General features: G+C 42.5%; 2 protein-coding genes across 3 annotated transcripts in view; both read right to left on the bottom strand.

Moving 5' to 3' along the window:
- Positions 1–16740: 16740 nt before the first annotated feature.
- On the bottom strand, positions 16741–53793 carry LOC110525318 (retinoic acid receptor RXR-alpha-B). Of its 2 annotated transcripts, XM_021605337.3 has the most exons (12): positions 53508–53793; positions 47818–47949; positions 39249–39487; positions 29935–30097; positions 29589–29768; positions 27750–27919; positions 27325–27454; positions 26912–27044; positions 26323–26414; positions 23399–23504; positions 23062–23265; positions 19655–22866 (listed from the first exon to the last, which is right to left on the bottom strand). In XM_021605337.3, exons 1-11 carry the CDS (start codon positions 53533–53535, stop codon positions 23103–23105), a joined length of 1536 nt encoding a protein of 511 aa, XP_021461012.3. In that variant the 5' UTR covers positions 53536–53793; the 3' UTR covers positions 19655–22866; positions 23062–23102. The 2 variants fall into 2 exon arrangements, with proteins under 2 accessions (XP_021461011.3, XP_021461012.3); XM_021605336.3 differs by having other exon boundaries at positions 16741–23265.
- A 16162-nt stretch (positions 53794–69955) lies between these two features.
- Positions 69956–72089, bottom strand: part of LOC149982776 (uncharacterized) — a 2701-nt gene continuing 567 nt past the window's right edge. Inside the window, exons 2-3 of the mRNA XM_090237062.1 lie at positions 71632–71772; positions 69956–70607 (exon numbers count right to left, since the gene is read on the bottom strand). Coding sequence (XP_090093188.1) covers positions 70417–70607; positions 71632–71772 — 332 coding nt within the window. The 3' untranslated portion in view covers positions 69956–70416. The remainder of the gene's footprint in view (positions 70608–71631; positions 71773–72089) is intronic.

The following is a 72089-nucleotide window of genomic DNA, read 5'->3' on the forward strand; positions in this document are numbered from 1 at the left end:
CCTCATGGATAAAGAGTAATGATGAATACAAAGTAATATCCAATATCTTTGTAGATACTAGATAGGAAAGAACATGGTTCAGAACAAACAACTAAAAACAATGTATATATTTGATATTATAGGCCTACATATAACATTTACATTTGATCAAACTTTGAGTCATTCAAGCAGTTTTCTGCTTGACAATCAACAATTTATGCAGCTTGGCATTCTATTGTGTTTAATTAAGGTCTAGGCCTAATGTGTTACAGTGCACGTGGAACACTATCAAAACTGTCTTTACACCTTTGTCATTACCAAATAATACCCACAATCAAGAAATATACTGAAAAGGTGATTCACAGACTTCCGTGTAATCACATTTTTCATTTCGATAGAAAGGTCAGCAAACATAAAACACAATACAGGGATATTTCACTTTACCCATAAATACTAGGCAGAGAGAGAAAGTAAATGCATGCTGTTGCTTGCAGGATTGTCTAATAATACACTTTCTCAGCCATTTGACTCCCACTTGAAGCAAAGTTCAAATTGGAATAGGCAACACAAAGCATTACGTGGGCTACTTTCTCCCCAGCAATGCGTTAGAAAATTACAGACAGAGCTGCAAAGTGCTTATGTCTACTCCACCAAATGGAGAGACTGGGAGGCTCGATTTGAATGCTCCGCTCAGACCCTCAAATCGCTGCCAGGACATACCACCGACTTCTTAAGCTGCTTTTACTCCCACCAGCCCACTGTTGAAGAGTGGAGAGGGGGAACGAGTTGGGTTGTTTTTGTCATTGTGGCTATATGAGATAGAACTCCTTTGTTTCAGACCCCCCACCCCCTGGTTTTCCACTATCTCAGATTATTTTTTAAGGTCTTATATTAGGTTAATTCACATATTAGAGTAAAGTTGTGACTGCCATAGTAGATTGCACATTTTTTTTAAATCCATTTTTCACCTCAGATGGTATCCACATGGAGATTTTGGACTGAATATATGACAAATAATTTCCCATTTAGTAATGCAATTTGACTTTTTGGTTTGTACGTATAAAGAAATGGTGGTAATGGAATTACTATGGCTCTGTGTGAAGAATAAAAAAATATTTAAAAAATGACAGAAAAGTATTTAGGACACTATTGTGTCAGTCAAAGTATATTTCTTATGTGAATTGTGCTACTCCGTACTCTGATTGTGAAGAATGTGTGTGTGCATGTAGTGTGTGTTCCACAATCCACTTCCCTAGTCTGTGAAGTGGTGGATAATTATCTGCCTTATCAGCCTGGGACATAGGCAGACCCCTCTCCAGTGACAGGTCATGGAGCCCGGACCAACAGGGGGATAGGAGGCGGGGATGAGAAGACAATGTAGGGAGATAGAGATGGTGAACCAAAGGAAGAGAGAGAGAGAGATACAGTACTAGTCAGAAGTTTGGACACACCTACTCATTCAAGGGTTTTTCTTTGTTTTTACTATTTCTACATTGTAGAATAATAGTGAAGACATCAACACTATGAAATAACGCATGGAATTATGTACAGTAGTAACCAAAAAAGTGTTACATTTTTTATATTTGAGATTCTTCAAAGTAGCCACCCTTTGCTTTGATGTTTGCCACCTTGAGGCAGTCACCTGGAATGCATTTCAATTGTGTCTTGTTAAAAGTTCATTTGTGGAAGTCCATATTATGGCAAGAACACCTCAAATAAGCAAAGAGAAATGACAGTCCATCATTACTTTCAAGAACTTTGAAAGTTTCTTCAAGTGCAATCGCAAAAACCCTCAAGCTCCTCTGCTGCAGAGGATAAGTTCATTAGAGTTACCAGCTTCAGAAATTGCAGCCCAAATAAATGCTTTACAGAGTAACAGTAACTGACACATCTCAACATCAACTGTTCAGAGACTACGTGAATCAGACCTTCATGGTTGAATTTCTGCAAAGAAACCACTACTGAAGGACACCAATAATAAGAAGAGACTTTAGACTGGTGGAAATGTCCAGAAATGCGAGATCTTTGGTTCCACCGCTGTGTCTTTCTAAGAACCAGAGTAGGTGAACGGATTATCTCCGCATGTGTGGTTCCCACCGTGAAGCATGGAGGAGGAGGTGTGATGGTGTGGGGGTGCAGGACAATGACCCAACACACCTCCAGGCTATAAGGGCTATTTGACCAAAGAGGAGAGTGATGGAATGCTGCATCAGATGATTTGGCCTCCACAATCATCCGACCTCAACCCAATTGAGATGGTGTGGGATGAGTTGGACCGCAGAGCGAAGGAAAAGCAGGCAACAAGTACTCAGCATATGTGGGAATTCCTTCGAGACTGTTGGAAAAGCATTCCAGGTGAAGCTGGTTGAGATCATGCAAAGATTGTGCAAAGCTGTCATCAAGGCAAAGGGTGGCTACTTTGAAGAATCTCAAATATAAAATATATTTTGATTTGTTTGACACCTTTTTGGTTACTACATGATTCCATGTGTTATTTCATAGTTTTGATGTCTTCACTATTATTCTACAATGTAGAAAATAGTACAAATAAAGAAAAACCCTTGAATGAGTAGGTGTGTCCAAACTTTTGACTGGTACTATAGATGGAGAGATAGATGGAGGGAGGAAGGAGGACAGTTAGGGCCCATAAGGAGAGACCAGCTGCTCTGCCCTATCAGCTCCTCGGCGAAAACCTTGCTGCTCATTAGCATAAATTCAAATGACAAATGTGTCCAGCTTTGGCAAAGACTAATTAATTCACGAAGGGGGGAAAAAATCACTGGAGTAAGACTCCAAATCTTTCACTGCCAAAGGCATGAACAAGTGTTAAGTGTAGAGCTAGCTATACCTTTGATGGAGTACTTTCATTACACTTTCTAAGTACTTGCTTCTCGGTTTATTTGACTGCGCTGTGTGCGTTATTCTGTGTTGGTGACCGTTGAGGCCTAGTCAGCCTTGCTTTCCAGAAATAATATGTCTCTCGGTGTGTTTGTATGGCTGTGTACATGAACAGTGTGAGTGAAAAGGCATAGCTTTTGCTCGTGTGCAATGACGGCGTGCCTGCATGTGTGCATGTGGGCACGTGTTTGTTAGTTGTTGAGAGATTTGTTAGATTGGTGGATTGTGCTCAATGTGTCTCCACACACTGTACTTTAAAATCTGATGGAACGACAGAGTGAGTCAGACTCTCCCAGCCCACAAACACACTGTGAAGGAATAAGTGTGCCCCCTTGTGGTCACTGGATAAGAAATAATAAGGAGCAGAGAAAATGCTTTCAGACGCCTTTTATATTTTGGACAGTTGTCGCAAAGGTAAATTACTTAACATAATACACCAGAAATGCAACTGTTTAAAAATAAACAAATAATAATTCAGTCATCTCAGTCATAGAGTGATATATGAATGGGATTCTATCCACTATGAGTCTATGATATTTCATTTAGAGACACCAGGGGTTTACCCAACCACGGGTGCTTGTTTTATTGAAAGTGAGAATGACAGTTTGAATACAAATACATAGTGGACATACAACCTTGCCTCTGGTGACTCATGCATCTGAGCCCAGAAACTCTGCAAGGCAGGAGACGGAGAATCCGTCACATGTCCATGATTTCTGCCCTTCAAGCGATGCCAGATCAAAACAGGACAGAAGTGTCTCCCTGTGCCTCCTTGGATTGGAATAGAACTAGCCTGTGTCTGTATCAACACTGCTAAAGATCCTGCAACAGTACTGTATGTCAAGCAGAGAGATGAATGTGTTTGTCTACCAGCCACGTGTAAACTGTACTCCCCTTTCATTACAGGTCGTTTTCCTGTCTTCTCTTTTCATCCTTTAACAACGTCCATTTCATAAAAGAAGATTTGTTAAACACCCTAGAGTCGATGTCTGAGCCCCCGCGGAAATCTCATCCGCCAATGGAGGCCTTACACATCTGCGGAGGAAGGTGGCCCGAGCTACATCTGTGTTTTTCAGAGCATGAGACCTCCTAAAAATCAACCCCCACAAGTGTCACAGGACTTGTCTGAAGTCGATAGCGCAGATCTGCCAATTTCTGTTTGTAAAAGTTTGGGTTGCACACTAATAACACACGGGGCGGCAGGTAGCCTAGTGATTAGGGCATTGGGACAGTAACCAAAAGGTTGTAAGACTGAATCCCTGAGCTGACAAGGTAAAAATCTGTTGTTCTGCCCCTGAACAAGGCAGTTGTTCCTAGGCCATCGTTGTAAATAAGAATTTGTTCTTAACTGAGTTAACTTTAACTGCCTTGTTAAATAAAGGTTATAAAAAAATGACCCCTCTATTGAAAGGTCGGTTGTTTTGCTCTAAGACACCCAGCCTCACAAGACTCGTCTGAAGGTAACCTGGTAACAGTTCAAAAAGTTAACGGAAGTATACACTCACCGATCATTTTATTAGGTACACCACCCCGTTCACAAAAGTGGATCGCTTCTACAGACAGTGAGTCACGTCACGTGGCCGTGGCTCGCTATATAAAGCAGGCAGAAAGGCATCAAGTCATTCAGTTACTGCTCGATTGATCGTTAGAATGGGCAAAACGATTGACCTAAGCGACTTTGAGTGTGGTATGATCATCTGTGCGCCGGATCCAGTATCTCAAGTACGGGCACCATCCTGGGCTTTTCACACATGACAATATCTAGGGTTTACCGAGAATGGTGCGATAACAAAAGACATTCAGTCATCAGCAGTCCTGTGGGCGAAAAAGCTCATTGATGAGAGAGGTCAAAGGAGAATGGCAAGAATTTGTAAGCTAACAGGCAGACGTATAACGGCGCAGAACAACAAATCAAATCAAATCAAATCAAATTTTATTTGTCACATACACATGGTTAGCAGATGTTAATGCGAGTGTAGCGAAATGCTTGTGCTTCTAGTTCCGACAATGCAGTAATAACAAGTAATCTAACTAACAATTCCAAAACTACTGTCTTGTACACAGTGTAAGGGGATAAAGAATATGTACATAAGGATATATGAATGAGTGATGGTACAGAGCAGCATAGGCAAGATACAGTAGATGGTATCGAGTACAGTATATACATATGAGATGAGTATGTAAACAAAGTGGCATAGTTAAAGTGGCTAGTGATACATGTATTACATAAGAATACAGTCAATGATATATTGTACAGTATATACGTATGCATATGAGATGAATAATGTAGGGTAAGTAACATTATATAAGGTAGCATTGTTTAAAGTGGCTAGTGATATATTTACATCATTTCCCATCAATTCCCATTATTAAAGTGGCTGGAGTTGAGTCAGTGTCAGTGTGTTGGCAGCAGCCACTCAATGTTAGTGGTGGCTGTTTAACAGTCTGATGGCCTTGAGATAGAAGCTGTTTTTCAGTCTCTCGGTCCCAGCTTTGATGCACCTGTACTGACCTCGCCTTCTGGATGATAGCGGGGTGAACAGGCAGTGGCTCGGGTGGTTGATGTCCTTGATGATCTTTATGGCCTTCCTGTGACATCGGGTGGTGTAGGTGTCCTGGAGGGCAGGTAGTTTGCCCCCGGTGATGCGTTGTGCAGACCTCACTACCCTCTGGAGAGCCTTACGGTTGAGGGCGGAGCAGTTGCCGTACCAGGCGGTGATACAGCCCGACAGGATGCTCTCGATTGTGCATCTGTAGAAGTTTGTGAGTGCTTTTGGTGACAAGCCGAATTTCTTCAGCCTCCTGAGGTTGAAGAGGCGCTGCTGCGCCTTCTTCACAATGCTGTCTGTGTGAGTGGACCAATTCAGTTTGTCTGTGATGTGTATGCCGAGGAACTTAAAACTTGCTACCCTCTCCACTACTGTTCCATCGATGTGGATAGGGGGGTGTTCCCTCTGCTGTTTCCTGAAGTCCACAATCATCTCCTTAGTTTTGTTGACGTTGAGTGTGAGGTTATTTTCCTGACACCACACTCCGAGAGCCCTCACCTCCTCCCTGTAGGCCGTCTCGTCGTTGTTGGTAATCAAGCCTACCACTGTTGTGTCGTCCGCAAACTTGATGATTGAGTTGGAGGCGTGCGTGGCCACGCAGTCGTGGGTGAACAGGGATTACAGGAGAGGGCTCAGAACGCATCCTTGTGGGGCCCCAGTGTTGAGGATCAGCGGGGAGGAGATGTTGTTGCCTACCCTCACCACCTGGGGGCGGCCCGTCAGGAAGTCCAGTACCCAGTTGCACAGGGCGGGGTCGAGACCCAGGGTCTCGAGCTTGATGACGAGCTTGGAGGGTACTATGGTGTTGAATGCCGAGCTGTAGTCGATGAACAGCATTCTCACATAGGTATTCCTCTTGTCCAGATGGGTTAGGGCAGTGTGCAGTGTGGTTGAGATTGCATCGTCTGTGGACCTATTTGGGCGGTAAGCAAATTGGAGTGGGTCTAGGGTGTCAGGTAGGGTGGAGGTGATATGGTCCTTGACTAGTCTCTCAAAGCACTTCATGATGACGGAAGTGAGTGCTACGGGGCGGTAGTCGTTTAGCTCAGTTACCTTAGCTTTCTTGGGAACAGGAACAATGGTGGCCCTCTTGAAGCATGTGGGAACAGCAGACTGGTATAGGGATTGATTGAATATGTCCGTAAACACACCGGCCAGCTGGTCTGCGCATGCTCTGAGGGCGCGGCTGGGGATGCCGTCTGGGCCTGCAGCCTTGCGAGGGTTAACACGTTTAAATGTCTTACTCACCTCGGCTGCAGTGAAGGAGAGACCGCATGTTTTCGTTGCAGGCCGTGTCAGTGGCACTGTATTGTCCTCAAAGCGGGCAAAAAAGTTATTTAGTCTGCCTGGGAGCAGGACATCCTGGTCCATGACTGGGCTGGATTTCTTCCTGTAGTCCGTGATTGACTGTAGACCCTGCCACATGCCTCTTGTGTCTGAGCCGTTGAATTGAGATTCTACTTTGTCTCTGTACTGACGCTTAGCTTGTTTGATAGCCTTGCGGAGGGAATAGCTGCACTGTTTGTATTCGGTCATGTTACCAGACACCTTGCCCTGATTAAAAGCAGTGGTTCGCGCTTTCAGTTTCACACGAATGCTGCCATCAATCCACGGTTTCTGGTTAGGGAATGTTTTAATCGTTGCTATGGGAACGACATCTTCAACGCACGTTCTAATGAACTCGCACACAGAATCAGCGTATTCGTCAATGTTGTTGTCTGACGCAATACGAAACATGTCCCAGTCCACGTGATGGAAGCAGTCTTGGAGTGTGGAGTCAGCTTGGTCGGACCAGCGTTGGACAGACCTCAGCGTGGGAGCCTCTTGTTTTAGTTTCTGTCTGTAGGCAGGGATCAACAAAATGGAGTCGTGGTCAGCTTTTCCGAAAGGGGGGCGGGGCAGGGCCTTATATGCGTCGCGGAAGTTAGAGTAACAATGATCCAAGGTCATTGCACACAGTGGTGTGCAGAACGGCATCTCTGAACGCACAACTCATCAATCCTTGTCACGGATGGGCTACTGCAGCAGACAACCACACCGTATTCCACACCTATCAGCTAAAAACAAGAAGAAGCAGCTCCAGTGGGCACGCGATCACCAACACTGGTGAGAGTCAGGATTTGGCATTAGCAGCATGATTCCATGGACCTATTCTGCCTGGTGTCAACGGTACAGGCTGGTGGTTGGTGGCGGTGATGTGATGTCATCGATTCTGCATGGACTAACATCCCAGTGGAATTTTTCCAACTTGTAGAATCCATGCCCCAAAGAATTCAGGTTGTTTTGGAGGCAAAGAGGGGTATGACCCGGTAATAGTTTGGTGTACCTAATAAACTGGCTTGTGAGTGTATATGGAATGGGCTTAATACCAAAAAATAGGTTAAATATGGGTAAAAGGACAGACACTTTAAAACAAACTTGATTTATTTATTTATTTTTTGAATGCATACTGTTATTCAATGCGTTTCTATGGGCTAATAGCAGTAAGGCCAAATTCAATGTTTCATTAAAAAAAATTTTAATATATTAATAATTTATATATATTTTTTAAATATTTCTTTGATACCTAAAGTGGTCCTAAAACCTACAGTAAAGGTGTCCTCGAACTGGCTTCACTCTTGGACAGTTCACATAGCCCAAGACAGCCCCGAAGAGGGTACCCTGTATTGCTTCCTCTGTTTAACAAAATCCTAGATAATTATTAACGATTTATCAGTCACAGTGGATCTGTTTAGTCAGAGTAAATCCAGCCTTTTGGCAAGTGCCACTGGCATAAGGGGCCGAAACTATCCATTTGAATAAAATTACTGATAAACTGTCTGCTTTATGGCTCGTCTTGTGCTTCCCATCAGGCTCTTTGTTTTCCACTTTACAACAGGCTTAACTGGCCGAAACATCTGTCTCTCATCAAGTCCAGGTGTTCCCTTACTACACAACACACAGTACCATGCCGTCTGCACTGCCGAGTCTCTCTCTCTCTCTCTCTCTCTCTCTCTCTCTCTCTCTCTCTCTCTCTCTCTCAGCCAGGTGCAACTGTTCTTGCCAAACCCCTCGTAAAAATCTCTGCAACGCTTGTTCAAGTGCTACCTCACCCAAGCTGTTCCTCCACAGCAATTACGCCAAAATAGTTAATGTTGTTCAATGTGATGCACACTATATATACAAAAGTATGTGTACACTCCTTCAAATTAGTGGATTCGGCTGTTTCAGCCACACCCATTGCTGACAGGTGTGTAAAATCGAACACACAGCTATGCAATCTCCAAAGACAAACATTGGCAGTAGAATGGACTTACTGACGAGGTCAGTGACATTCAACATGGCACCATCATAGGATGCCACCTTTCCAACAAGCTGCTCCAGTCACATCTAGGAGCAACAACAGCTCAGCTGCGAAGTGGTAGGCCACAGAGGCTCACAGAGCAGGGACCGCCTAGCTCGCTGCTTTTGGACTATGGAGCAGTGGAAATGCGTTCTCTGGAGTGATTAATCGCGCTTCAACATCTGGCAGTCCGACGGACAAATCTGCGTTTGTTGGATGCCAGGAAAACACTACCTGCCCGAATGCATAGTGCCAACTGTAAAGTTTGGTGGAGGAGGAATAATGGTCTGGGGCTAATGGTCTAGTTCCAGTGAAAGGAAATCTTAACGCAACAGCATACAATGACATTCTAGACGATTGTCATGACTTCCGCCGAAGTCGGCTCCTCTCCTTGTTCGGGAAGTGTTCGACGTCACCGGCTTTCTAACCATCGCCGCTCCATTTTTAATGTATCCATTTGTTTTGTCTTGTTCCCTGCACACCTGGTTTTCATTCCCCAATCAATTCATATGAATTTATTCCTCTGTTCCTCATTATGTCTTTGTGTAGGATTGTTTTGTGTTATGTGTATTTAAAAAATATATATATTTGAATTTTACCCCCTTTTCTCCCCAATTTCGTGGTATCCAATTGCTAGTAGTTACTATCTTGTCTCATCGCTACAACGCCCGTACGAGCTCGGGAGAGATGAAGGTCGAAAGCCATGCATCCTCCGAAACACAACCCAACCAATTCACACTGCTTCTTAACACAGCGCGCATCCAACCCTGAAGCCAGCCGCACCAATGCGACCGCGACCTGGTTTGCGTGCACTGCGACCGGCCCTCTCACCTCCCGGTCGCGGCCGGCTGCGACAGAGCCAGGGTGCGAACCCAGAGTCTCTGGTGGCACAGCTAGCACTGCGATGCAGTGCCCTAGACCATGTTGTTTGTGCTGTCATTTTGACCGGAATAAAAAGTGCGCCTGTTCACTACACTCTGCTCTCCTGCACCTGACTTTGCCTCCAATACACAATCCTAACAACGGTTCTGTGCTTCCAACTTTGTGGCAACAGTTTTGGGAAGGCCCTTTCCTGTTTCAGCATCACAATGCCCCTGTGCACAAAGCGAGGTCCATACAGAAATGGTTTGTCGAGATCGGTGTGGAAGAACTTGACTAGCCTGCACAGAACCCTGACCTCAACCCCATCGAACACCTTAGGGATGAATTGGAATGCCGATTGCGAGCCAGGTCTAATCGTGCTTTTCCTCACTAATGCTCGTGTGGCTGAATGAAAGCAAGTCCCCGTAGCAATGTTCCAACATCTAGTGGAAAGCCTTCCCAGAAGAGTGGAGGCTGTTATAGCAGCAAAGGAGGGACCAACTCCGTATTAATGCCCATGATTTTGGAATGAGATGTTCGATGATACTTTTGGTCACGTAGTGTATTTATATCACAGGAGGTTGGTGGCACCTTAATTGGGGAGAACGTGCTAGTTGTAATGCCTGGAGCAGAATCAGTGAAATGGTATCAAATACATCATTCACATGGTTTCTATGGTTTCTATGTGTTTGATGCCATTCCATTCGCTCCATTCCAGCCATTATTATGAGCCGTCCTCCCCTCAGCAGCGTCCTGTGATTCATATCGTGCCAGTTTTCTGTATTTCAGATCCAAGGAACATCCTTCTACTCAGAGCACCCAGCCGTGAGTGAGAGCAGTGTTCTTCAGGTGGCACACAGAGAACGCTGGCCACCGACCATTACCTAATACCCCAAGTCTACACCTGTGAAACACATTAACTTGACCCAAACACTGAAACTAGGTGGTATTCTTTTTTGTCTTCGTTATGTCTGACAGTGGCGGGACAGCTAAAGCCATTTGAAGGCAATGCTCTAACCATCGGTTCAAAAGGGATCATTCAAGCAAAGCCACAACTATTATGGGCCTACTATTCATATCTTCACATGAAGCCATCAGAATTTCCATACTGTATGTAATATGATTGCTCTCCGTTTTAAAAGCTACAGAATGGGCCTTTGTTGGGCAGATCTCATATTCTTGCAATGTTCCAGTCTCTAATGGGCAATTACACTAGGCCTGGTCATTTATTTATTTCATATCATTGCTACCATGGCAATGACGTGTTCATTAATACTAGCATGCTGTCGTTTACCATTTCGATCTCTGTTCCTAAGCTGCTGCTTCACAAAGGAAAATGAGAGGGTCTTCAATGAAAACATGTATCATGGGCATGGAAATAAACAACGCCATCGAGGAGGCAATTTTCTGTGCATTAAGTTTAGCCGTCAATTTGGAAAGATACGGTCCATAGCATTGGTTCCTCCTGGCCAAATCCAACATGCTGCGGTATGTAGATGATAATGGTAAAATGGTAGCCGTGTTGGCGCCATCGGCCAAGCTGGTTAATCTAACAGACAGTTAGTGTAATAGGTTAGGAGCCAGACTTGGGGTAGAACAACAGAAGCGAGACCAGCACAAGCAAACAGGCCATGCCAAAGGGGAGCTGCTCAGTGTCTGAGAGAGAGAAGCCATCTTAGCAGCGCTGCTCATTGTAACTTTGTGACTCAACCTTTATGCTCAACCAAAGCCCTCATGACTCCAGAAAATGTTATTCTACAAAATCTGTCTTTGACGTGAACATAGACATTCAGACTGAAGAGAAGACTGCATTGAATGATGGTAAATAATAAGTTACCCATGTGTCTGCCAGAGTTCAAAGGACATAGATTCTAAAGCATGCTGTACTTGAATCCCTGGCCTTTGAGAGGACAAATCATTTCCACAGAGGTGAATATTTCTAGATGTCTACATGTCCATAGCGCTTATTCATGTCCTTTGATTGAATAGGTTCTGTTAAGCTATGAGTCGCTATTGTTCCATTCCTCCTTGACAATAAGAAAGAAGTACAGTTGAAGTCAGAAGTTTACATACACTTAGGTTGGAGTCATTAAAACTCCTTTTTCAACCACTCCACAAATGTCTTGTTAACAAACTATCATTTTGGCAAGTCGGTTAGGACACAAATAATTTTTCCAACAATTGTTTATAGACAGATTATTTCACTTATAATTTACTGTATCACAATTCCAGTGGGTCAGAGGTTTACATACACTAAATTGACTGTGCCTTTTTAACAGCTTGGAAAATTCTAGAAAATGTCATGGCTTTAGAAGCTTCTGATAGGCTAATTGACATAATTTGATCAGTTGGAGATATACCTGTGGATGTATTTCAAGGCCTACCTTCAAACTCAGTGCCTCTTTGCTTGACATCATGGGAAAATCAAAATAAATAAGCCAAGACCTCAGAAAAATAATTGTAGACCTCCACAAGTCTGGTACATCCTTGGGAGCAATTTCCAAATGCCTGAAGGTACCACATTCATCTGTACAAACAATAATACGCAATTATAAACACCATGGGACCACGCAGCCGTCAAACCCCTCAGGAAGGAGACGCGTTCTGTCTCTTAGAGATGAATGTACTTTGGTGTGAAAAGTGCAAATCAATCCCAGAACAACAGCAAAGGACCTTGTGAAGATGCTGGAGGAAACAGGTACAAAAGTATCTATATCCACAGTAAAACGATTCCTATATTAACATAACCTGAAAGGCCGTTCAGAAGGGAAGAAGCCACTGCTCCAAAACCGCCATAAAAAAGCCAGACAACGGTTTGCAACTGCACATGGGGACAAAGACTGTACTTTTTGGAGAAAAATGCTCTTGTCTGATGAAGCAAAAATAGAACTGTTTGGCCATAATGACCATCGTTATGTTGGAGGGAAAGGGGGAGGCTTGCAAGCCGAAAAACACCATCCTGACCATAAAGAATGGTGGTGGCAGCATCATGTTGTGAGGGTGCTTTGCTGCAGGATGAACTGGTGCACTTCACAAAATAGATAGCATCATGAGGAAGAACAATTATGTGGATATATTGATGCAACATCTCAAGACATCAATCAGGGAGTTAAAACATGTTGCAAATGGCTTAAGGACAACAAAGTCAAGGTATTGGAGTGGCCATCACAAAGCCCTGACCTCAATCCCATAGAAAATGTGTGGGCAGAACTGAAAAAGCATGAGCGAGCAAGGAGGCCTACAAATCTGACTCAGTTACACCAGCTCTGTCAGGAGGGGTGGGCCAAATTTCACCCAACTTATTGTGGGAAGCTTGTGGAAGGTTACCCAAAATGTTTGACCCAAATTAAACAATTTAAAAGCAATGCTACCAAATACTAATTGAGTGTATGTAAACTTCTTACCCACTGGGAATGTGATGTAAGAAATAAAAGCTTAAATAAATCATTCTCTCTACTATTATTCTGACATTTCACATTCTTAAAATAAAGTGATGATCCTAACTGACCTAAGACAGGGAATTTTTACTAGGATTAAATGTCAGGAATGGTGAAAAACTGAGTTTAAACGTATTTAGCCAAGGTGTATGTAAACTTCCGACTTCAACTGTATCTTAATATCCATCATACAGAGCTTAGCGTAGCTGTAGTCTCCTCTTTGATGTATGGTGTTGATACACTCTGCACAGTGTTGCCGTGCCTACACACACCTTATCTCCGTGTTTCCCCTGTGACCACCATTGTTGATAGGCTACCCACACACATGATGTCTATATCTCAGGTAAGGCTGTAACTTCAGAGAGAAGAGAGGGAGAGGTGGAGATAAGGAGACCCACATGAAAAAATACTATAGTTACTAAAGAATGTTACAGGTCTTACTGTAGCATTCTGTAGTAAACTGTAGTATACTGTAGAAAACTATATTACACACTGTTATATACCTTGTTAATGTGTAGTACTTACTATAGAATGTTGTAGTATACTGTAGAATACTAGTAAATACTACAGTTTAATATAGACAACAAAAACACTACAGTAAATACTACAGTAATGTCATCAAAAACACTACAGTCAGCAAAAACACTACAGTAATTACTATAGTATATACTACAGTGTTTTCATACTACAGTATTTATACCAAAGTAAACTGTAAAAACTACAGTATAATAACTGTATTCACAACAGTATTGACGACAGTAGGGTGGATATGGTGGGTGGAAATGGTTTCATGGCTGGTCTGACTGTTTGAATTAATGTGTCTGAAATGGGCATCGTCTGCTAACGCTCTGACATGGTGTTGCTCTGCCCCCCCCGGTGTACCCACTGCAAACCCTCCTCCCCCTTCTCCCTGTGCCATGGCACCCATGATACTCAGCCCCTCAGGCTATGTACTGTCTCACTGGTGGAGGGTGGCTAGACTGACATCTGAAAACATGACAGAACAAAGTGTGCCTTGCTCTCGTCAAACAAAGAAACAAAAGAAAGACACCTACTATAAACTTATTTCAGCTGTCACAGGTACTGGAACAACTTGATTTACACCTAGCATTAAATAAGTAAGGAGGTGGATGAAATGTCTGTTTTTTACCGGCCAGAGTAGGAATGATCCAATGATCCAGAGGCTCACGGGGAGGGCTTGTAAATTCACATGTAGAACGTTTGGTCAGAATTGATGTTGAAATTCCACAGAGAGTAGTTTCTATTGTAAGAACCCGTAGGTTCTGACTGTAGTTGTAGAATAAGCACTATCCTGCTGAGCCTCTGTTTCTGACAAGCTGTCGTCAGGCAGAGCTGCTCAGCTCGCAGCCCAGCTCAGCCTAAACCTGGCCCAGACTGTCCAGGCCTTTGGACCACACATCCACACATCAGCCCTTTATTCTTCCTTCCACTGGGGTAATGGAAACTACGGCGCGGTGTGGAGGGGGAGGATGTGGCCGTGGGCCCTGGGCCCCATCGTGGTTGGCATCCCCCTAACACCACTACACCGAGAGGTCTGGGCAGGCAGGCCACACTGAAAGAATTACAGTGGAAACACTGCAGCGCTGCATGCTGCATGCCTTCAAATGGAAGGAAATCCTGGACATGTAGAGCCCATTAGAAAAATACTTGAGGTTGTAGAGAAATGGGGATCACCTCGGCCCTGGGTAATGCCATGCTGTTTATTAAAAAATGAAGCGGGTTCCATATGGAAACCATTGCAGACTTCATGCACAAACCAATCAAAAGGGCTGCTCTCCCTGCTAATAAGGGTGACCATGACGTTTTTATAATGTTATCCTACTGTGCGGCTTGGTAATGACTGAATGACGGGGATATTTTATCCGTGAACGCGCAGGGGGGTCCTGCTGGTATTGTTAGAGCAGAAAATACATTTGGGGTGAGATTTTTGGCCTTTGAATTATCAGCCCAACAAGTGGAAGGTACTTTTTATTAGTTGGTTAGCAAACTTGTTTTCAAACCTCCACTGCAAGCTTGTTTAATGAAGACAGGAATATCAGACAGGCTGTCTATTTTGGAAGCATCTAAAAACCTTAGACAAGGTTCAAATGAGGCCAACAATTAGTTTATTTTTATTTTTATAAATGCAGTATGTAAGGGGCATTTCTAAAAGCTGGACCGGTTTTATTTGAGCATCAGCACTGACTGACGTTACCTGTCCGTTGTATAGTATGTGTATTGATCTGTGTGCTGTGGTCACTGTTTCCACAATCTTTGGCTCAATGGCCTTTTGCCAGCTGTAGGCCCTTCACCACACTCATACAAAGCTCTGTAGCCCTGATAATCACACCTTATTCCCCAAAGCACTACTCTGTGAGCTATGCAAACAAACCCTCAAACACACTTGGCTGGGCTGTTACAGGAGATAGGCTCTAATCCCTGTAGTGTAAGCCTTGTTAACCTGAAACACTGCTATAAATTACCTTTATTTATCTGACCCGATCCTCCACCGTGAAGCAAATTTTGAGGGGGAGGGGATGGGGGACAGGTTGTCTTGATGTTATCTGTCTGGGTATGGATCTGGGTGTAGGTGCTATCGGCCTTGGTCCATGTGAAGACTGGCTCCCTGTGTTTCCTTTGCCTCCGTGTGTAGTCAGGGTATTCATTAGAAACGGTTTGTCCTCTATCTGAGACGGGCGCCAAGCCCAGTGCTGCTGTCACTGTGTGTCTAAACTATAGTACGTCATCTCACCACGGCTACTATCACAGCACAGTGGAAGATAAAAACAGGAAATCCATCCAAGACCTCAGGTGCAATCTATAGAATGGATCATTTCTGCAGATATGAAGTATAAAAACAAGGTCTTACAAAGATGTGAAATAGTTGGATTTGTCTTACGGCTTGGCACATTCCTTCCCTGTATCATCATGACATATGAAAAACATTTGTCACCAAAGGCCCAGCCTAAGACTGTGTGAGAACACATCTCACATTATCATGGCTGGTGTCCGAGGGCCCCACTATGGCATCAGGCACTGGGATCTGATGTTTGTCCCTCTTAGAGACATCACCATGGGCATCCTCCCATCAGAGCCACTTGTGAAATGTGTCTGTTTGAGAGGGAGCGACTGGAGCATCTGGCACAGTGATATTGCTGCTAAAGGCCTCTTCTATGTGTCACAAGGGGTCAGGGGTCATTACATCAGCCTCCCTGAGGGTTAGTGATAGGACCTCAGAAGATGACTTCAGAGACTGTCTTTGCGAGACAAAATGTCAGATGTACATTGTATTGTTTGCCTCATATTATATTCTACCTGGCTATGATAAAAATGTGAAGCTATAATATGGACAGTGTTTGATCGTGTAGGACCTTACTGATGTCCTGTTTCTTTTTCAATAACATCCATGAAGACCAGATAAAAATCACATTTTTGCTAAACAAATCAAATTTTATGTCAATACTAAGAGGAAATGTAAAGGATTGGGGTATGAATAAAAGTCCATAAAGACTATGCACTCATTCTACAGTGCCTTTGAATTTACTTTTAAAACATGAGTTTGGCTCATGCGCTGAGCTATGCATGCCTAGTTTGTTAATTTAGCCTAGCAGATGCACTCATATTCCCATGCCCTGATCAGAGTCAACACAAATCTATTTTGTAACAACAACATCATGGAATAAAATAGGGAACATATCATTTTCAAATTTATTCTAAGGAAAAAAAGGTTACAAGTGCATAAACAATAGGCCTACCCGATGATATGTGACTGTTGTGTTAAACAACAAATGGCTTTTTCTCTAATTCATTGATGATCAGATACTCCAGTTGTAACTGGTTCTGTTGAGCTCATTTTTTTACAGTTGATAGACAACTTTATCACTGTTCCAAACTTAGATTATCTTCTTTTTTAACAAAAGCCTGTACAGAAATCAAAACGTCTCTGGTGCTGCAGCATGCGCTCATTCGTTGTCATGCTGTGGGATTAAAAAAGATGCTGCTTGTCTCCAGTCATGTGAAATGACGTAGAATTGCATGAAATGTGTTTATAAAAAGACCATTTTTGTGTACAACCGCAAAAAAAGATATATTCCTGCAGTGCTTTTATTAAATTGGAAATATTTTCACCCCTTCTCTTGTCTGCAGTGTTCTGCAAATCCAACACCTTCTGGCTACTTTGTCACTAAATGCTTACAAAACAAAGATCTGTTTCTAAAACGCCATATCTGGTCTGTCCTAGGAGTGAGGGTAAATGTAGGCATGTTCATTGCTATCCACTTTATGTTTTAATGATTGTTTTGGGTATAGGGGAGGATCACTTGTTTTTTTCAAGTGTTCAAGGAAAGTCGAATAAAAATATATTTCACTCCAGGTGTGCCTCATTATAAATAACGTACAGTCCCTTACTGAGTGGAAATGTAAAGGATTGGGGTACAAATAAAAATCCAATAAAACTAAACCATAGAGAATAATTTCTACTGGAACCACATAAGAGTTAATAAAGAGCTAAATCTCTTTTGGTTTTCAAAAAAAAGATCTAGAATTCATATTTTGTGGGAACAGTTTTCCAAGGAAGCATTTTGAAGATGAGGTAAGACATTTGGTAGTGCTTGTTGCTAGATTCAAAGCAGAAATGTTTCAGTTTCTCATCTTGCAAATCTAAAATTGGCAATGCAGTTGACTACATTAATTATCAACTAGCAACGTCCCCCTGTGGGTTTCTCCACTTTGAAGATTCCTCCACATCAGACAGCAGATTTAACCATTCAGCAGATGAACAATCCAATGATCTGATCACAATGCCACACACTGTCTGATGGCAAAGAGAGATAATAGCATAAAAACAAAACCGCTTCATGGGAAAAATCCAGAGGAAGAAGTGTGGCCAACCAGTCAGACTCTTCTCCAGTGATTGGAACAGATTTTTCCCCCCTTTGCTCTGAGACAGAGCGCTGTTCTAATCCTCTGCTCCCATTGTTAGGCCGTGTGTGGGACTTGTATGGGGAAATGACTTTTTGATGGTGGTGGTGGGGACAGTGAGCTTTGCCAGAGAAGGTTTCAGAAGTTAACGGGCCGGTTTCTACTATGTTGACAGTAAAATCTTAGCTGGAACACCAGGCTGCTGACTATAAGGGTTATCTATTTCAGTGGTTTTAAAGATTATGTCTTAAAGGAAAAAGGAGAAAGCACAATATCAAGAGCTAGTGAGATTGTTAAAAGGAAAAAGTTTAATCAAGACTTACACAAGATGATCATCTAAAGCTGATTTATAATGGCAGACAAAAATGGTTTGGAATCATCTGTAAGCTGTAATCATCTCAGTATCAAGGCCTATTCTCAGTGTCCATTTCAACAAGAGTTCAAGTGCTACAAGAAACTACTTGTTTTGAATTGTACAGTCAAATAGAACCTGTTGGTCAATATAATAATGTTATCATAACCTAATGTAACTTGATATGACGTCCGTTTACTCAACACTCTCCTTACCGTACAGAGGCAGGGAAAAGGAAGGCGAGAGCAGCATGGTCAGTCTGGGCTTAGCCAGACGTCTCTTTTTATTTCATAGAGCGCGTGAACACTGAGGCTGAACTTAACAATGCTGAGAAGGATTCAGACAGGACAGGCAGGCAGGCAGGCCTCAGGCACACTGGTTGGACAGTCAACAGCCATGGGACCTGAAGTGTGTGTGTGTGTACAGTGGGTAATGTGGGGCATAGGGTGACCCTGTCTTTCCCAGACATGTTATGGGGGCAATAAGGGGAGGGGGTATCGGTCTTCAGCCAATCTCACACCTATCTTAATCACAAAATGTAATTGTGAAGAAGAAGCAACAAGGGTGTGTGTGTGTGTGTGTGTGAGATCTTCTGCACCAGAAAGAGAGTGAGTCCCACCAGCTAGCTACAGCCAGGTAAGATTACTGCTATGTCGTTGGCCTTTGCGCTGATAATCCTGCAATGACTGGCATTTCCCCACCACCTCACCTCAGCCTTCTCACACTTGTCAGCTGTGGCCACCAGCAGGCTGATAGGGCCTGTCAATTAGCAGATAATGGTAGGAGGGATTGGATGTCAGAGAGCCGGGGATCCCGGCAGAGACACATCAGACATTCGTCTCTTTACCCTGGGCTATGATGTTTTGTTAGTGAAGAAGCTCTGAGGGGGAAAACAGCCATGAGGACTGAGGAAACTTGACAAAGACTGGCACATTAGTTAGGGGCTCCCTATAGCTCCTCTTAATTCAAAGAGACATCGCAGCCCAACTCTCTATGAGGACATCAACGAGACCAGAGAGATGGCGGCCGATGAGGCATGAGACTATATGCCCAGCATAAACTCCAGAATTAGGACCGGCCAGGTTGACATTTTGAAAAACGTCCTGTCAACACAACCTGTCAATCTTTCTTATGCATCGTTTCAGGAAGCTGCTGCAAACGTCATTCGAATTGTCCGAAATTGCGGCAACGTCAGTGCTGTCATTCACTGACCAAAATTATGAAATGAACTCTAACTCTTAACTTCTAGGACACAACATCCTCAGGGGTTACATTTCGGTATTTCCTCTGTATGGTTGTGGTTAGGGTTAAAACAGAAGAACTACACAACCTAGTGTACTAGAAATGTGAACAAATGTCTTTAGTTGTCCTCTAAAACAAAATTCTTGACTTTGAGATGTACTCCGGCTAAACATTCTCAGTCATATTAAGTGAGCTGACCAAAGTCACAGTTAGGTTTCTTTGACAACATTGCTCTGCAAAGATGCTTTGCCTCTTCCCCAATCACCATTTCATAACAGCCTTATCAACTTAAAAATAACACTAATTACCTTTTTCTTTGGGCAACGGAGTCAAATACTCCCATGGATATGATTAGTCATGTCAACACACATCACTTCAACCTGAGTGAGACTGAGCCATGTTTAACATTACCTCTAAATTCAACCCAGACTACCAGAACTGGCAGAACTGCTTATTGGACTGCCAACACCAGTAACTTATGATCAGCAAAAACATTTTTAAGGAGTTTTGCAGAAATATTAATGTCACATTCAATCAGTAATAATTAGGGGTAGAGTTATTAGCGCTTTGAGCTTTCGGAAAAGCAGGATATGCCTTATTAGAAATGTGCCACGTCTTTGGCTGTCTTGGCTGTGATATCCCCCAATTCACTATGCTCCTCCTGTACGGAGTTTTGTCAATACCACTTTGCAAAACAGCAATGTCTCCCTCTAGAGGTATGCATGTAACATAACAGTCTACATATTGCCCTCAGCATCACACATACGCGTAGCATATTACAGATAGTTGGCATATAGCTTTTCAATAGTAAAACATTTCTTATCATACTTATTTAAACAGTGTACCCTAGACACTGTGCTGACAGAGGCTGTACCCTACACATGATTTGGTCCTCTGTTTAAATAAGTATCATCAGAAATGTTTTACTGTTGAAAAGTTTCCAGGCCTTTAATAAGTAACAGTGAAGTACAAGCTGATGATAAACTTCCTATTTGCACAAGCAGAGAAGGCCATCAGAATCGTGTATACACACCTTGCCACCTTTATAGCTAACACTATTAATATTTGTATTACATTATAAAAACGAACACGTTGTACAAGACATGGCAAAAACATGATTTAAAACTATACATCATTGGGGAATCGACATCATGGGTTCATTGGGTTGAATTGGTGCATGGGTGCATTGCAAAATGTGACATCAGCTATAACTGGCCTAGAGCATGGTCTGGCCTGGTGCATGGTCTGGCCTGGAGCAGCATGTGTAAATGGAGCATGGTCTGGCCTGGAGCATGGTCTGGCCTGGAGCATGGTCTGGCCTGGAGCATGGTCTGGCCTGGAGCATGGTCTGGCCTGGAGCAGCATGTGTAAATGGAGCCAGGGTAAGACAACATGCTCTCTAAACAGAACACGTGAAATAAAGACAGTGTACTACGTTTGTTCTTAGTAAGACCGGTGAACGTAGCTCATGAGACATTTATAACCCCTATTCTTCAATATTCAATGTCTATATATAATTATTTTTAAATACCAAAAATGAATGTAGATTGCCCCTTTAAACGACATGTTGCCATGTTTTAAATTAGGAAAAACAAAAAACAAGATTATTGTTCATCCTAAAATACACTAGTCCTGAGTGGCTCAGTAAGCAATGATGACGCTAAAATACGAACTAATAGATCTGCTTTAAAAAAGGTGGTTGAACGAGATGCAGGCTATGTTTGCTGCAATTGTTCATTGATTGGTGGTTATTTCATTTTTAAATGAACTGTTTGTTATAACTGTATTTTCTTTCTGCTTGAATGTCTGTCATTTCTGTTATTCAGGGCTCTTGGTCTCAGCGTGATTCCCTGATCAAATAAATGCAATTAAAATACATATGAGGTTCCAAAAATATTCCTGGCTGCTCAACCTGAATATTGTACTTCTGACTGAAACAATTCTTTAAAATTCTCTGCCATCTTTTGATCTCCTCAATCATTATTCTCGTCTGTCTTCTGTTATGCATGGGCTGGGAAATGTAAATTACAGTGCCCTTATCACAGTCTAATTATTCCTGGTATTACAGTGTAACATGTATTGCACTTACCCAGTATTACACTTGAATAACGTACGATAGGATGGGTTAGGTTGAGGAGTTATGGATAGGGTTACTGCTGTAAGTAACATTGTAACACATTGTAGCAATGAGTAATTACAACACTGCTCTCTTCTCATGTCCTAATGTACTTGGACAGTTGCATTACTTTTGTGTGATGCACCAGTTGGCGTCAGAGACCTTATGTGTGCATTATATCTATCAGATACTACAGAGAGTCACTTATAGACAGTCCTCAACACCAGGGGTTCCCAACTCCATTCCTCCAGTACCCCCACCAGTAAACCTTCTTGTTGCCCCAAACAAGCACACCTGATTCTACTTGTCAACTAATTATCAGGCCATCAATGAGTTGAATCAGGTGAGTTTGTCTGGGCCTACAACAGAAATGTTTGCTGTTGGGGGTACTCGTGGACTGGTGTTGGGAAACACTGACCTACACACTGACGCATCATTCTATACATTGGAAGATGTTTACCACTGCTACTCTTTGGAAATACCAACACAAAGCAAACAGCAGCAGCATAAAAACCCCATAGCAATACAGAAATGAGCACTACATGTTGATATGTGAATTATCATTAGTGAAGACCTTATTGATCCTCCCCACTACAGTTGCATGCTAGTCATACAGTGGAGGCTGGTGAGATGAGCTATAGGAGGATGGGCTCATTGTAATATAATTAAATAAATGGAACGGAGTCAAACATGAGGTTTCCATAATGGTTGATCTGTTTGATACCGTTCCATTTATTCCATTCCAGCCATTACAAAGAGCCCGTCCTCCTATAGCTCCTCCTATCAGCCTCCTCTGTCCTCACAGTGAGCTACTGACTGGAGCCATTCTCTGCTTGACAAAGTGAAGTGCTGGGAGTAGAAAAAATACCCTTGGTTTTGAGCTGAAGTTACCTGAACCATTATCCCTGTCAAGGGGTTCCAGTTTAAATGAATGACCCTCGTCTGCTGTATATAGTCACATGAGAACATTCTCATTAAGGAGGAGAAGACCAACTACGAGAGCCTGAGGTGGGGGTTACATGTATAACAGGAGATCATCCTAGACAACGAGTTTGGCCGGACCATGTTGTTATTATCACAGAATATGAGAATGACTACAAGAGGTAGACCTGTCTAAGGCAGGAGGATGATGAGGTCGTTGGTTTGTGGCACGGAGTCTTGATCAGTTATGACAATGTTCAGTGTTGAATCTGAAGCGAGAGGACATTATCATTCATTGTGAAAAAGGTCTCATGCTTTGGGTTGTTGCAGACTCTGGCCCTTCAAGACATTTCACTTTGACACAAAACTATGATAAATACATCTACTGTACATTAAACAAAGCCATAGGTTTGCTGTCCACTAGTTCTTGTGTTCAAACTTAGTCTGTCAATCAGGCAAATTACCAGTTCTCTCCGTTTTGATGCAAGTATTGGACAGACAGTCTTCAACTGCAGTGCTGTTTCGTCATTTGGCGTGGAGCTTCCAACATTTCCGTGAGGAATGTGTCAACGGGTGTATCCCCTATCAGTTTGAAGAAGAACCGGTGCTCCAGAAACCTGAGGCCAATGGAACGTAGGGCTGGTAATCGAAGTAACAGTTTGGCAAATCTGTATAAGACAAGAACATGTAAAGAGTGACTATGATGATAACAAAACTATTATACATCTGGATGAAATGACATTATGTCAATAAGAAGTAAGTTCATAAAATATTTGGTGATGACCAAACAATGACCAATACCTTCCTGGTTGGCCGGGGTATTTGTGTTTACAGTATGCCTCCAGTGAAGCATACACCCCTTCTCTGAGAGCCTCAACCTCCCCTGGGTTTGACAAGCCTTTTGAGTCTGCACATATGGAAACAAAACAGAACGTGTTGCTGGTGACAAGGACACCAACTCTGTGTTCCATCCCTTTTAGACCCACACACAACACACATTAAAACTTGTGTGTAATAGAAATGTCTGCCCAGGAGAGGGCAGTAGTAAACTACTTAACATTGTACTGGTCCAACCCAAGAGGGACAGAATAGACCCTCAAACGCTCGGCGTTTCACATCTTGTGGGGAGATGCCTTGTGTGTTAGTACATTACATTTGAATGTATTCTTGCGTTCTCTGGCATTGTGTTGCCCCTTTGTACATTGAAATGTTCAGTCTTTTTTCCAAACTGATGTTAGCTTTAAGGTTTGGTTGAAAATAAGCACACTGAGCGTGTAGCGTTTGAGGTCAATGACATGGACTTTGAAGGCAAATATTATCAGACTTATGAACAGTCTCATGTACAGAGAAACCAGCAAGAAAATTTTAACTGAAGATGTTTGTTTGACAATGGCCTATAAATGATTTCATCACAGCAACTAAACTGAGTTAATATAGGCTTTTGTTTATATTAATCCAAACCATTGGAGGTGTTAAGTCATTGAGATCAAGTCTTACGTACTGAACTGAATACAGTATCTTAGAAAACGGTTGCCTTTCACACACATACTAATGATGGCCTGCCTATACAGTTCATTCGGAAAGTATTCAGACCCTTTGACTTTATCCACATTGTTAAGTTACAGCCTTATTCTAAAATGGATTACCTCACCAATCTACACAATACCCTATAATGACAAAGCAAAAATTTTTGTTTTTTTAGAAATTATTGTAAATTTATAATAAATAATACATTTAAATATCACATTTACATAAATATTCAGACCCTTTACTTTTTTGAAGCACCTTTGGCAGCGATTACAGCCTCGAGTATTCTTGGGTATGACTCTACAAGCTTGGCACACCTGTACTTGGGGAGTTTCTCCCATTCTTCTCTGCAGATCCTCTTAAGCTCTGTCAGGATGGATGGGGAGCGTCACTGCACAGCTATTTTCAGGTCTCTCAAGAGATGATCGATCGATTTCAAGTCCGGTCTCTGGCTGGGCCACTCAAGGACATTCAAAGACTTGTCCCGAAGCCACTCCTGAGTTGTCTTGGCTATGTGCTTAAGGTAGTTGTCCTGTTGGAAGGTGAACCTTCGCCCTGAGGTCCTGAGCACTCTGGAGCAGATTTTCATCAAGTATCTCTGTACTTTGCTCCGTTCATCTTTCTCACGATCCTAACTAGTCTCCCAGTCCCTGCAGCTGGAAAAACATCCCCACAGCATGATGCTGACACCACCATGCTTCCCCGTAGGGATGGTGCCAGGTTTCCTACAGACGTGACGCTTGGCATTCAGGCCAAAGAGTTCAATCTTGGTTTCATCAGACCAGAGAATCTTGTTTCTCATGGTCTGAGAGTCCTTTAGGTACCTTTTGGCAAACTCACAAGCAGGCTGTCATGTGCCTTTTACTGAGGAGTGGCTTCTATCTGGCCACTCTACCATAAAGGCCTGATTGGTGGAATGCTGCAAAGATGGTTGTCCTTCTGGAAGGTTCTCCCATCTCCACAGAGGAACTCTGGAGCTCTGTCAAAGTGACCATAGAGTTCTTGGTCACCTCCCTGACCAAGGCCCTTCTCCCCCGATTGCTCAACTTGGCCGGGCGGCCAGCTCTAAGAAGAGTGTTGGTAGTTCCAAACTTTTTACATTTAAGAATGATGGAGGTCACTGTGTTCTTGGGGACCTCCAATGCTGCAGAAATGTTTTGGTACCCTTTCCCAGATGTGTGCCTCGACACAATCCTGTCTCGGAGCTCTACGGACAATTCCTTCAACCTAATCACTTTGTTTGTTAGCTCTGACATGCACTGGCACTGTGGGACCTTATATTGACAGGTGTGTGCCTTTCCAAATCATATCCAATTAATTGAATTTACCAAAGGTGGACTCCAATCAAGTTGTAGAAACATCTCAAGGATGATCAATAGAAACAGGAAGCACCTGAGTTCATTTTCGAGTCTCATATCAAAGTGTCTGAATACTTATGTAAATATGGTATTTCTGTTTTTTATTTTTAATACATTTGCAAAAATGTCTAAAAAACAGCTTTCAGTTTGGCATTATGGGGTATTTTGTGTAGATTGAAGAGGAAAAACATTTGTTAAATCCATTTTAGAACAAGGCTGTAAAGTAACAAAATGTGGAAAAAGTCAAGGGATCTGAATACTTTCCGAATGCAGTGTATTGTTGATAGTTTAGGAGGAAAGCAAAACATTAAAGTGGTTCAGGCTTTACATCACACACTACATTTGGAAAGTAGGCCATCGACATCTATTCCTCTTAACAACCTGATTAAAATGTGTTAGACAGAGACCAGGCATTTACTTCATATAAACGCGCACGCACACACGCACACACGCACCCACTCACCCACTCACCCACCCAGGGCTACTGGACTTGTATTAGAGAGAGCCTGGTTTATACTAGGAGGTTGGTGTGGTGAATTAACATTAAATATAACCCTGCTCTATTCACCTCATTTTATATATTTTATATAGTGCTTTATATATTTTATATAGTGCTCTGTAACACAAGTCATACTGTCTTCAAATTCCTCCTCTTCACATTTACAAATGAATATGCATTGAACAGGTATATACTATATCAGTATTACTACTGTATGTAAACAACACAAAGCAACCTTGACTAAGAATAGGCCTGAAATAACAGTCTTTGTCCCATTCATGTACAGTACAGCTTGATGAGTTGCTATCCAGGATGGAGTGTGTGATGTATATTAGACCTACCTGGGTTGAAGAGAACGATGGCTCGAAGGCACCCTAACTCAGACTTGTCCATCTGCATGTCTCGCATTTTCGACACAAGCTCAGTCAGCACTCTGTGCAGGTGAAACAAGCTACTTTAACATACTGACAACATTCCTCTGATAGCCTTGGATGTATCGCTGTTTAGAATATGGCCCCAACAAGTCTTCAGAGACAAAATATTCATAGATTAATTCATCACTCTGCAAGCATCACAAATGCACAAAATATAGCATGTCAGATGAAATCTGAGGGAAATATTCATGATCCTACATCAAACCTTCTCAAAAGGTTTGGATTCGAAAGCATTCAAGCATAATTAGGCCAGATTTTGCGATAATAAGGCAATGAGCAATGAGCATGTAATAAACTTGAAAAACCCATGGAATATTTATCAGGAATTTTGAGGAAAGTTGAGTTTGTTAACAGTAACACTTTAAATATTACTTTAACTGTAATTATATGATAGTACTCAATCCACTATAAGGTAGATTATACAAGTATCCAATGGTACCAATGAATGGACTAACTGTGATGATGAGGATCTGTGAGCCAGGTTGTTAGTGTTTACCTGTCAAAGATGGACCCCACCCCTGCACTGTGGGCGCTGTTGCGATGCAGTTGGAGTCCGTTTGCCAGCAGAATGCTGTCGTTCACAGTGATGGAGCGATGGGAGAAAGAAGCTATGAGGAGCTCATTCCACCCTGAGGGGTAGAGAGGGAAACATCTAACTGGGTCATATTCATTAAGGCATGCAATGGGAAACGTTACAAAACATTTTCCTATGGAAAATGTAAATTAGCATTTCTTATTGGATAAGTTCAAACATCCCCTCCTTGTTCAGGTCCGTTTGGAGCCTAATGAATATGGCCTTGGTAAATGGTGGGACATCAAGTAAAAGGCGAGTAAATCCCAGTTGTCAGAGCTGCTCAGTTTTGATTTCCCCTTACAGGATTGACCACAGCAGATGAGATCAGACGATACCTGCTCTTAGGAGGATGACCTGGTCGTCCAGGACCAGCTCTGAGAAGTGGGGGATCATCTTGGCCCACTCCACCAAGTTAAAGAGCTGCTTGTCTGTTGCCTGGCATATATTGGTCACCGGGTCGTTGGGCTGGGGAGACAGAGTGGAAGTCAGGGGGTCAAGAGTTCAGAGACCTGAGCTAGAGGGATACAATGAGCTTGAGTTAAATATGGCCTCTACCAAGGAGACTTTTCTGTGGTGGTTTCTAAAGCAAATTTGAAGAACATTCAGCTTGTGTCTCAGCTATACCTCCCCCTAGGCAGTTAGCATAAGATGGGGGAATGAGGTTGTTTTGCCAGTATGTGATATACAGTGTATGCTACTATATAGTCATAGAGTATAGTAAGTGATCAGTAATAAGTTATATAGTGTGCAGTGAACTCACTGAGTTGGTGGGCATGCCCAGGCTCCCCTTGATGCATGTCTTGGTCTTTAGCTCCACAGCGAGCTCCGCCTCCTCTATCCTCTCCACAGGCATGTCTTCGTTAGCACAACCTAACGAGTCCGCCTCACTCTCGCGCCTCTCCTTGGCTCTCTGGCGCTCGTCCTGCACAGCTGGGGTGAAAGCATTGAATGTAGCTTCTGTTATAGCCAGCCTCATACAACACTGTCCAGGGCCAGCTCAGAGAAGTGGGGAATGCTCTTAGCCTACTCCACCAAGGTGGAGATCTCCTTTTATAGCATGACATTTGATATGAATGGCCTCATGAAGAGTTTATGAAGGGTTCAGTAAGCTTTAAAAGTTATATTTTGTTTACAGTGGGACCAAAGTGTTAATCAGTGGTGTCTCAGTATATGAAACTATTGGCTAAGATCCAATTAAACATCAAACATGATAAACAGTACAATAAGCAGGGAAAGCGTCCGTATTCCACAACGAGAGCTCATTTCTTCACGAGCCATGCCCTGAGGGTAGATACAGGAACTCTGCTGACAGACACTGAACCCTAGACACCGAGGTAACAGACACTGTCTCCTAGACACTGTGGTGACAGATGGTATATCCTAGACACTGTGGTGACAGAAGGTGTACCCTAGACACTGTGGTGACAGAAGGTGTACCCTAGACACTGTGGTGACAGAAGGTGTACCCTAGACACTGTGGTGACAGAAGGTGTACCCTAGACACTGTGGTGACAGAAGGTGTACCCTAGACACTGTGGTGACAGAAGGTGTACCCTAGACACTGTGGTGACAGACGGTGTACCCTAGACACTGTGGTGACAGACGGTGTACCCTAGACACTGTGGTGACAGACGGTGTACCCTAGACACTGTGGTGACAGACGGTGTATCCTAGACACTGTGGTGACAGAAGGTGTACCCTAGACACTGTGGTGACAGAAGGTGTACCCTAGACACTGTTCTGATAGATGGTGTACCCTATAAAGTATGCTGTGTGTGTGTATGTGTGTGTGTGTGTGTGTGTGTGTGTGTGTGTGTGTGTGTGTGTGTGTGTGTGGTGGGTTCCTATTCGGGAGCACAGCAAAGGAGTATCCTATGGAGCAAGCTAAATCTACTCAGGGTTTTCTAAAGCTAATTAGCTTCCGTTAGCTTCACAGTCCAGCTCAGTTTTCATCCGTACTGTGACGGTGGATATTGCTCATCCGCCTGCTGCAAGTTCTAGCAGGCTTGTAACGTGCATGTCGCACGTGGCTAGTCAAATGCCGAACTCTTCATTGAGACAAAGCTGAAACATCAATCCATGGGCAAGTCACTTTTTAAACATTTTTAACACACAGAAAAGCATTTGATTAATAAGATTTTTAAAAAGCATTTGATTAATAAAATATTTATATCAGTCTTCTTCATCAAATGAAGGGGATGATGTCGCAATCTTTGAGAGAGAGAGGGAATCTGATTTCATTGATCCTCAACCTGTGGTTCAGACACTTCATTCAGGATAAATGGAATTAGCCCTGAGTTAGCCTTCCCTGGATCAAGTTAGTTCTTAAGGATTCATTGCCATAGACATCTACCTGACAAAAATGTACAGTACATGACTGGCTATCCCGAGGTGAACTCAGAGTTGATCAATGCTACCTCGCAATCTCCTCAAACCTGCTTCGTAGGATATCCTTTTGGTTGGTACATTGTGGAGGAAGTCAGTCGCGTGTGTTTGCGAGGGGACAGGTACAGTGGAGGAAGCAAAGCAGCACTCTGATGTTGGTTTCACATGAGTGTCTGTCTGTGCTCACTCTTTCAGGTCATTTCCTGGAGCATACCTTCTCTCTTCATGCCCATGGCCAGACACTTCTGGTAGCGGCAGTACTGACATCGGTTGCGTTGGCGCTTGTCAATCAGACAGTCCTTGTTGTCTCTACAGGTATACGTCAGCTCTTTCCTCACTGTTCTCTTGAAGAAGCCCTTGCAACCTTCACAGCTATATACTCCATAGTGTTTACCTGCCAGAACAATACATACAACGGTTTAGTTCTTCCCTTCATGCTTGTACAGTAGAATGACAATAATCCGCATTTTGAGATGAGGGACCCCCCCAGCCTGTAGGGCCCTGTATTGGGGATCAGGGAGACGTTGTGGGGCTGCTGTGGGGATGTTTGGGGTGCTGACCTGAGGCGCGGTCTCCACAGATGGCACAGATGTGTTTGTTAAAGGAGAGACAGGTGCATGTGGGCTGAGCAGGAACCTTTAGCACTCTGTTTTGGCCCAGTGGGGGTTTGATGTCCTCTGTGCTGATAATGATGCTGCTACTGGGGATCACTGGGAAGCTGAGCTGGAAACAAGCAACAAAGAGAACAGACAGACAAGAGGATTAGACTGTCAAAGTGGAGACAAAGACGCTCATCTCTCTCATTCTTCGCACACACACACACACACACACACACACACAGTCTTGAGATCTTGTACCACAGTGATCGACAGACACCCTTTAGACAAAACTGTGTTGTGGTGATTCACATTGCATCCCCACGTTGCCAACATCCTAATTTTAGACAGGAGAATAATATGGAGAATATGAGTCTAACCCTAACAGGTAGAAAGAACAACCACATACATAAACCCAACTCCAATCTTTGTAATGAGGGTTTATTCAGGCCTCCTCTTAGACCTTAGATGCCAAATATGGACATATGTTTTCGGATGTCTTGGATTTTGGGGGAGAGGTTGGACATATTGAAGTGCTTTGTTTGTGCGTGGAAGGACCTTGTGAAGATGCTGGAGGATGCAGGTACAAAAGTATCTATAACCACAGTAAAACGAGTCCTATATCAATTTAACCTGAAAGGCCGCGAAACTGAAACCGTGTCTGTTGTTTATTTCATATGGACCACATGGACGAGGTTGTCTTCTGGGGCCAAGTCAGAGATCTGTACATGTCGGTCACTCTCCATCTGGCTGCCATGGAGAAGCTAGTTAACCAACTCCTCTGGTGTAGTGTTGGAGGTAGACTGAGACAGCCTCTGAAATGGCACTCTATTCCCTATTCAGTGCACTCACTACCTTTTATCAGGGTCCATAATGTAGTACATTTCAGACGCGCCCAAAGGCTGAGACTGGGACTGCAGGGTCTTTCTAAATTCACTGTCCTGTACACACTAGACTGTATGCCTCATCACAAGACAGATCAACAGCCCTGCTCGTGGTTTATATGACACAACTACTCATCCTTCCTCTGAAAGTTTCTAACTTCACCTTCACACATTGGGAGAGGAGGGTTCACCATGGGCCACTATATAGTGTTCTAACTTAGATCTGGACATACACCATATGGTCAAGCTGTTGCTGCTTTCAACTGTCGCTAGTTTCCTCTCTGACAGACGTCTGCTAAGCCCATTTAGGTGGCTAATAAAGAGCATTCAACCCATGTGGCAGACTCAAATCATAGGTGATACCATGGGGTCAGGGGTCAAAGCCTCTGACGGGGATAATGAGTCTGTATGAGATACAGACCAGACATCCCACAGAGCTCGCTTTACTAGCTGACAAGGAAGCCAACAAGACCAAGTCTGCAGGTTTAATATACACACCCTCTCAATTCAGAAGCCAAATTGGACACACTGTATATACAGTATGTCCCAAAAAAATAAGTCCATTGTTTCCATGCATACCAGCTCCAATTTGAATTAACCACAGGGTCTGTTATATTAGTGGCAGTGAGTAGACAATACCGTTGGAAAGCCCCGTGGTTGAGGATCTAAATGAGTCCTTTATATGTCGCATAAATGTATACAATTAGGCCTATATGACAGTAAATAAAACACTCAGAGTAGACCGGGTTTGGTTGTCACACTTTTTACTCTTGTATGTATTTCTCAGCACCATTATATCTTACAATACTATTTTCATTATTAGGAGAAAGACCAAGGTTTTGGTTTGAAATGAGGACCCTTTTTTATCCTCATATCGTACATCCTACATTATAAGCCATTAAACACACTCTGTCCACCAGTCGCATCACAGGGTTGGTTGTCACAATGTTTGCTAGTAGCTTCCTTTTATAACAGGAAATGAAACAATACAGCATATAGTCTTAGAAATGGCCTATCTTAGATTGTGTAACCTTTATTTAACTAGGTAAGTCTAGGTAAGTCAGTTAAGAACAAATACTTATTTACAATGACAGCCTACCAGGAAACAGTGGGTTAACTGCCTTGTTCAGGTGTAGAACAACAGATGTTTACCTTGTCAGCTCAGGGATTCGACCTAGCAACCTTTCGGTTACTGGCCCAACACTCTAACCACTAGGCTACCATATTCCTAAAAAAAATCAACATTTAACGCCGTGACAATAACAAATGACATGTTGAGTAAATTGGTGTGTATATGCGTGTTTGCACATGCATGTGTGCGTGTGTGGGTGTGACAGAAAAAAATATGTGTGTGAGAGGGAGGCAACAAAGGGAGCTCTTTACAGCACAAAGCACAAAAGAGCTGGGGATTTACTGTACAGTGGCAATGTCCCCAAACAATATGGTTACAATGGGTTGGAGTGTGACAAGGGCGTTTTCATGTAAAATACTCCATGAGCACTAATATATGTGCACATTCAAATTGGTGTTAGATGGAAGCTAAGAGGCTATATATATACAGTTGAAGTCAGAACTTTACATACACTTAGGTTGGAGTCATTAAAACTCCACAAATTTTGCTCATGAAACAAATCACTTTTCCAACAATTGTTTACGGACAGATCATTTCACTTATAATTCACAGTATAACAATTCCAGTGGGTCAGAAGTTTACATACACTACGTTGACTGTGCCTTTAAACAGCTTGGAAAATTCCAAAAAATGATGTCATGGCTTTAGAAGTGTTTGAGTCAATTGGAGTCAATTGGAATTTGAGTCAATTGGAGGTGTACCGGTGGATGTATTTCAAGGCCTACCTTCAAACTCAGTGCCTCTTTGCTTGACATCATGGAAAAATCAAAAGAAATCAGCCAAGACCTTAGAAACAATTGTAGACCTCCACAAGTCTGGTTCATCCTTGGGAGCAGGTACCATGTTTATCTGTACAAACAATAGTATGCAAGTATAAACACCATGGGACCAAACAGACGTCATACCGCTCAAGAAGGAGATGTGTTCTGTCTCCTGGAGATGAATGTACTTTGATGCGAAAAGTGCAAATCAATCCCAGAACAACAGCAAAGGATCTTGTGAAGATGCTGGAGGAAACAGGTACAAAAGTATCTATATCCACAGTAAAACGAGTCCTATATCGACATAAACTGAAAGGCTGCTCAGCAAGGAAGAAGCCACTGCTCCAAAAACAGCATAAAAAAAGCCATACTATGGTTTGCAACTGCACATGGGGACAAAGATCGTACTTTTTGGAGAAAAGAAAGAAAATGTCCTCTGGTCTGATGAAACAAAAATATAACTATTTGGCCATAATGATCATCGTTATGTTTGGAGGTTAAATGGGGAGGCTTGCAAGCCGAAGAATACCATCCCAACCGTGAAGCCCGGGGAGGGCAGCATCATGCTGTGCAGGGGCTTTCCTGCAGGAGGGACTGGTGCACTTCACAAAATAGATGGCTTCATGAGGGAGGAAAACTATGTGGATATATTGTAGCAACATCTCTTGGTCGCAAATGGGTCTTCCAAATGGACAATGACCCCAAGCATACTTCCAAAGTTATGGCAAAATGGCTCAAGGATAACAAAGCCAATGTATTGGAGTGGCCATCACAAAGCTCTGACCTCAATCCTATAGAAAATGTGTGGGCAGAACTGAAAAATCGTGTGCGAGCAAGGAGGCCCACAAACCTGACTCAGTTACACCAGCTCTGTCAGGAGGAATGGGCCAAATTTCACCCAACTTATTATGGGAAGCTTGTGGAAGGCTACACGAAACATTTGACCCAAGTTAAACAATGTAAAAGGCAATGCTACCAAATACTAATTGAGTGTATGTAAACTTCTGACCCACTGGGAATGTGATTAAAGAAATAAAAGCTGAAATAAGTCATTCTCTCTACTATTATTCTGACATTTCACATCATTCAAATAAAGTGGTGATCCTAACTTATCTAAAACAGGGCATTTTTACTAGGATTAAATGTCAGTAATTGTGAAAAACTGAGTTTAAATGTATTTTGGCTAAGGTGTATGTAGACTTCCGACTTAAACTGTATTTATTTTTTAAATGTTAAAGCATATATAAAAATTCAACCATTTTCCATCCTGCAAATTAGGAATAAGCAAAGGCTTTGATTTCTGGTCAAACAGATGGAAAAGGGGTCTTAGAAAAGTAGAGTATGGTTAGTTCAGTACAGTAGAGTAGACTCGAGTAGAGTACAGTTCAGTAGAGTAGAGATGAGTAGAGTACAGTAGAGTGTCGTACAGTACAGTAATGTAGAGTAGAGTAGAGTTCAGTACAGTACAGTAGACTAGAGTAGAGTAAAGCACTGTATTGTAGAGTACAGTAGAGTTCAGTAATGTACAGTACAGAAGACTAGAGTATTTTATTTTGTATTTAACCTTTTATTTACAGTACATTACAGTACAATAAAGAAGACTAGAGCAAAGTACAGTATAGTACAGTACAGTAGACTAGACTAGACTAAAGTACAGAACTGTAGAGTAGATTGCAGTACAGTACAGTAGACTAGAGTAGAGTAAAGCACTGTATTGTAGAGTACAGTAGAGTACAGTACAGTAGAGTTCAGTAATGTACAGTACAGAAGACTAGAGTATTTTATTTTGTATTTAACCTTTTATTTACAATACATTACAGTACAATAAAGAAGACTAGAGCAAAGTACAGTATAGTACAGTACAGTAGACTAGACTAGACTAAAGTACAGAACTGTAGAGTAGATTGCAGTACTGTAGAGTACAGTAGAGTAGAGTAAAGTACAGTACAGTAGAGTAGAGTACAGAAGAGTAAAGTACAGTACCGTAGAGTACAGTAGAGTAGAGTACAGTACCGTAGAGTAGAGTAAAGTACAGAACAGTAGTTCAGAGAACAGTTCAGTACAGTAGAGTAAAGTAAAGTACAGTACCGTAGAGTACAGTAGAGTAAAATACAGTAAAGTAGAGTAGAGTACAGAAGAGTAAAATACAGTAAAGTAGAGTAGAGTACAGAAGAGTAAAGTAAAGTACAGTACCTTAGAGTAGAGTAAAGTACAGTACAGTAGAGTAGAGTACAGAAGAGTAAAGTACAGTACCGTACCGTAGAGTACAGTAGAGTAGAGTAAAGTACAGTACAGTAGAGTACAGAAGAGTAAAGTAAAGTACAGTACCGTAGAGTACAGTACCGTAGAGTAGAGTAAAGTACAGTAGATTCGAGAACAGTTCAGTACAGTAGAGTACAGAACTGTAGAGTAGAGTACAGTAGAGTTCAATACAGTGAAGTTTAGTTCAGTAGTTACCTTTATTTAACTAGGCAAGTCAGATTAAGAACAAAATCTTATTTACAATGACGGCCTACCAGGGAACAGTGGATTAACTGCCTTGTTCAGCAGCAGAAAGACAAATTTTTCCTTGTCAGTTTAGTGAATCAATCCAGTAACCTTTCGGTTAATTGCCCAATGCTCTAACCACTAGGCTACCTGCCGACCCACAAGATTAGAGTAGACTAGAGTTCAATACAATTAAGAACAGTACTGTACCTTAGAGTAGAGTTCAGTACAGTAGAGTAGGCTAGTGTTAAGTACAGTACTGTACAGTAGAGTTCAGTTAAATACAGTAGAGTTCAGTTAAATACAGTGGAGTAGAGTTCAGTACTGTACAGTAGAGTTCAGTTAAATACAGTAGAGTTCAGTACTGTACAGTAGAGTTCAGTTAAATACAGTAGAGCAGAGTTCAGTACTGTACAGTAGAGTTCAGTTAAATACAGTAGAGTAGAGTTCAGTACTGTACAGTAGAGTTCAGTACTGTACTGTAGAGTTCAGTTAAATACAGTAGAGTAGAGTTCAGTACTGTACAGTAGAGTTCAGTTAAATACAGTAGAGTAGAGTTCAGTACTGTACAGTAGAGTTCAATACAGTAAAGAGCAGTACTGTACTTTAAATTATAGTTCAGTACAGTACAGTAGACTAGAGCTAAGTACAGTACTGTACAGTACAGTAGAGTGTAGCTCAGTGGAGTACAGTAGAGTTCAGTTAAATACAGTAGAGTAGAGTTCAGTACTGTACAGTAGAGTTCAGTACTGTACAGTAGAGTTCAGTACTGTACTGTAGAGTTCAGTTAAATACAGTAGAGTAGAGTTCAGTACTGTACAGTAGAGTTCAATACAGTAAAGAACAGTACTGTACTTTAAAGTATAGTTCAGTACAGTACAGTAGAGTAGAGTTCAGTACTGTACAGTAGAGTTCAATACAGTAAAGAACAGTACTGTACTTTAAAGTATAGTTCAGTACAGTACAGTAGACTAGAGTTAAGTACAGTACAGTACAGTAGACTAGAGTTAAGTACAGTACTGTACAGTACAGTAGAGTGTAGCTCAGTGTAGCTCAGTAGGGTTCAGTTAAATACAGTACAGTAGAGCATAGTTCTGTAAAGTACAGTACAGTAGAGTATAGTACAGTAGAGTATAGTTCAGTACAGTAGAGTATAGTTCAGTACAGTAGAGTAGAGTTCAGCACAGTAGAGTTCAATACAGTAAACAGTACTGTACTTTAAAGTATAGTACAGTAGACTAGAGTTAAGTACAGTACAGTGTAGCTCAGTAGAGTTCAGATAAATACAGTACAGTAGAGCAGAGTTCGGTAAAGTACAGTACAGTAGAGTATAGTACAGTAGAGTAGAGTTCAATACAGTAAAGAACAGTACTGTACCTTAGAGTACAGTACAGTAGAGTTCAGTACTGTACAGTAGAGTAGAATAGAGTTCAGTACAGCACAGTACTGTACAGTAGAGTTCAGTTAAATACAGTAGAGTTCAATACAGTAAAGAGCAGTACTGTACATAAAAGTATAGTTCAGTACAGTACAGTAGACTAGAGTTAAGTACAGTACTGTACAGTACAGTAGAGTGTAGCTCAGTGGAGTATAGTAGAGTTCAGTTAAATACAGTACAGTAGAGCAGAGTTATGTAGAGTATAGTACAGTACAGTATAGTACAGTAGAGTAGAGTTCAGTACAGTAGAGTAGAGTAGAGTTCAATACAGTAAAGAACAGTACCTGTACCTTAGAGTTCAGTAAAGTACAGTACAGTAGAGTAAACTAGAGTACAGTACAGTAGACTAGAGTAGAGTTCAGTACAGTACACTAGAGTTCAGTACATTACAGTAGAGTAATGTAGAGTAGAGTTCAGTACAGTACAGTAGAGTACAATATAATTTACTGTATTGTACTTTACTATACTGTTCTGAACTCTACTCTACTGTGCCGTACTGTGATCTATGATGCTTTACTGTGATGTCCAAACCTGTGAAACATAGACATCTATGATTGGTACAGATTTGGTCCAGTCCATACCAACCAAATGTGGTCTTGTTTGGGGGCAGAGCTCATTAGAATAATAGCCAGTGTGTAGAATAACATCCAAACATGAAAAGGAGGATTCTACGTTTTTGTACCTTGTGTACCTATTCAGGATACATCACCATGAAGAGAATGACATCAATAATTATGCATTTATGTTTAGCAGAGATCAGGGACCCATGATGTAATTCTGTTACCTTGAAATTACCCACAACCAACCACACGTTTTTTATAATGCAGTTGATTGTGACAACCAACCCCACATTCCATGTGACAACCAACCCCTGAAACAACCAACCCTGGTCTCCCCTACAGTACATACAGTACATTACATATATTGATCCCCATTCCGGCATGGTCAGAGTGATGTCATCCAACTTTGACCTTAGAAGTTTATTTTAACAGTGACTGAGTTAGACCACAGTAACATAACCCATATACAGCCTGAAAAACATAACCCATATACAGCCTGCAAAACATAACCCATATACAGCCTGAAAAACATAACCCATATACAGCCTGCAAAACATAACCCATATACAGCCTGCAAAACATAACCCATATACAGCCTGCAAAACATAACCCATATACAGCCTGCAAAACATAACCCATATACAGCCTGCAAAACATAACCCATATACAGCCTGCAAAACATAACCCATATACAGCCTGCAAAACATAACCCATATACAGCCTGCAAAACATAACCCAGGTCCTGGAGACCAAAATGACAATAATAACACAAGTAGACTATACAATTTTGTAACGGGTTTCTTCCTCCTCTGAGGAGGAGTAGTAGGAAGGATCGGAGGACCAAAATGCAGCGTGGTATGTATCCATAATGTCATTTAATGGAAAAGGAATACAAAATACAGAAGAACAAGAGAATCCAAATGAAAACTGAAACAGTCCCGAATGGTGCAAACACTGAAACTGAGAAATAATCACCCACAAATCAAGGGTGAAAACAGGCTGCCTAAGTATGGTTCTCAATCAGGGACAACGATTGAGAACCATACCAGGCCAAACACAGAAATCCCAAATCATAGAAAAAAAGAACATAGACTGCCCACCCCAACTCACGCCCTGACCATACTAAAACAAAGACAAAACAAAGGAACTAAGGTCAGAACATGAGTACATTTGAGTATAAAACATGACTTGCATCAGATTTAAGACTTAATTCATAATTAAAGTTAAATGACAAACATTGGCATTTTCCATAACAACTTCAAGAAGAAGAGTCCTCTATTTAAATAAGTATCATAAGAAATGTTTTACTGTTGAAAAGCTTCCAGGCCTTTAATAAGTAACAGTGAGGTACAAGCTGATGATAAACTTCCTATTTCCACAGGCAGAGAAGGCCATCAGAACAGTGTATTGTGCTAACAACCTAATGCTACTGTATGCACTAGCACAGTATAGCACAGAGCTCTGTGTTATGCAACAGTACAGTACATCAGCTTAAGTGGAAAAGTATATCTAAATGTAGCTCTATGTTCTGTTCAACTATTCTTCAAAAGGAATAACTCAGGGTTTAGTTGATTACACGGATGAAAAATAGAAAATAATCGTCTAGAAACAAAAAGCCTTTTTATCCAGTTGTCAAGCCCATTACTATATCATATGAATTTGCATGCCACAAAACCTTGTGAGACCTTTTCAAATATAAATGGGCAACCCTGGCATTTCTCAGTTTCACATAAAGCACCCAGGCCTCAGCTTGTGGTTTGTGAAAAGGTTATCCTCACATTTGGCCGTTCTTTTACACAACGCACATGTTGCCATCCTGAATCCTTACAGACGAGCTTGTAAAGAGTTTCATTTGGCAACATTTGGTTTCACTGAATCTATAATGGAAACCTAGCAGGCCAGCCATAAACCTAGTCAGCTCTTCTCAAGATCCCAACTAAGGAAGGAAAACCAAGTCCAAGGAGCAGGTGATTGAGTGTGGTGTCTGGGGGTTGTAGGTTGCATTGGAGGCCTTACCTGCGGGCTGAAGCCCATGCTGGAGGAGGTAGAGTGGTGTCCCGCTGGACGGCTGCTGACAGAAAAGGGCAAAGCCAGGCTGGTGATGGGCGAGCTCAGGGTGCAGATGGGTGAGTGTGGAGGTCCTGAGGAGCTCACAGATGATGGAATGAGCAGAGATGGGTGCAAGCGGTGAGCACCCATTCCCCTATGGGCGTGGTGTGAGCAGAGCGATGGTGAGGACAGCTGACCGGAGGGGTCTGGGGGAGAGAGGGAGGACAGGAACAAGGTTGATGTACACCTGATACACACATCTCCAACATATTGTCATCAGTGTCGCTAAATTCAAAGCAGCCCTCTTCGGGTGGACATGCTGCTGAACCAACATTTAATTAATCATTATATTGTATAACAAACATGAATCCACTCATATTATTTGATCCCATGAAAACACAGGGCTCAAATGGTTTCTGTATTTGAAATCTGGTCTGAAATGTATATCCAAAGCCTTACATTGCTGATACGCAAGGGGGAAATTAGCGTAAAGTGTGTCCTGAGCTGGTTGTGTTAAATCATTCTAAAGCCTTCCCTCCAGCCTTTCCTCCATATATCCAACAACAGAATAGGAGACTGCTCACTTCCACTAGCCTCCTGTACAGGATAGTATTACCTGCCACAGAAAGACTGAACTATGTGGAATGAGACACCTTCTGAGAAAAGCGGACAAGAGGACAGGTATGGACAGGTATGGACAGGTATGGACAGGTATGGACAGGGCTACACTTTCAACATTATATTATCTGTGTGGTGTAAAATGTTTGCAGTTTTTTAAATGATTTCTGAGCGAGATTGACAAAAATAATTTTCCCCCATAAGTGTTTTAATAATAATATTAATTGGTTTATTTTATTGTATTTATCCGAGAGTTTTCAAAGGGATATCTGAGTGATTCTGACCAACAAAATCAATGGGAGGCCCCCTGCCAGCAATTTGACAATGATAACAGGGTATATAGATACTGTAACTGGCTCTAAACAAATGTATCAATCTAAAAAATGTGCTAATTGACCTACTATCAGTGACTGACATAACAAGAGGAAAAACTGTGACGCACAACCAAGTTTCGAAATTGCACCTTGTGGATTCTATTATTTGAACTCAGAACAGTAAATTGAGACCACGACTGAGAACCCCCCCTCAATTTTTTAAAATGTTTATTTTATTTATCCAAGGGCCTTCAAAAGAGGGTTGTGGGCTGCCAGTTGCCCATCCCTGATTTTAAACCTTCTTAAGCAGGATTTAGTGAAAGGCAAATCTATATGTGTGTGTAATCTTAAAACAATAAATTGACACATTTATTATACATACTCGGAGTATCAATTTAGCCTGTAGTCAATAAAACCACCATCTGTACTGCAAAAACCAACCAGTCCAAACCTATTGAAATTCCAATCCATCAAATAGAAATGTCAACACCTCAATTCAAAGTTAATTTAATAGGCTCTGTTACATTTGTTAAATTCATGGCACAAATGCTATACACACCAACATAAAAAACACATGAGCTTTACAAAAACAATAAAACATGGGTAGACAAACAGCATAAATGTAATTTGTGTCAACATGAACTTTGGTCACATAAATCACTGTGTTAAGAGAGTTTACAAGCTAGAGTGTCCCTGGTCCTTTTTAGTAAGACTGAGTGTTATGTAACTGGGAGTGTCGTTCTGTGAGAATTCTGTGGTTGGTTTGAGTTGTCCAGCTTGGCATGGTGCCCATGTGTGACAGACAGGTTTGGGCTGGGTTTCCCCACCCTCACTACATTTCCCAGTTATTCAGTGTGGGAGATGTGGGATCTGGAATTGTGAGACCCTGTGAATGCCTGGCAGTGCAGCAACTGGATCCTATTCTCCATCTCTGTATTCATTCCCCTATGGCACTGCCCTGGCTCTCTACCAGCATCACAGCTGGCTGCAAATAGCATTGGTGTCCTTCTCAAATACTTCAACTGCACATGCGTGAATAAATGAAACCATTGGAAATGTCCCAGAAGTGCAAAGACTGCACATCTGGCACTTACAGGTAGGCTCAATCAAACGCTCAACCAATTTAAAATAATAATACTATTTAAACCCAGGTCTGTCCAGCATAGGCCTGAAATCAGCACTACTCTATGTAGGTACAGGTAAAGAAAAATAAGTAATTACATACACCGGATAGGTGCAGTGAAATGTGTTGTTTTACAGGGTCAGTCATAGCAGTATGATAGGTGCAGTGAAATGTGTTGTTTTACAGGGTCAGTCATAGCAGTATGATAGGTGCAGTGAAATGTGTTGTTTTACAGGGTCAGCCATAGCAGTATGATAGGTGCAGTGAAATGTGTTGTTTTACAGGGTCAGCCATAGCAGTATGATAGGTGCAGTGAAATGTGTTGTTTTACAGGGTCAGTCATAGCAGTATGATAGGTGCAGTGAAATATGTTGTTTTACAGGGTCAGTCATAGTAGTACGATAGGTGCAGTGAAATGTGTTGTTTTACAGGGTCAGTCATAGTAGTACAGCACCCCTGAAGCAAATGATGGTTAAGTTCCTTGCTCAAGGGCACATAAAAAAAAAATCACATTGGTTGGCTAGGATATTCGAAACAAACACCTTTTGGTTACTGGCCCAGCGCTCTAACCGCTAGGCTGCCAGGACATGCACACACACGTAAACTTGGGTAGGCAAACAGAGAGTCAGGGTGGGAAGGCAATGGTGGGACCAACTGCAAGTGCAACCAAAACCTTCATAGAATTGCAACAACTGCAACATATCTAATGACCCGTATTTGAAAGAAATTGCACTACAATACAGATTCAATGCTGTGACAGTCTAATACTACGTTCCTCTATCATTAGAGATTCAGTATGATGTGGGCAGATGGATCTCATGGCAACTATCCATTCTGGATCACCAGTAAATATGATGTAGTCACTGAGTCCACAGATCTGATTTATGTAGTTATTTATGCCAAGTCTTGTTATTTTAATGTTAACACTGTGTTGAGGAATTTATGACTTCATTTCAATGTGCATCCAGGACTTGGGGCTATGGGCTATTCTAGGAGGGATGATGGGATGGAGGGAAGGAGGGAAGGAAGTAGAGTGCTGTCTTCTGTGTAGTATAGTCTAGGCTGGGATTCAAACAAAACATAATACGCCAACATCCCACTGGACTTGACTTTTAAAGTAGTGATGAGGGGAAAATCGATACGGTTACATATTATTTTTGACAATATATCGTATCGTGTTGTTTTGAGAATATCGCAGTATTATTTGTGAGGTAGTTTGCTGTAGCTGCACCAAAACTCCAGTATTTTTCTTTCATAGCTTGTCCTCCATCTTCTTTTCAAATAGGGAGACAATTTGTTTTCAGCAATTTTATTTCCATTATGTTTTCTGAATGGCTCTCTCTACTTCCCTCTGCAGCAGACATATGGTGAGAAATATGTTTGGAACATCTAAACGCAATACATATAGAATTGTGAGAATCGCAATAGATATCGTATCGGTACCTAAGTACTGTGATAATATCGTATGGTGAGGTCCCTAGCAATTCCCATCCCTATTTTAAAGTTGATTTCCCTGACGTGTGTGCTCAATAAGAAAATCGCTATAGAAAGGATTCCATCCTCTCTCTCTCAGTGTACAGCTCAGTACAGTCTCTGAACATCTATCTCATGTGATGTCAAGAAGATTTTAGTATTTTATTAGGATCTCCTGGGGTCCACAACATAAGCCTGTGGCAACCAACAAACACTTGAAGGGAGTTGTGAAGGAAATGTACTAAATGTCCGCATTACTTTCATCGTTACTAACCTCCGCTCAGTCCAAATGTATTTTCACTAGGACACTGTGGGTGTGATGTGGGAGGGTGTCCTTATTACCTGCCTCCATTATATGAACATGGAGTCACATGCTGTAGTTACACCCATAATATGAAAGTTATCAACTTGCAGAATAAATAACCTACTTTGAAAAGCATTATCAACCATCACCTCTTCAACTCCCTTAGTCTCTATACTGTAGTCTAAACTATCCGTTTTTAAGCAGTTATTCTGATTAAGTCGTGGGAACCGGGAGCACAAGGTTTTGAAATATATACCATACAACATAATCCCTCAAATTATGAAAGCAAGTCATTAAAGAGGCAGTGCAGTTAAAAATCCTGATTTGGCACAAAAATATTAAAATCCACACTACGAGGTCGAAAGAACATTGTGAAATGGTGAAAATTATCATAATGCTCTTTTTGTGTAAGAGCTGTTGGTAAACAAAATGCCTGGAATTTCAGCCTGTTTAGGTGGGATGGACATGTTGGCCCACATCATGCCATCACAATGTGATCTGATTATATTAGACCAATGACTGTTCTTCTGGGTAAGGGGTGTGCCCTCCTATCAACCAATCAGTGCTGTGTATGTAAATATCTTCAAATTTGTTTCCTAATGACCACATGATAAGACTGGGCATTTAAAAGGCCAAAGGAGGCTCAGGGAAATAAACTACACAAAATATATTTTGGAGTTATTTTCATTAAACAAACACATACAAACACACACAGTGATTTATTACAATCACAAAGAATGCACGGGGGCTTTAATGACATGTTCCTGAAAAAAAACATGAATGGACCCAAAAGGAGTTGAATAAATGGGCATGGCAGAAATGTGTTTAGAAATGTGTTTATCCAAAATGTGTTTATCCAGAAATGTGTTTATCCAGAAATGTGGATAAATAACCTATTTCATTGAATAATGTACTAAAAGGGAGAGATGGCAGCCAGTGAATGGTTTTGAAAGAGTCAGTGGAGAGATTGAGCTTAACTGTGACATGATTTGTCCCTAATGACTCCTGGGACTGAAAATAGGGAGGGACTACATGAACTTATCCAATATGTTGCAAAACAGTAAAAAAAATAGAAATACGTTGTGTGCCCTAATGAACATGAGTCTGATAAAGACCTGGGATAGATACAGTAGAGGCATCTCCACTGCACGTGCATCTCTCCAACCACCCTCTGCTGTAAGCAGCACAGACAGACACTACAACATGAATCCTGACCCCCTGACATCACCATAGCAGTCTAAAGAGGGTCATTGTACTGTAATTGTTGCTGTACCCACATAATCCAATAGAACATCTATTGTTATATGCCGCTTATACCACATACACTTGCCTCAGTGTTCCCCTTGGAAACATTAGTGTGGGGGTGGCAATGCTGCAGTTGTAGAGGCCCTCTTGGCCGCAGAGACAAAATGCTTCTGTTTTAAAGCTAATTTCCTGCAATTGTACACTTTTTGCCAAAATCAAAGGGAGCCCAATGCCATGCCATTTTAGATTCTCCCTGACTGTCTAGTTGTTATTTTGGAGATTGTTAGTTCTCAAAGATTCTCTTATTAAAAAATATATAGGTCCACTATATTTTCTACATACTTTATATCTGCTTTTAGTATTTTAAGTTTACACTGAAAACTATTTACCATCCCAAAAATTATATATAAACAAATAATAATATTGATAATTATTATTTGTAACTTTTTGCAGTGGCGACCACGATTTAGCAGCGACGGTGAGCCTCTGCTAAATGCATATAGGGGAAACACTGTCTCACAAAATCACTTGTCTCCCTCTCCTGTAAAGATGTGTTTTTCCCTAAGAAGGCATGTGTAGCTTTCTACATGTGAAGGCATGTGTAGCTTTCTACATGTGAAGGCATGTAGAAAGCTATCCCCGCGCTGCCAGTCTGCTTTCACTATAGCCCAGGCAGCGGCACTCATCATCAGGAAAACATAAGCCCAGTGCTGGGAAGAAACCCTCTTCCATTGGCTTCCTCTCCCATCCAATCATACAGTGCATTCGGGAAGTATTCAGACACCTTCACTTTTTCCAAATCTTGTTACGTTACAGCCTTATTCTAAAATGTATTAAATCGTTTTTTGCCTCATCAATCCACACACAATACCTCATAATGAAAAAGCAAAAAAAAAAAAATTCCAATTTTTTTTTGCAAATATATAAAAAAAAAAAAGAATTAATCAGACACTTCACTCAGTACTTTGTTGAAGCACCTTTGGCAGCGATTACAACCTTGAGTCTTCTTGGGTATGATGCTACATGCTTGGCACACCTGCATTTGGGGAGTTTCTCCATTTTTTTCTGCAGATCCTCTCAAACTCTGTCAAATTGGATGGGAGCGTTGCTGCACAGCTATTGTCAGGTCTCTCCAGAAATGTTCGAACAGGTTCAAGTCCGAGCTCTGGCTGGGCCACTCAAGGACATTCAGAGACTTTTCCTGAAGCCACTCCTGCGTTGTCTAGGCTGTGTGGTTAAGGTTGTTGTCCTGTTGGAAGGTTAACCTTCACCCCTGTTTGAGGTCCTGAGCGCTCTGGAACAGATTTTCATCAAGGATCTCTCTGTAATTTGCTTCGTTCATCTTTCCCTTGATCCTGACTAGTCTCCCAGTCCCTGCCGCTGAAAAACATCCCCACAGCATGATTCTGACACCACCATGCTTCACCATAGGGATGGTGCCAGGTTTCCTCCAGACGTGGTGCTTAGCATTCAGGCCAAATAGTTCAATCTTGGTTTCATCAGACCAGAGAATCTTGTTTCTCATGGTCAGAGTCCTTTAGGTGACTTTTGGCAAACTCCAAACAGGCTGTCATGTGCCTTATACTGAGGGGTGGCTTCCTTATGGCCACTCTACCATAAAGGCCTGATTGGTGGAGTGCTGCAGAGGTGGTTGACCTTCCAGAAGGTTCTCCCATTTCCCCAGAGGATCTCTGGACCTCTGTCAGAGTGACCATCGGGTTATTGGTCACCTCCCTCGATTGCTCAGTTTGGCCGTGCGGTCAGCTATAGGAAGATTCTTAATGGTTCCAAACTTCTTCCATTTAAGAATGATGGAGGCCACTGTGTTCTTGGGGACCTTCAATGCCACAGACATTTGTGGGTACCATTTCCCAGATGTTTGCTTCGACACAATCCTATCTCGGAGCTTTAGAATAAAGCTGTAACGTAACAAAATGTGGAAAAAGTCAAGGCGTCTGAATAGTTTCCGAATTCACTGTAGGTCAGCCCAGATATTCCACAGGATAATCTCTTCCATTCGCCCAATCTGCTTTACCCAGTACTGAAACATTGCATTAAACCTTCTGGTTTGAGCAGACCTTTCTCATGTGTAGTTTTTATGCATGTGCATGTAATGTAGTCTCCCCTCCCCGTGGCTTTGGTTGGTTTCAGGTGACAAAAGTACTTCCAAGTTTGGATTGCTGCACTATTCTCAGTCCTCGGAGACAGAATCCTCTCCAGGCTATGTGTGAGACATGTCAACCCACCACAACACAGAGAAGTGTTAAAGTCATCTGCATGCCCTCTGGAGGTTCCCATCATCCTCTTGTCTATTCTGAACCGCAGATAGCATGTTATCATTGGGACTTTCCATAGCAAATGAACACCTCAGGAACTTTAACAAGGCAATAGAAGCGCTTCAGTTCTGTACAACCCGTTTAAACGCAGTTCAACAAACCAATGATTAGATGAAACTCTAATCAAGGCACATGACTAGTTTTATCTGTTATTTAGATGTCAGATAAGTGTTTTGTTGATGAATATGTTTTACTGAATCAAAATTCTACCGGTTGCATATGATATGAATTACACACCAGATGGGAACTGTGAGGGCTGTGTTGTAACATCCCACTGGGAACAGATGTCAATTCAACATCTTTTCCAGGTTGGTTCAACGTAATTTCATATAAATTCTGTGGAAAAACGTTGATTCAACTAGTGTGTGCCCATTGGGATGTTGACATATACAAATATTCTAGTTGACACAGTTTTCAGGCAAAGACAAAAGAAAATGTCCACCAAGAGGTTGAATATTAGAAATCAGGTGTCTTAAAAATATAAGGTAGTTGATACCACGATGCTTCACTAGAATACCCTGCCAGTCATGTTTTTTGTGTTGTTTTTATGGAAAATGTTATTGATTTTGTTTTAACAGTGACTCAATTGTCAGTTCCATGTAAAGTAATTGAATGATTATGTTTCCAATCATGTTAACATACTGTTGTCATTTTTAACCATGTACAATAAGAAACCAAAAATGTCCAATGCAGACACTATTTTACATTATATCATATACAGTACATGTATATAAAACTGTAACTGGTTGATACAGGTGAGACAAACAGAAATAGCATAAGTGATGCACAGGTGTGTTCCTGCTAGGGGGTTTATCACAGGTGTGTTTCTGCTAGCGGGTATATCACAGGTGTGTTCCTGCTAGGGGATTTATCACAGGTGTGTTCCTGCTAGGGGGTTTATCACAGGTGTGTGCCTGCTCGGGGGTTTATCACAGGTGTGTTCCTGCTAGGGGGTTTATCACAGGTGTGTTCCTGCTAGGGGGTTTATCACAGGTGTGTTCCTGCTAGGTTTTTTTTCACAAGTGTGTTCCTGCTCGTGGGTTTATCACAGGTGTGTTCCTGCTAGGGGGTTTATCACAGGTGTGTTCCTGCTAGGGGGTTTATCACAGGTGTTTTCCTTTACCTGTGCGTCTCCTGTGCTGGTGAAGTGGGCAAATGCCTGTGAAGCACAAGCATGCTGTGGGCGAGCCGCCCGTCTCCCCCGGGCACCATCGCTGAGGAGGTGGGGCTACCGAGCACTGGCTCTTGAGGAAGCCTGTACGGGCATATCACATGGGAAAAGACTGTTAAACCCACTGGATGAGGAATTCTCTTTAGAACACAGCAGAGCTCACATGCACAATGAAAACAGAAATCTCACAACAGCTGATGAGTCCACCAATCTACTACCTTTATAAAGTGGAAGGTAGTTCAATCATGCATAAGCCAATTATGTTTACATACATTTCAAGTAACATACTTTAGTCCATACATTGAGAATAAAACAAGAACAAAGACCAGTGGGTGCAGTAAAACAAAACAAAAAGGTAAAAAAGTGAACCGTTTTTTATTGGGATCTAGGGATTGGAAGCACTTCAAAGACGTTCTACTGAAATGGCCTCTAGACGACCCAACGAAAACACTCCAAGTAAAACACTCAGTGGTGTAAAGTACTTAAGTTGTGCTTCAAAGTATTTTTACTTAAGTCGTTTTTTTGGGTATCTGTACTTTACATTACTATTTATATTTTTGACTACTTTCACTTTACTAGAAAAAAATGTTTTCCCTGACACCCAAAAGTACTTGTTACATTTTGAATGCTTAGCAGGACAGTTCTACCTGCTAATGGTCCAATTCACACACTTATCAACAGAACCTCCCTGGTCATTCCTACTGCCTCTGATATGGCAGAATCACTAAACACAAATGCATCATTTGTAAATGATGTCTGACTGTTGGAGTGTGCCCCTGGCTATCTATAAAAAAAATTAAATAAGATAATTGTGCCATCTGGTTTGCTTAAAATTATTCATACTTTTACTCTTAATATTTAAGTATATTTAAAACCAAATACTTTTAGATTTTTACTCAAGTAGTAATTTACTTGGTGACATTCACTTTTACTTGAGTCATTTTCTATTAAAGGTATCTTTACGTTTACTCAAGTCTGACAATTGGGTACTTTTTCCACCAAGGACAACACTCCAAGGACAACACTCCAAGGACACACTCCAAGGACAACACTCCAAGGACACACTCCAAGGACAACACTCCAAGGACAACACTCCAAGGACAACACTCCAAGGACACACTCCAAGGACAACACTCCAAGGACACACTCCAAGGACAACACTCCAAGGACAACACTCCAAGGACAACACTCCAAGGACACACTCCAAGGACAACACTCCAAGGACACACTCCAAGGACAACACTCCAAGGACAACACTCCAAGGACAACACTCCAAGGACAACACTCCAAGGACAACACTCCAAGGACAACACTCCAAGGACAACACTCCAAGGACAACACTCCAAGGACAACACTCCAAGGACAACACTCCAAGGACAACACTCCAAGGACAACACTCCAAGGACAACACTCCAAGGACAACACTCCAAGGACAACACTCCAAGGACAACACTCCAAGGACAACACTCCAAGGACAACACTCCAAGGACAACACTCCAAGGACAACACTCCAAGGACAACACTCCAAGGACAACACTCCAAGGACAACACTCCAAGGACACACTCCAAGGACAACACTCCAAGGACAACACTCCAAGGACACACTCCAAGGACAACACTCCAAGGACAACACTCCAAGGACACACTCCAAGGACAACACTCCAAGGACAACACTCCAAGGACAACACTCCAAGGACACACTCCAAGGACAACACTCCAAGGACAACACTCCAAGGACAACACTCCAAGGACACACTCCAAGGACAACACTCCAAGGACAACACTCCAAGGACAACACTCCAAGGACACACTCCAAGGACAACACTCCAAGGACACACTCCAAGGACAACACTCCAAGGACAACACTCCAAGGACAACACTCCAAGGACACACTCCAAGGACAACACTCCAAGGACACACTCCAAGGACAACACTCCAAGGACAACACTCCAAGGACAACACTCCAAGGACAACACTCCAAGGAAAACAGTCTGTTTGATTTTATTGATTTCAGACACTTCCTTCCTTTAAAGGGCCAGGTTTACAAGACCTCTGCTTGTATTGTAGCTTTCTTGGAACAGAATCATCCTGCCTACTTGTATTTGGTTTCCAAGGTAATCAAGACAGGGGGTCAGAGTTCAGCGGTGTAGTCCAATACATCAAGAACGTTATAAACAGAGTATGGCTGGAGGGACAGACCTACAACAGTGTCATCTATTGTTGTTGTGTGACCATTTGATAAGAAGTCACCTTCAAGTGTCTTTTGTTGAGCCGATGGCTACATTAGAGAAGAGTGGAAACAGGACTCTCCGACACTTCCATTTCACAAGATACCACTCATTAGGTGACCTATTGTGTTGCGTTATGTGTTGTAGGTAGGCTTTTTGAGAGTGCAGATGTATTGAACTTTACCTAGAAGTGTTGGCAAGCAGACATTAGATTAAGGATTTTTGGATGACCTCGTCCGAAAAATTGCAAGAAACTATGTTAGCTCTTTGCACCCATATTCTGGTCTGAAGGCCTAATTAGAACGACGCAACAATGAGCATTACCCATACCTAAACAATTATCTTATAGAAAATAAAAAAGTATCTTTGGCACAGTAAAGACGGAGTGCATACTGGTGATGCTGACAATGCAGCTCTTTGAATGTAATAGGTCATTCACCAGCTTTAAACCTCATGCTATACTATCTACACTTTTAGGCAAAAGGATTCCCAAACGGTTCTTCGGCTGTACCCATAGGATAACCCTATTTGGTTCCAGGTTAAACCCTTTTTGGTTCCAGGTAGAACTATTTTGGGTTCCATGTAGAACCCTCTGGGGAAACGGTTTTACATGGAATCCAATAAAGTTATTCCTGGAACCAAACTGACTCTACTTGGAACCAAAAAGTGTTCTTCAAAGGGTTATTCTATGGGGACAGCCAAAGATACCATTTCGGTTCTAGATAGCACCTTTTTTTCTAAGAGTGTACTGCCAAATTCTCTAGAATGACATTGGAGGCACTATATCCAAGCTGTGAAATCTGAGCTGATGCAGCATGAGAGAGAAGACAGTGGAAAAAACGGTGTGTGCGTGTGTGCGCGTGCCTATACCCCATAGCATGTGATCCAGGCAGGGGAAGTTTTGACCCCAGGTTCAACTTCATGGTCAGGGTTTATTCATCAACTCATTCTTCGAGTCAGCTCTGCTCTGAATAGCCCCGCCCTCTCTGCCTTTCTCAGGGCCTGACCCGTATACACAAGGCATCTAATGGAAGGAGTGTTGATCTAGTTCCACCCTGTACATACTGTATAATCTTATTCATTATGATATAAAAGGCCAAACAGATCCGAGGTTTCGGCCATGCCTTATGTAAGACACAAGTCTCTCAGAGACAATGTTCTCTTCTAAAGAAAATGTTTTTTGCCAAACAACGTAATCAAATGAGTGAGATTTAATTTTTTTAAAGACACAAAGTTCCTTTGACCTAGACTGAGACATGGAATAATTTAATACACAGTGTCCAGACTTCCCTCTCTCCTGATCCTCGCATTAATGAATTTCATGGCCAAAACAATTCCCCTTCTGTTGCCTTCTAGTACAATATTAGGGAGAAGCTGTTAGCTCATTTACAGTAATACAGCTCATTTACAGTTAATACATACTGTAGCAAAGCAGCTTATACCATTGGATAACAAATCTGCCTCATGAGAGTATATCAATTTGACTCTCTTTGGTAAATACGGAACAATAACAATAATTCTAAAACAGGAACACAAGCAATTGCACACACACACACATACACACACACACACACACACACACACACAGTTGATTGTTGTACAGTGCGTATTCCCTGAGCCAGATTCCATCACAGGTTGAACCTCAGGTGCACCAGAAGAAATATTGAGCTCTGAGCTCATGATCGAATATCTTGACAAGGGATCTCAGAGCATACCCAATCACCACAGTAGTGCTTTCATCCTGAGGCCATTTCAGAAGAACAACCAGGTTAATATCTGTCGGCTGAGCCTGGCTGGTCCTCACTCACTTTTACCAGAGATGGAGAAAACCATCTAGTCTGTGCAGTCAGTCACTGACAGAGGAATACTCACTGCACTGATGTCAGACACATATATCACCTCAACTAGCTGTTCAACGGTCTCTTGTTTATAGGTTGACAATAAACGAGCAAAATGCAGTGAGCAAAATAATCAGAATATAGCAATTAATGTTCCGGAAGGTGAGTTCCAATGTGAGTCCCCAATACTGCCACTTGGAATCCACTTGCAATATCATGTTCATCACATACATTGTGCAGTTTACCGGTAAACTTCATGACAAAATACGCCCATAATAAAACAGAACTCAGATATCTTATTCAAGCTCTTATTTTGAAATTACCAGCAAACCATCCATCATCTGTAGTTTGCCTCTGAGTATACTGTAGGCTACAGTGCAATGAGGAGCATGCTGCTGGTGCTGGCATTGTTTTTGTACACGGACTGGCCTGGGACTTGGGGTTGTCTGTGAAACATTGACCTAAAGCAATTAAGTTCCCCTTTAAACCTCAACCAAATAAAAGGGACAGCTGCAGACCTTCACAATGGACCAAACCTCACCTTAGACACAGACCTGACATGCTGTAAAACATAATTGTTATCTTTAAATGGTGGGGTCTTGACTGACTAAATACCCCCTTCCAGGTTGAAGGGCGTATTTAGCAACGACCATGGACTTGGGAGGATATGGACTAGGTGTGAGGCTTATTTGTGGAAATCTAGCTAGTGCTCTCGCAGCCTGCAAAAGTTAAATAGCTATAACATGGAGTCCATCTAGGAATGGTCTTCCATGTAGGCAACACTGTGAAAGATAAGCTCTGTCCAGTCAACAGGGAAGAGGGTTCAAGAAAAACATCTGACACACACAAACAGCTGAATTAATAGACATAAAAGAGAATAGTGGTGATGAAACAATATTGTACTTGTAGAATAAGTTCATATTTCGAGGGAAATAATATAGCCTAGTGTATAATGTTTCTAAAACGATAGCAGGGGAGTGACCAACTCTCAACAACAGCAACAACAACAAACAACTTATCACCAGAGCGTTCTGTCAAAAAGAAGTATCAGAATGCCAGTTAATAACCTTCCTAAATATTCTGAAATAAAAATAAGATATATATGTTTATATAAAGCTATTGAGATGTTTTTATTTTGTATAATTGAGAATGCATTATAACAGGGTACGTTTTTTCTGAATGGATTATCTAAATAAAGGTAGCCTGAAAAAACGAAATGCTGAATGATCATTGTTGGCTTGAGCAATAATCAGTTTGCCAAATCTTCATATTCACGCGTTATTATTGCACGTCCTGGATTGAAATGTCTCCCTGCCGAGCATGTATTACTTAAACGTTTCAATGTGTCCTCTATGTTGTAATCATCATAATGTATTACAAATTGGTTACAAAGTATCCCGCGTAAAAGTTTCTCCTTGAACGATAATAGACTTGCCTATTAGGCTACTTTCTCTATGTCATGATGACTGATGTTTTCAAACATACCACAACAACAGTGTTCCAGAGGTCTTTGCAATGGAAGGACCAGTGGCAATTACAAATTGTAATGTCACATTTTATATCGCATGAAACTTACCAAAAGAAAGGAATGGTTTGGTTTCCATGTTAGCTCATACCAGCGGATCTTCCCAACAGCAATACCGGCCTATCACAGATCAAGAAGCCAAACGTATGCTCTAGTGAAAGTGACAGTTCTAGCCTTGGTCGAAATCCAGCGATGTCACCGCCGACTTCGTGAAATCCGGACGTGAATTCAGATTCACAATACCTTCCGCTTACTGTGTTTTGTCCCACCACCATTGCTCGTGTGCTTACCACAACCTATGCTGGGAACCCTCCAAGGGGGATTCCCAGTATGGCTTAAAGAATCAACGACAGCCTATTGTTTAGACCTATTATTGTGCCCCCATAATTGAGCCCTAAATGCTGATTGTCAGAAAGCTGTTGTATATAAGACCGTGTACCACTGGTATGACCAAACGTTTATTTGTACTGCTGTAATTAGGCTGGTAACCAGTTTATAATAGCAATAAGGCACCTCAGGGGTTTGTGGTATTTTGCCAATATACCACTGTAAAGGGCTATGTCCATGTACTCTGCGTTGCGTGGTGCTAAGAACACCCATTAGCGGCGGTATATTGGCCATATACCACACCCCCTCTGCCTTTTTGCTTAATCATAGTACAATAACTTTATTTTCCTCTACACACAATATTGAGTAGGCTATTACATTCACATAGGCCTAGTATATATAACATATTTTACAATGATATTTAACTTTGAAAAAGGAAACAATTTTACATTGTTGTTTTAAATACCGTTGTCTAGTATATTATTTTAGTGATTATATGTTTTAAAATGCTCAATGTTCAACAAACTTGGGGGCAGCGTATACTTTCTTGGTGAAGTGTTTCCAGCGAATACGAACGAGGAAAAGCATTTGGTAACATAACAGGCTGAGGGCTGAGATAGTGAGATCTGAGCTTCACGGTTCAGACACCCTCCTCTCAGGGAAAGATGCTCCAGCAGAATGATGACTTTTCCTGTTGTGTTTAACTCTCTCCACAGAGACACCTAGCCAGCCAATCCATTAGCTGTTGGAGTCCGTGTTGAGTGGAGTATGTTTTAGCAAAAAACAGATCAACTCCCTAACACCTACCTGTGTCCAAAATGGCACCCTATTCCCCATATAGTGTGCTACTTTTGACCAGAGCCCTGGCAAAAAAAGAACAAATAAGTGTGCAATGCATTTCCTATCGGTATAACATATCGGTATGTTCCAGATTTAACATAATTACATTCATTATCTGATATGTTTGATCTCGTCTTAATGAATAGACCAAGAAATGTCATCCTGTTCCTTCTCACATTCTTAATATATACAAATACTACACATGTTGTACAAAAAGACTGCCATAAATCTCCACACTTCCTTCCCCTGTCTCCCACTTCAAGGAAAACCCTCCCAGTGCACATACATCATAAAATTATCTTTCCCCCAGACCTGCACCTCTCCCTCCCTAGACCTGCTCCCCTACATCCCTAGACCTACTCCCCTCCCTCCCTTCCTCAACCCTAGACCTGCTCCCCTACCTCCCTAGACCTACTCCCCTCCCTCCCTCCCTCGACCCTAGACCTGCTCCCCTACCTCCCTAGACCTACTCCCCCCCCCCTCAACCCTAGACCTGCTCCCTTCCCTCCCTAGATCCTAGACCTGCTCCCTTCCCTCCCTCGATCCTAGACCTGCTCCCCTACCTGCCTAGACCTACTCCCCTCCCTCCCTCAACCCTGGACCTGCTCCCTTCCCTCCCTCAATCCTAGACCTGCTCCCTTCCCTCCCTCGATCCTAGACCTGCTCCCCTACCTGCCTAGACCTACTCCCCTCCCTCCCTCGACCCTAGATCTGCTCCCTTCCCTCCCTCGATCCTAGACCTGCTCCCTTCCCTCCCTCGATCCTAGACCTGCTCCCCTACCTCCCTAGACCTGCTCCCCTACCTCCCTCGACCCTAGACATACTCCCCTCCCCCCCTCAACCCTAGACCTGCTCCCTTCCCTCCCTCGATCCTAGACCTGCTCCCTTCCCTCCCTCGATCCTAGACCTGCTCCCTTCCCTCCCTCGATCCTAGACCTGCTCCCTTCCCTCCCTCGATCCTAGACCTGCTCCCCTACCTGCCTAGACCTGCTCCCCTACCTCCCTCGACATACTCCCCTCGCTCCCTCGATCTTAGACCTGCTCCCTTACCTCTCTAGACCTACTCCCCTCCCTCCCCCGATCCTAGACCTGCTCCCCTACCTCCCTAGACCTACTCCCCTCCCTCCCCCGATCCTAGACCTGCTCCCCTACCTCCCTAGACCTACTCCCCTCCCTCCCCCGATCCTAGACCTGCTCCCCTACCTCCCTAGACCTACTCCCCTCCCTCCCTCCCTCGACCTACTCCCCTCCCTCCCTCCACCTACTCCCCTCCCTCCCTCCCTCGATCCTAGACCTGCTCCCTTACCTTCATTGATCCTAGACTTGCTCCCTTCCCTCCCTCAATCCTAGACCTGCTCTCTTCCCAACCTCGATCCTTTACCTGCTCCACTCCCTCCCTCGATCCTAGACCTGCTCCACTCCCTCCCTCGATCCTAGACCTGCTCCACTCCCTCCCTCGATCCTAGACCTGCTCCCCTACCTGCCTATACCTACTCCCCTCCCTCCCTCGACCCTAAACCTGCTCCCTTCCCTCCCTCGATCCTAGACCTGCTCCCTTCCCTCCCTCGATCCTAGACCTGCTCCCCTACCTCCCTAGACCTGCTCCCCTACCTCCCTCGACCCTAGACATACTCCCCTCCCTCCCTCAACCCTAGACCTGCTCCCTTCCCTCCCTCAATCCTAGACCTGCTCCTTTCCCTCCCTCGATCCTAGACCTGCTCCCCTACCTGCCTAGACCTGCTCCCCTACCTCCCTCGACATACTCCCCTCGCTCCCTCGACCCTAGACCTACTCCCCCCCCTCCCTCAACCCTAGACCTGCTCCCTTCCCTCCCTCGATCCTAGACCTGCTCCCTTCCCTCCCTCGATCCTAGACCTGCTCCCCTACCTGCCTAGACCTGCTCCCCTACCTCCCTCGACATACTCCCCTCGCTCCCTCGATCCTAGACCTGCTCCCCTACCTCCCTAGACCTACTCCCCTCCCTCCCTCGATCCTAGACCTGCTCCCCTACCTCCCTAGACCTACTCCCCTCCCTCCCTCCCTCCACCTACTCCCCCCCCTCCCTCCCTCGATCCTAGACGTGCTCCCTTACCTTCGTTGATCCTAGACTTGCTCCCTTCCCTCCCTCAATCCTAGACCTGCTCCCTTCCCACCCTCGATCCTATACCTGCTCCACTCCCTCCCTCGATCCTAGACCTGCTCCACTCCCTCCCTCGATCCTAGACCTGCTCCACTCCCTCCCTCGCTCCTTCAGCCCTAGACCTGCTCTACTCCCTCCATCCATCACCCATAGACCTGCTCCACTCCCTCCCTCCCTCACTTTCTAGACCTGCTCCACTCCCTCCCTCACTTCCTAGACCCGCTCCCCTCCCTCCTTCAACCCTAGACTTGCTCCACTGTCATATTGGACCGCTTGGAGAAGGAACAAGTCATAATTGTTCATTTCTGTCATAGTAGACAGCTTGGAGAAGGAACAAGTCATAATTGTTCCTTGCTTGATGCAACAATGTTACACCTGGCATACCTTTCTTTACACTGATACTTATTGTTCCTCCAGAAGACGTCTAGAGGGGCCATCCTTCCAGCTGTCGTCTCGAGGATAATCCAGACGGTACACCCTGCATGAACTCCCAGGGAAAGCTGTAACTGGGGACATTGTATTGTTTACTTACAGATGTAGTAGCCTGAGAGACAACAAACACCCAGCGGTTATGCAGTAACATGAGCAATGGCTGATACATCTCAAAAACTACATCTGCTCGTTAATGCTTAGGGACATACACACACACGTGCACACACACAAATAGCCTACGCACACACACACATACACATACATGTTTTGTTATGTGTCAGGACTTTTTGGGTAGTAACAATGTCTTCCCATTCAAAATCCTATTTTCCCAAACCCCTAACCCTAACCTTTACCCTAACCCTAACCACTAAATCTATCCCTTAATTAAACCTAAAATGTCCTGACTTTTTAAATACTTTCTCTTGTTTCATATCTTGTCAGGACATTATTGTCGACAAGACAGGAAAACAAGTCCACACCCACACACACACACACACACACACACACACACACACACACACACACACACACACACACACACACACACACACACACACACACACACACACACACACACACACACACACACACACACACACACACACACACACTAACCATAGCCATCAGATAGTCATCCTCTGACTCAAATAGAGTTGTTCCAGCCAAGACATTGTCAAGATGTCAAACGTCAAGGTTAACAGAATGACACCATAATGAACAGAACTCTGATCTGTTTCACCTGTCTTTGTGATTGTCTCCACCCCCTCCATGTGTCGCCCATCTTCCCCATTATCCCCTGTGTACTTATACCTGTGTTCTCTGTTAGTCTGTTGCCAGTTCGTCTTGTTTGTCAAGCTGGCCAGCGTTTGTCCTTTCAGCTCCGTTTTTTCCCAGCTTCTCTTTTTCTCACCCTTTTGGTTTTGACCCTCGCCTGTCCTGTCTCTGTACCCGCCTGCCTGACCACTCTACCTGCCCCTGACCCTGAGCCTGCCCGCCGACCGGTACCCTTGCCCCTTCTTTGGATTATTGACCCCTGCCTGCCTTGACCTGTCTCTTGCCTGCCCCTTTGGACTGTTAAACCATTGTTTATTCAACGTGTCTGCATCTGGGTCTTACCTCGATTCCTGATAGAACTTAGCAAACTCACAAATATGTCAAACTCTATACAAGACTATGTAGATGTACTACAAATACAGTACACCAGCAAACCATTCACAAGGAAAACACTAGCACAACAGAATTAAATGATTACTGATTTCCATATTTCCATATTTTATAAATGGACAAAGTCATACTACTCACCCCTTAGAGCTCAGAACACCTGCTGTATTGCCTCTACCACAAAGTGAATAGGGAGACAGCAGAAGTAATGATTGGTAACATCTTGAGCTTACTTTGTTATGGTCTCATCACACATCTCCCTGCTGTCATGACTGTGTGTGTCCGTCTCAGGCTACAGTGGGGCCCCTCCAGAACATCACCGGCATGGTGGGGTTTGTTGTTGGGTCACAGCCAAGTCAACTCTAAAGCAGGCACCCCACTGACATGAGGCCTGGAGTTGGCCTTTAGTGACCTGGCAGGGCGCAGTAAGCTCACCAATGACGGAGACACAGAGCTAAAAAGGGAAAGGCCATGAGTAGAACTGTTCTGTTGTAGGTGGCACTGTGAAACATTAGGAATTCAGACATAATGGGTATCATTCTCCATAAAAATGAAGTAACCCTGCAAAATGTCGTACTGCCTCCAAGGTGTTCTTAGAGAAAAATAACATAAAGTTCATTCGGAAAGAACTCAGACCCCTTTGATTTTGTTACGTTACAGCCTTGTTCTAAAATAATTCAATAAAAAAAAAATCTCAGCAATCTACACACAGTACCCCATAATGACTAAGTGAAAAAAGGGTTTTAGAATATTTGTATTCAAATTAAAAACAAACTTATGTACATAAGTATTCAGAACCTTTGCTTTGAGACTTGAAATTGAGCTCAGGTGCATCCTGTTTCCAATGATCATCCTTGAGGTGTTTCTACAACTTGATTGGAGTCCACCTGTGGTAAATTCAATTGATTGGACATGATTTGGAAAGGCACACACTTGTCAGTTGATAGTGCATGTCAAAGCCCTGTAGAGCCCTGAGTCAGGATTGTGTCAAGGCACAGATCTGGGGAAGGGTACCAAAACATTTCTGCAGCATTGGGGCCAACACAGTGGTCTCCATCATTCATAAACTGAAGAAGTTTGGAACCACCAAGACTCTTCCTAGAGCTGGCCGCCCGGCCAAACTGAGCAATCGGGGGAGAAGGGCTTTGGTCATGGAGGTGACCAAGAACCCGATAGCTCCAGAGTTCCTCTGTAGAGATGGGAGAACCTTCCAGAAGGACAACCATCTATGCAGCACTCCACCAATCAGGCCTTTATGGTAGCTTGGCCAGATGGAAGCCACTCCTCAGTAAAATACACATGACAACCCACTTGAAGTTTGCCAAAAGGCCCCTAAAGGATCTCAGACCATGATAAACAAGATTCTCTGGCCTGATAAAACCAAGATTGAACTCTTTGGATGTTTTTCGGCAGCAGGGGCTGGGAGACTAGTTAGGATCGAGGGAAAGATAAATAGAGCAAAGTACAGAGAGATCCTTGATGGAAACCTGCTCCAGAGCGCTCAGACTGGGGCCAAGGTTCACCTTCAAACAGGATAATGACCCTAAGCACATAACCAAGACAACACAGCTGTGGCTTTGGGACAAGTCTCTGAATGTCTGGCCCAGCCAGAGCACGAACTTGAACCCGATCGAACACCTCTGGAGAGACCTGAAAATAGTTGTGCAGTGACGCTCCCCATCCAACCTGACAGAGCTTGAGAGGATCTGCAGAGAAGAACTCAGGTGTACAGGTATGCCAAGCTTATAGCGTCATACCCAAGAAGACTTGAGGCTGTAAACACTGACAAAGATGCTTAAACAAAGTATATAAACGTGATATTTCAGTTTTTTTTATAAATTAGAAAAAAAATCTAAACCTGTGCTTGCTTTGTCATTATGGGGGTATTGTTTGTAAATTGAATAATTTCCGAAAGCACTGGAGATAACAAGGTCTTGGCCAGGTAACTGTCTGACCTAACTTAGACCTTCGAAGCATCGTTACCCATCGCTCCACAAAAGCCGCGGAAGGGGAACCACTACTTCAAGGTCTCAGAGCAAGTGAAGTCACCGATTGAAACGCTATTTAGCGCGCACCACCGCTAACTAGCTAGCCGTTTCACATCCGTTACACTACCATGATTACGGATAATCATGAATGAATCGTAAATAATGATAAGGGATAAAGGTACAGATGCACAAAGATCATGGCCCCAAAGCAAAATTGAGTCTTTTTAAAAAATATATTTAAACTTTATTTAACCAGGTAGGCTAGTTAAGAACAAGTTCTCATTTACAACTGCAACCTGGACAAGATAAAGCAAAGCAGTACGACAAACAACAACACAGAATTACACGTGGAATAAACAAACATACAGTCAATAATATAATAGGAAATGTCTATATACAGTGTGTGCAAATGAGGTAGGATGAGGGAGGTAAGGCAATAAATAGGCCATAGTGGTCAAAATAATTAAAATATAGCAATTAAACACTGATAGATGTGCAGAAGATGAGTGTGCAAGTAGAGATACTGGGGTGCAAAGGAACAAAATAAATAACAGTATGGGGATGAGGTAGTTGGATGGGCTATTTACAGATGGGCTATGTACAGGTGCAGTGATCTGTCAGCTGCTTTAATGTGATGTTCCGAAGGTTTTGTATAATTTCAGCCAGTAGTTTTGAATTTGGTGTTCACGAGCCAAAACGAGTCCCCAAAAATTGTGCACAATCAAATAATATTTACATTTTATTACACATGCGCCAAATACAATTGGTGTAGATTTTACAGTGAAATGCTTGCTCCAAATAATTGTGCACTATGTAGTCTGTTTCGTATGATATGTTAAGAATTCCAATTTGCACAATATGTTACAAATTTGTAAGTGCTTAAGATCCCGGACTGCATCTTTAAGTCTCAAAGTCACACCAGCCTTGAATAACACTGGACTTGCAACTTCCCTATAGCTATGCAGTCCATGATCAGTTTCTGTCTTTTGGGGATATTAAATAATATTTTCTGGGTGATAAAATATGTTGTTCTAGTCTTTTACACTCACTTTTTGAGCACAGACTAGTGCCCAAAACATTCCATTTAGGAATAGACAAACGAAGGCAGCAGTATCACTCGAAGGCTTTCACTGATACTGTCCAGCACACCAAACAACCCTGTGTATTCCAAAAGCCGTTAACGAAGCAATCCCAATGTAAGTAGACGTCTATGCATGTAATCATTCCTCTGAGAGGCAGAGGTAATACTGTCAAGATAAAACTCAAACTAATTGCCCTACTACTGTACCAGATTGGTTATCTTAAGAAGGTGCACTTTGGAGCGCAAAGTAAAAGTACGAATATCAGAGCATCGTAGCACCATTTGATGCAAAAACTCGACTAGATGCGGCCCACCTTTTGGAAGCAAACTACTCGATTTCTTCTCTATGTTATATTGGCATCGGACATGTCACCCTCCCTAGGAGAGAGGGTGGCCTCGATAATTCATTGTTAAAACGAGAGGCTGACTGGATTTTTAACTTAAAGACCCTTGCTCCCTTCGATCTCAACGTAGACTTTGATCTGAAGCCATTCTTGTGATTATTGTGATTCTGCTATTGCAAATTTGTGTAGGCTTGTGTAGCCAAATTGTATCTATGATTGCATGCTATCCATTAATTTTTTTGGTATGCTATTTTAATATATGAGAATTAACCAATGATATCAGGCCACACCCAGCCATGACTACAGACACCTGTGTGTGTCCTTTGACACTATATAAACTAGTGACCAGCAGTGTTTGTCATTATATCCTGATGAAAACAGCTTGTCTGTTGAAACGTTGGACATTAGGGTATTATATTTTTGCATCTGACCTCCTAGTGTGCGGCTCTCCTTTATCTTTTAAGTGTTCTACTCCGCTAGCCAGCACCTCGCCTAAATAGATGTGCATTTCTTTCGCCTCTAGCACTTTGGAGTGTAATCAAATATAGGAGTGCGAACTGTCATAATTGCAATTTCGCATTTGAAATCAGTTTAAAAGTATTGTTTTTCCACACAGTCTTTTATATTTACATTTTGAAAATGTAATCCCTCCTTCTTCCCCTCTCTTGGATGTGTCTGTTTTAAACTGAGGATTTGCATACCTACCATATTCCTGCTGTTCTCTGTTTCCTGAATGTATAGAAATAAGCATTATTCTGAGATGGAAATAGACAACGCCTCAGCTGGAGTTTCCCTGGTGGTTTGGATGAATGGATCTTTTTCAGTGAGAGGAAACAGCCAGGAGTAGCACTCAGTCTGTTTTCCTTTACTGACTTTTCTGTAAGATTCAAACAATCTAGAATAAACCTGAGAGAAAAAACAGATGTGGATTACAGATGTAGGATCTTCATATGACCACTATTGTCACAGCGAAATAATCCTACAGCAACAGGATTTTAATGTTTATTCCATAATATTGTTTGATCGGTGGTTAGGCTATTAGCTTGGCCAAAAGTAGGCTACATGAAAAGTGCAGTACTGTTAATATAACCATGTGTTGATTTGGGTTTTAAGTGAATTGATCTTAATCACAAGGTTCATCTGCATTTCCTGTTGTGCAGGAAAATTCTCAGCAACAAAAGAGTAATCCAATTAAAATCTTACACCTGTAGGTTCACTCAACACACGGTAGTTGGAATTATCTAAAATATAGTGGAGCAGTGGTACATTCTGAAAACAGAAAACACCTTTTGGTTCATTGCTTGCAGTTGTAGTCACTTTAAAACACTAGACAAATAGGGATAGGAAAACCCACCATTCCTGAGGTCAGCTACTAGGCTGATCAAATGCTCAGAAAACTGAAACTCGATGGATGCTTGCCTTTCCTCTGATCCCAACAGTTTCATGGCCATATCAAATACACTTGAACTCTTAATTTCCTTGGTTCAAGCTTCTGATGTTTAATTCTGCAAATTCACACCAATGCAATTTCCACAATACAGTGCTTAACCGAGCAGGGTTGTGCTGACTCTGATCATTTGTTTTCACATGATCCGTTCTGGCACAGTTACAGAAACTAGGGTGCTCGGAACGTAAAACGTAAGTGACCAGCAGGGTTAACAAGCAGCTTTCTGATTTCATAAGTTTTCCTAACTATCAATGCTAAACACATAGTTACTTTTATCTTTTTACTATAATTTTGCTATAAGTAGAGAAGCATTGTCAACTGTTGAAGTTTTTACATTTAAGAGGGGAGTACACAGCGCGAGAGTTGAGGAGTTGAGGTGCTGCCATAATCACAAGAAGATCAAGAAAAATAAGTCCACTGATGCCAACCATCATGAAACAATGACTTGAATTAGCATGTCTGTAATCAATGACTCTAATTGGCATGTTTGTAATCAATGACTTGAATTGGCATGTCTGTAATCAATGACTTGAATTAGCATGTCCGTAATCAATGACTTAAATTAGCATGTCCGTAATCAATGACTTAAATTGGCATGTCCGTAATCAATGACTTAAATTAGCATGTCCGTAATCAATGACTTAAATTAGCATGTCCGTAATCAATGACTTAAATTGGCATGTCTGTAATCAATGACTTGAATTAGCATGTCCGTAATCAATGACTTAAATTGGCATGTCTGTAATCAATGACTTGAATTGGCATGTCTATAATCAATGACTTGAATTGGCATGTCTGTAATCAATGACTTAAATTGGCATGTCTATAATCAATGACTTGAATTGGCATGTCTGTAATCAATTACTTAAATTGGCATGTCTGTAATCAATGACTTAAATTGGCATGTCTGTAATCAATGACTTGAATTGGCATGTCTGTAATCAATGACTTAAATTGGCATGTCTGTAATCAATGACTCGAATTGGCATGTCTGTAATCAATGACTTAAATTGGCATGTCTGTAATCAATGACTTAAATTGGCATGTCTGTAATCAATGACTTGAATTGGCATGTCTGTAATCAATGACTTGAATTGGCATGTCTGTAATCAATGACTTAAATTGGCATGTCCGTAATCAATGACTCGAATTGGCATGTCCGTAATCAATTACTTAAATTGGCATGTCTGTAATCAATGATTTGAATTGGCATGTCTGTAATCAATGACTTGAATTGGCATGTCTGTAATCAATGACTTAAATTGGCATGTCTGTAATCAATGACTTAAATTGGCCTGTCTGTAATCAATGACTTAAATTGGCATGTCCGTAATCAATGACTCGAATTGGCATGTCTGTAATCAATGACTTGAATTGGCATGTCTGTAATCAATGACTTGAATTGGCATGTCTGTAATCAATGACTCGAATTGGCATGTCTGTAATCAATTACTTAAATTGGCATGTCCGTAATCAATGACTCGAATTGGCATGTCTGTAATCAATTACTTAAATTGGCATGTGTAGTACTTTTATCTCAATAAATATGTTACATCACGTAGGTAATCAGCCCTGCTGGGATCATAACCTGCTGACATACAGCTAAGACTAGAAGTGACTTTTTACTTCCAGTTGGGAGAATTAACATAGCAGGTTAGGAGAATTAGGTTTGGAAAAGGGTCATGGTCAGGGTTAGCTAAAATGCTCTCCTAACCTGCTACGAAAATTCACTACCAGTCGTAGCTGTACTCCATCTAGTCACCACCACTGATCAGGACGCCAGTCCCTACTGTAGTGACAGGCAGTTCAATACTGAATGGACTTTGTTCCGGTCGTAGCTGTACTCCATCTAGTCACCACCACTGATCTAGACGCCAGTCCCTACTGTAGTGACAGGCAGTTCAATACTGAGTGGACTTTGTTCTACAAATCCTTCATGAATGGACTGTACGTACCAATTAGTCTGCTGAATGAAATCAAAATCCTTGTCATATGTAGCTAAGTAAGGGTAGGATCCGAGAATATGAGTTCCCTTTAAGCGAGAAATGCGTTATTGACATTGGCAAATACATTTTTTATGTATCCATTATTTTACCAGGTAAATTGACTGAGAACACGTTCTCATTTGCAGCAACTACCTGGGGAATAGTTACAGAGGAGAGGAGGGGGATTGATGAGCCAATTGTAAACTAGGGATTATTAGGTGACCATGATGGTTTGAGAGCCAGATTGGGAATTTAGCCAGGACACCGGGGTTAACACCCCTACTCTTACAATAAGTGCCATGGGATCTTTAATGACCTCAGAGAGTCAGGACACCCGTTTAACGTCCCATCCGAAAGACGGCAAACTACACAGGGCAGTGTCCCCAATCAATGCCCTGGGGCATTGGGATCTTTTTTTAGACCAGAGGAAAGAGTGCCTCCTACTGGCCCTCCAACACCACTTCTAGCAGCATCTGGTCTCCCATCCAGGAACTGACCAACCCTGCTTAGCTTCAGAAGTAAGCCAGCAGTGGTATGCAGGGTGGTATGCTGCTGGCAAAAGTGGCCTCCAGAGTACATTGGTTGCTCAAGGGAAGGCATGCACACCACAAGAAGTGGTGGTGAGGTACAGGGGCGCAACTTTCACTAGGGACAGGGGGACATGTCACCCCCCCACCACATTCTGAAATTGCATTTTTGTCCGACCAGTGTTATCATTGGAATGTGATACAAAACGAGGTAACGGTGTGCTTTAGGACCATGCGGACACCCCCGAGCAGTCGGGTAGGATGTTTTGGAGTGTTTATCCGACTAGAATTGAAAAAATAAACAATTATAAATAAAAACCAAAGTTGCACCCCTGGTGAGGTATACATATGATGCTGGCCAAGTTTGTGTTTGTTTATTTGTGTGGTGGCCTCCATGCCTGTTGGTGCCCTTATTTAAGTTGACATAAAAGCTGTGCCTGTTCCTAAGCGTCATTGCAGATGGTCAAGCCTCTCCGTCCATAGGGCAAGTCATTATTCCGGGCTTCTATGCTCATTTATTTTTTCAGGCACTGTTTCACACATTATGAAACTGCCCTCCTGAAGCTGTGAATTGTTTTGCCTTCAGAACAGCGTGTGTGTGTCTGTGTGTGTGTGTGTGTGTGTGTGTGTGTGTGTGTGTGTGTGTGTGTGTGTGTGTGTGTGTGTGTGTGTGTGTGCGCGTGTGTGTCGGCGCGTGTGCATGCGTGTGCGGAGCCTTGACTTCAGCTTGATTAGGAGTGACAGCTCCTGTGGTTCCTGCCTGTTTGACTCATGTGTCTGAAGCCTGGGGCTTTGATTATCTCAGGCCCAGCCCGGCTACATGAAAGGCCTCTCCCTCCCAACAGTGTGAAACCAGACACTCCTGTAATCTACATCAACATCTAGATAGCCTGATTGGTACAGTAATCGCTCCATCCAATCCCTACCTCCTTTTCTCTCTACTGTTATTTCTGACTAGTCAATTCGATCTTGTCTAGATTAGTTCATTTGTTTTGTGTGTGTCGTGACAGACCAAAGTAGGGGAAAGTACAGTGTGTTTGTCAAGGTGCAGTTTGCCATAATCAGCTTTTTCATATTCAGCCCTTTGTTGTCATTTAGCCTAAAAATCGGGTAGACTTGAATATCCTACAACTTGCAACTATAGTAAATATGGGTTAATGTAAAACAATTACACAGAGTTCTCATTGTATCTTCACAGGACAATACAATGTACCTTTCATCCATATGATAGACTGTCATTGCTGTAGTATTGAACTACACTGTAATGGCACTACCCACGCTTTACCAACAGTGAGGTTGATCCAGTGCATTTACCAAGTCCTACACAGCATTACGGTAAAACCTGTAAAAGAGGCTCACGATAATCCCCTCACCTCATGTCCACTCTTTCCCAGCCCACACAACCTAACCTTGATACAGTATCAAGCTGTACGTTATTTGAGTGGTGCCACAGTCTTGGAATAGGGCTCCAATAAAAGGAAGAAAAACAATTAGGGCTTGGGCATTACTGTAATCACATAGTGCCTGGGCTTGAACTGCTGCCCCAACATAAAACCTGTTACAGATCCCTGGGAAATAGAGACGTGAAGTTCACAATAACACACCTGCATCATTTTTATGACCCTCCACATTGATACCTTTTCCACATCTTGCTGTGATTTATAATATGGCTGCTCGGGCTCCCAGAATGCTCTGGGGCCTGCCTGCCTGCCTGCTGCCAACAGGTTTGGCTCTGTGCTCGCCACTACCTCCCTTCTTCTCACACGGTTCTTTCATGCCTCTCATGTAACTCAAATAAACCATGAATGAACACCCTGCCTGGCTGTGTCTGAAATGGCACATTGTTCCTTATGCAGTATAGTGCACTACTTCTAACCAGGGCCCAAAGGTAGTGCCTTCTATAGGGCATGGTTCCCTAATATGCGGCCGGTGGGCCAAATTCCATTTGATTTGATACCCAGCTTTCTGAGAAAAAAATTACAACATTTCGTTGTTGGACATAAAAGACTCCAAAATCATCAATAAATCAGCTCAAAGTTATTTTAATTCAAGAAATCTGTTCCCAGTCATTCCCATGCATTAATAGAGAGGCATAGGCCTATGTGATCACATCCAAATTGAATCAAGGTTTGAAATAATTATGTTTTTGTCAAATACTATTCTATACTATTCTTATATACTATTCTTATATATTCTAATATTATATACTATTCTTGCGCTCAAGGAAAAATCTGCCCACGGCTCAATGAAATTGGGGACCCTGGTATAGGGAATAGGGTTGCATCTCTTCACCCTCTCGCAGACCTGCCTGACCATCATTAATGCGGAAATCACGTAGGAACGGGACTCCACACACAAGCTGACTCAGAGTGACATGTGGCATCATTCATAATTGAGCTGCACTCCGCCAGCCACGACTCCACTCATTAGGTTAGTATGTGCAGTATGTAGAACATGCATGTCTGACAGTCAGCCAGAAGAGAACTTCAGTTGGGATATTATTTTAAAATATTTTTCACTTTTCCTTATTAATGAAGGCATGTTAAGTCCTCTGATTCCTCCGGTTTTTTTTGGCCTATGGTTTTGATGGCATCAGGAAAGAATGGATGGATTCAAGATGAGACAGGCAGCGTGTGAGGAAATGGATGAGAGTGCAAAGCTTTTTCCTATACTGTGTAGAAGAGGCTCTCCCACCTCTCTCCCCTTTTCTCCTCCCCCCACGTCTCTCTCTCACTCACCTCTCTCTCTCTCGGTTTTTCCCATTGAAACCTGATTTGCCAGACAAAAGAAAAAACTAAAACAAAAGAGAGAAAAGCCAAAGACAAGCTCATTTTAGACATTTGTATGCATTTAGAAGACCTTTCTGAAGAGGAAAATTTTACTTTTTAACATCAAATCCGTATCAAGGAACTCAAGAGGTTGTCTTCTTGTTAACCTAAGTTGTCAATTTGTTTTAAACAATGCATTAACCCATAATTTCAACAATGCATCCTCCTAATTTCACTGTTGCATCCCATCTGCTACGGAATATCAGGAACTGATACTATGTTTAATACATACTGTACAGCTCAGGCTTTCAAAATACTTTTCAGAATTTAAAGCTGTCCCACTGTTTTTCGGGAGCTTCGTGAAATGGGTTTCCATAGCCGAGCAGCCGCACACAAGCATACGATCAGAGTGGTGTGGTGTAAAGCTTGCCGCCATTGGGCTCTGGAGCAGTGGAAACGCGTTCTCTGGAATGATGAATAACTCTTCACCATCTGGCAGTCCGACGGACAAATCTGGGTTTGGTAGATGCCAGGAGAACTCTACCTGCCTGAATGCATAGTGCCAACTGTAAAGTTTGATGGAGGAGGAATAATGGTCTGGGGCTCTTAACGCTACAGCATACAATGACATTCTAGACGATTCTGTGCCTGCAACTTTGTGGCAACAGTTTGTGGAAGGCCATTTCCTGTTTCCTGTTTCAACATGACTATCCCCCTGTCCACAAAGCGAGGTCCATACAGAAATGGTTTGTGAAGATCGGTGTGAAAGAACTTGACTAGCCTGCACAAAGCCCTGACCTCAACCACATCAAACACCTTAGAGATTAATTAGAATGCCGACTGCGAGCCAGGCCTAATCGCCCAACATCAGGGCTTTACCTCACTAATGCTCTTGTGGCTGAATGGAAGAAATTCCCTGCAGCAATGTTACAACATCTTGTGGAAAGCCTTCCCAGAGATTGGAGGCTGTTATAGCAGCAAAGGGGGGACAAACTCCATAGTAATGCTACACTGCCGCCTATTGGGGCGGCAGTGTAGCCTAGTGGTTAGAGCGTTGGGCTAGTAACCGGTTGCAAGTTCAAATCCCCGAGCTGACAAGGTACAAATCTGTCGTTCTACCCCTGAACAGGCAGTTAACCCACTGTTCCTAGGCCGTCATTGAAAATAAGAATTTGTTCTTAACTGACTTGCCTGGTTAAATAAAGGTAAAAAATAAAAATAATTTTGGACAAGCAGGTGTCCACATACTTTTGGTCATGTAGTGTATGTCAAACAATTAGAAGATGCTGCCCTCTAGTGGAGACACAGAGCAGTGGAGACACAGCATACCTGGCTTACTGGCTGACCAAACAGGCCAACATCTTAAACAATAAAAATTAACAACATCAGACATCTCCCAATCTCCATTCCATTCTGTCTACCCCACCCCACCCCTACCCCATGACCCCTCCCCCCCAACATATGATCCACATCATTACTGACACCTATTCACCACAAAAACACTTAATTGGCTAGCTACCTTCATAATCTCATTTTAGCCTTGTAAGGGAAATAACAATATTCACAGGCTTGCCGATCGTTAAACATTCTATCGTCATCCACTATTTTTCTGTGCAGGTGCCTGCCTCTCATTGATCATTCTCCTCCAATGGCTTTTCTCTAGGACAATGGTTTCCAACCTTTTTTGGTTACCGTACCACCAACCAAATGTTGCTCTGCTCTGGAGTACCTCTGAAGTACATTTTACCAGTAGGCCTACTGTCTAATGAGTCTTCTCAAGTACACCCTGTGGATAGCCAAGTACCCCCAGGAGTCTTAGTTCCCCTGGTTGGAAACCACTGATCTAGGGCACAGCCACAGGATTGACCAGTAGGGCAGAAGTGGGCCCTAGTCAGTGTGATTCTGCTCAGCGACTATCTCTCACAATTGCAGCCAGAGTATGAGCAGCAGTGTAGCAACCGAGCACAGCCAGTGTAATGTCGTTCTGCTCCAGTCGGGGGTGTTGTTGCAGAGGTCTGAGCCACAGCAATGGATCAGCACCCCAGGTAGCTCCTGTTGTTGGCAGTGTCGAGACGTGGCACAACCACTGGTCAGCATGATGCCCAGGGCACCTGCAGTGATAACACGCATGCACATGCACACACATACACATAATACAGTTGTACAGACAGTGAGAGATTCTGTAACTGAAAAAGACAGGTATTTGAGACAAGCAGGGGACACACTGAACTGAGGACTGGGCACTGAGGAGGAGAGATATTGGATAGGTAGAAGGAGACTGGAGGGATGCTATAAACATATTATGAGAGAGCAGCTGCCAGGACAGGGATGAGAGAGTTACTGTGCAGGATTAGACCTGGGACTCAGGGAGCAATCCCCTCTAATCTCTCCAGCAATGCTTCCTGCTTAACACAGTACAGGATTTATCATATCACAGCCCCTTACTTATCCATGACCCCAGGTCTCCCTAGAAAAATCTCAATCAGATGGGGGATTTCTGTGTCACTGCAATCTTGTTATCATGGTCTATGTTATTGTCATTGACCCAGATTAAGATTTCTTGACCCAGAATAAGATTCCTTGACCCAGATTAAGATTCCTTGACCCAGATTAAGATTCCTTGACCCAGATTAAGATTCTTTGACACTGATTAAGACAGCTTGATTCAGATTAAGATTCCTTTACCCAGATTAAGATTCCTTGACCCAGATTGTAATTATTTTGCCACTATGGCCTATTTATTGCCTTACCTCCCTAATCTTACAACATTTGCACACACTGTATATAGACGTTTCTATTGTGTTATTGACTACGTTTGTTTATCCCATGTGTAACTCTGTGTTGTTTGTGTCGCACTGCTTTGCTCTATCTTGGCCAGGTCGCAGTTGTAAATGAGAACTTGCTCTCGACTGGCCTACCTGGTTAAATAAAGGTGAAATAAAAACGTTAAAAAACTAAGATTTCATGACAGAGGAGAGCTATAGAATGTAATTATTCTACTATTTTAACCCAGGTCTGGAACTCTATGTATGTAGGGGGTATTCTAAATGAACACGTGATAGTGAATGGCCGTGGGGTAGACCATATAAGTGAGGGAGAGGTCAAGGGGGAGAGGGTGAGGAGGAGTGTACTCACTGCTCTCTGTCCTAATGCAGAAGCGGTGCTTGAAGCCTTTGTGGGAGTGGGAGCAAGTGATGACCTCTGGGCTGGAGCAGCCCACGTCCACATACTTCTGGCCCTGGAGGATGTTACAGCCATAGCACTGCAGCGCCTCGCCTTCCACAACACATAAGGAACATTAGCACAACATTGTAATAACATGCTGCAAGAAAATGATCCTGAGTTCAGCAAGGATAACACTATCAATCCCCTTGTGAGAATATTCCAATTCATGGACTTCATGTTGCCTCACTCCTGTGTTGAATGTTTTATGACTCCAAACTGGACTGGGCTTCCCACTTCTTCTCACCATTAACATTAAGGCTGGGATAAAACATTATAAATTATAGAAAGAAATAAGGTTAAGAGGAATGTTTTTTAACTCAACAAGCCTGAGGATGGCAGTGAGAAAGGTAAGCAACAGAAAAACTGTT

This window comes from Oncorhynchus mykiss, chromosome 6, assembly GCF_057628025.1.
Source record: "Oncorhynchus mykiss isolate SJ-2025 chromosome 6, ASM5762802v1, whole genome shotgun sequence".
Classification (NCBI taxonomy): domain Eukaryota; kingdom Metazoa; phylum Chordata; class Actinopteri; order Salmoniformes; family Salmonidae; genus Oncorhynchus; species Oncorhynchus mykiss.

What these genes read in the sequence shown, in the direction of transcription:
- LOC110525318 (XM_021605336.3), bottom strand. Translation starts at nt 53,535, where the DNA reads ATGGAAACCAAACCATTCCTTTCTTTTG. An exon ending in TGGGCATGCCCACCAACTCA is followed by an intron (nt 27,455 to 27,749) that starts GTGAGTTCACTG and finishes CTGTCTCCCCAG; the next exon opens with CCCAACGACCCGGTGACCAA. An exon ending in CATCGTTCTCTTCAACCCAG is followed by an intron (nt 23,505 to 26,322) that starts GTAGGTCTAATA and finishes CCATATGTGCAG; the next exon opens with ACTCAAAAGGCTTGTCAAAC.